The sequence below is a fragment of the Culex quinquefasciatus genome, chromosome 3, assembly GCF_015732765.1.
Source record: "Culex quinquefasciatus strain JHB chromosome 3, VPISU_Cqui_1.0_pri_paternal, whole genome shotgun sequence".
NCBI lineage: Eukaryota > Metazoa > Arthropoda > Insecta > Diptera > Culicidae > Culex > Culex quinquefasciatus.
This window is the reverse complement of record NC_051863.1, coordinates 17,123,324-17,190,654: the sequence shown is the minus strand read 5'-3', so window position 1 is coordinate 17,190,654 and position 67,331 is coordinate 17,123,324. Positions and strand designations below refer to the sequence as shown.

At 35.0% G+C, this 67,331-nt stretch overlaps 1 protein-coding gene across 1 annotated transcript; it reads left to right on the top strand.

The window, feature by feature from the left end:
• Positions 1-23,315: 23,315 nt before the first annotated feature.
• Positions 23,316-24,550, top strand: LOC6052673 (inactive hydroxysteroid dehydrogenase-like protein 1). The gene is made up of 4 exons (XM_001868868.2): positions 23,316-23,510; positions 23,579-23,812; positions 23,898-24,343; positions 24,407-24,550. Exons 1-4 carry the CDS (start codon positions 23,369-23,371, stop codon positions 24,488-24,490), a joined length of 906 nt encoding a protein of 301 aa, XP_001868903.1. The 5' UTR covers positions 23,316-23,368; the 3' UTR covers positions 24,491-24,550.
• The last annotated feature ends 42,781 nt before the right edge of the window (positions 24,551-67,331 follow it).

Sequence of the window (67,331 nt, the reverse complement as noted above, 5' to 3'; positions counted from 1 at the left end):
GAACTCACATGCCCAATATCTTTCTTGAAAAGATTAAAAAAGGCTATTTTTTGGAATATCCATTTTTTACTTAAACTCATCCGCCTGTGTGGATCAACTTGGCCGCGCACTAGACTTACGATCCAGAGGTTTATATCCCGAACATAAGTCATAGATAATTTTTACTATGAACTCTTCCTATTGTTTCAAACATGTTTGTTTTTACTCAAGCTGATATTCATCTGAAGCAGCAGTCCACACAACATCTCACTCGACGAATTTTATCTCCCAGACGCCAATCCAAAATTCGTCAACTTTTCGGCCATGTACTCGCTAACGAGAGCACATTAAGCTCGGCGACCATTATCGCAATTATCCGCCAATCAGATTGCTCGCCGTCGTCGCTTTCCTTCCCGTTGAAGCTCTCCGAGCATAAAACCTGGTGCACGACAAAACAAAATCAACCAATAATAGCTATTATTATCTCTTAATCAAGCGCTGTACTCTTGTTTTCAGTTATCGATAAACTTGGGGGAAATTTAATATTCAGATCACATTTAATTTAACTACCAACATTTTGGAGGAAATCGACTCTGTCATGTTACTTGGGAACCGTCCAAATGTGCAATGCTTAAATAAACATGTTTTTTCTTCAATATTACGTAGCAACCCTTGCGTTTGAACTGCTTTGCCATCTTCAAGTGCACCTAAGATCGGTTCTACGATCTGCTCAACATGGCCTACTCAATGTACATCTTTTTCAGAAGTTTCGTTTAAATTAATTGAAATCAGATTGTTTACCTAAAAACAATGATTGATCTTTCAACCGATCAGCAGATCAGCTCTCAAATTGAAATGTCGGAGCAAACTGAAAGACAAAAAGATTCAATCCCCCTGATGATTTATGGCGGTCCACGCTGCAACTGCAACACGGGATGAAGATCTCCCAGCTTCGAACGTGCACCCGACTGGGTGTCAACTTGCGCCACGTGAGAAGGTGTTATCCCGAGGTTGCGAAAGCTCGCGAATTTTGCAGTTCCAACGCAACGCTTTCGATGATTAACGAGGCGCAAATGTTGCGTTTGTAAAAATAAAAAAAATAAAATCAAAGGCTACTCGAAAGTTGCGTCGACAATGAGGAAGATTGATTGGTTTCGAGTAGTGTTTTTTGTATTTGTAATGACAGAGCAGCTGTAATTAAGATAACTAAATAGTGTTTACAACCTTATCGATTGGGTCTGAAATTGTTGCTAGAAGTTTTGTTGGACAACTTACTTCATTCGGAAAAAAATGGACTTTTAACTCTCAACTGCCCAAATTTTTTTCCGAAGATTTTTATTTTTCCCATGTTTAGGAGGTCATTTAGAGCAACTTTTGTTCTACGAAAAACCTTTCTTTTCTTGTTTTATGTTTTTCTGGTTAAATTTTTAGTATCTTAATTTGCATTTATCTTGTTTAGTTTATGTTTGTTTTTGGTAGTTTATGGCCTTTTCTACCACCTAGGGGAAATATACCCATTTTAATCACTCTAAGTCGTTCGAGCAATTCCCACCACTTTTGCTGCTTTCCGCTATAAAATAAGCATTTTTGAATGCATGAACAATGGATAGTTGCTTGCTCACTTTTATTTGAACGAACGAAAAAACACTTTAAGAAAGCTGTAATCCATGATCATAGTGTTGATAGGCCGATAATAGTAGTCACTATTTTTATTTTTTCGCTTGTTTTTCACAATTTTTCTATAGAATAGCACCGTCATAATTTAAATTGTTTAAAAATGTGTAGAGGCATAGTCTGGGACACGACAAAAATTACTGCATGCTTCTTTTTACTGAAAATAAAGGAACTGTTAGTAAAAAACACTGCCAAAGTTGACCCCTAAAAAAAGACATTTTTAAAAACATTGGCAAAGTCACATAAAACAACTTGAATTTCCAACCCTGAAATTTTCTGAAAATTTTAAAATTGTTTTCTTTTTTGTTTTGTTTGGGAATTTGTATGGAAAACCCTTCTTTTATACAATTTTATTTTATAATTTTTATTTTCCTCTTATTTTTCTTCAAACCAACACAAAAGCGTTAAAATTAAGCAAAATCTTTGAATATTTTCCGATGATCATGCTCCTGTCAACAGATACAGTGTGCTCAAATCTGGTCTAAAACGAGCGAAAAACACGTTTTACACCAGTTTTGAGGACGCTGTATCTATTGCCAGAAGCAAGATAGCACCATACTTTCTTTGGGAGAGTTTAAGCGACTTTTCTCAATTTAAACGCAATGGTGTTGGTTTGAAAATTCAACTCATAATAAAAATTATAAAAATCAAGTACAAAATAAGTGGATTTTCTCATCCAATTTTCTATACAAAATTTAAATCATGGACGCCACCAATCTGTTCTGGTTTGACTTGAACTTTTTTTTTAATTTTTCATACAAAAACGATTCTTTTCAGAAATAACTTTTATTAAAATCTTTGTCGCAATTAACAAATTACACCCAAAATACAGTTTTAGATAAATCATTGATTTTAGACCATTACTAACTTACTCAGGACATTTTCAATTCTTTGGCTAGGCTGCAGTAATTAAGATACTTTCACAAATGTTTTACTTCCCAGCAATGAAAATTGAACCAAAAGTTTACGAAATATCGCGAATTCGTCGCCATCGTGCTAACTTGTCGTACGTGCATTTTGGGCCAAATTGAGTTAAGAACGCCATTTTGTGCAGCTCACAATGCCTCACCTTTTGACCTTCACAGATCCCCAAAATTCGATTTCAATCTTGAGATATTCAACAAAAACCGAAAAAACTCCGTGCATTTTTGTCACTTTACATATGAAAGTAGTTACAAGTGCTATCTTGTCACTCCCTGAAAATTGATGTAAGTGCGACAAAAGCCCAAAGGGATTTCAGGCCAGGAAAGTCAGGATGCGTTTGTCGCACGTACAAGCTAGACTACCGTAAACATTTGTAATTATAACTCGGGACTTCAGCAACCAACTTCAACCAAACTTCTGGACAATGCACAGAATGGTGAGCCAAACAAAACGTGTTTGTTATTGTTTACATTGCGTGCTCTCGTTTTTGAATATTCAAGGTCAAAAATTAAAACGCGTTTTTCTCGGAACGTCAAAATGGCGGGTGCGACAAGATAGCACGACGACGTCGAATTGATAAAAAATGAGGACTACTTAGATGACACTGTAAAAAACTATTCTTTCACAAATTGTTAATTGGTTCTAAGTCAGTGTTTCTCAACCGGTGAGGAATTCCCCCCTGGGGGGAATTTGGCCGTTCTTGGGGGGGAATGACGATGTAATAGAAATCCAATGCGTATTTGTAAAAAATATAAAACTTTGGTTGTATTTAAATAACCTGTCTAGTTCACAATATATTTAAAATATATGGGAATTTCTGTGATAAAATACAACAGCAATTTTTATTTTATTTTATCTTTGCCGGTGTTTCAAAACTATAGCTAACAAAACTTAAAATTCAAAAAAAGTTTACTCCTTGAAATTGTTCTGAATAATACCATCATTTTTTTTAAATATTTGCATTCTCTCAAACATGAGCAATTTTTGAAGAATGGAATTTAATAAATATTTTTTTAAATAATAACATTATTTTAAACATGAGCATATTTTGTTATAAATTTCAAAAATTAGCTTTACTAATATTTTTTTTTAAATAAATTCAAGCTAAATTTCATTTGTGTGTGTGTGTGTGTGCAACCAATCAAACGGGACCACGTGGCCGCTTCTTACAAATTGAGTTGTTTCCATGTATTTTAGATTTTTTATTCTATACATGCAAATAACCCGCATAGGCATTTGGAAGGTGTTAGCTCTGCCGAGCTTCGGTGACGCATTTCTACGCTGGCTAGCCGAGCGCGAGGTACTTCAGCTTTATCGACAAGCCCCGCCCTGAAGAACGTTTGGACCAATCAGATTCAAACGTTATTTAGAACTTCCGAACCCTTGTCAAATGGACAAGGACCCAGCGCGTATATAGTTGATGAGTAACAGTATTCCTAATTCCAGTCATAGCTCATAACGCCGCGAATCTGGACGTGGGATCGAACCTCGCCTTGAGCAATTTTGATTTTTGTTCATGTTCAGGAATTTCAAGAATTTATATTTCCTTAACTTTCTCGTTGGGAGCAGATGGGAAACGAACCCAGAACTATTCGCTTATAAAGCGAACGCCGTAACCAGTCAGCCACGGCCGCTCTTGCATCACTTGAAAATTAAATAAGGATGCAAAAAGGAAATTCCTCACCGGGTTTGAACAATACGATCTCGAACAGCTGTTCTATGCCGCGGAAAGCACAAATCCAAATCCCTCAGCTCCACCTAGTTGTACATATTGGTCAACTTCCACTAGTCTTCTTCAGACCAAAAATTGATATAGCCACCCAGCGCCGTCCGGTATAAAACTGTCCGTAAGGAATTTAGTAATTCACTTGGTTGATGATCAAATAATTTTGAAGACATTTAAATTTTGTCTCAAACATTAAAAAATGAAAACTCCATGTAAATGACAGGAGCACAAAAGTTTGCCAAATTCAAGCTAAATTTCATTTCCTTTCAAAATGAGAATGTTTTGAAAATATTTTTATTTTATGTCAATTTTGCTTTGGTTTTGTTAAGTTTAGTTTTTTCAATTGGGAAGCTTTTTATAAAATATATTTGGGAAGTTTTGCGTTGATTCGTTTTTTTCGAACATTATTCAAATTAATTCCTAAGAGTTTTTGCATCGTTTTGGGCAAAATTCCATTACTTTGAAAAATAATCGAGCATCAAATATTAGTTTTTGTAAAAATTATATAAAGTCTATTTTGTCTTTTTCTTTAAATAAAATATCAGTCATGATTTCTGTCTGTGATTGATAAAAACTAAAACTGTTAGTGTTTATAATATTGCAACATACAGGAACATTTATAAAAAGATTATAATAAAAAGATTTTTCGGGAGCTTTTGCATTCCATTAAATATGAACAGATAATGAAAATGCATTTTAAAAATGCTGCAAGTATGTGTAAATTGTTGCGAGTGAGAAAAAATGAAATGTTGTGAAAAATTTAAAGTTTCTGCAAACATTAATACCAAAATTATGACATTTGTGCAATGATACCCATTAGTTGGGGGAATGATGTTCCTGAAATTCAGCCAAGGGGGGAATGGATCAATAAAGGTTGAGAGCCACTGTTCTAAGTGGATGTGTGACAGAAGGTCGAAAGATATAAGGTCGAATGGACAAAGAGTCGAATGCCGAAAGAAATAAGGTCCAATGGACAAATGGTCGAAAGTGGACAAAAGGTTGAATGGACAAAACGTCGAAGGGACAAGAGGTCGAAAGTGAAAAAATGAAACAATTAATTTTAATTGTAAACCTCAAAAAAACTCATTAACATTATGATTTTTTTCTCTGTGGGTTTATCCTTGGTTTATCCATTCTTTTAGTAATGATATTTTTTTAAATTATCAGAATCCAATTTTTCAGAAGATTTACAATCTTTTAAACACTAGCAGTTCTTAGAAAAAAAGTTCGACTTCTTAAATATTTTTCAAGTAATTGATTATTTTTTAAAACAACCTTTCCTTATTTGTCAAAATATTTTTGTGAGTTTTTCCATTTCTTCAAAAAAAAAGTTCAACATCGAAAGTATTTATGTGTTTTTATTTTATTTTCAATAATCTTTGTGATTTTTTCAATTCTTTCAAATGTTTAGTAAGTTTTTATTGTATTTATAAAAATCATTGGAATATTTTAGAGACTTTTACACTGTTTCAAATTTAAATAGAGTCGAAAATGAAAAAGTCTTTCTCCTTAAATATTGTTGCAAGTAAGCAATCCTTTTTCAATATATCTTTCATGGTCACAATAGATCCTAAGAAAAATCTGACTTCGAAAACATAGCTGTATGGTTGAAAAATCGATCGCTTTTATTTATATTTTTAAAGATAAACTCCGGGGCAAGTTTTTATTTAGAATACATCTACATTTTAAAGAATATAGATGTGAAAAACGTTCAAATCACCATTCCATAGCTGCTTTTCTTTTTTCTGTTTTGTATTTTTTTTAATTCAACCTTTAGACGTTTTGTCTACCTTCGACCATTTGTCCATTCGACCTTTTGGCATTCGACTTTTTGCCATGCATTCCAAAAAATAACATTTAAAAAAAAATGCATTTTATAATGGTTCGAACTTGAAAACAGTGCAATTATTGATGAAAAACAAATGTGTGAAGTCAGTTTCAATTGCAATTTTGATTTTTTTAAGAGTTTTGAAAATTTTGCTTAACAAAATTTTGCATTTTTTTTTTCAAACATTCTTTAGCGTAAAGCATTTTTTTTACTTTTATGAGTTTTGGGCTATGGCACATCTAAAAATTTCGATAACAAAAAATACGAATTGTTGGGTTCCCGAGAAGACGGAAATAACTTGGGATTAATATTTTTGATATTTGAAAATACTAGGCAAATAACATTTAATGTTATGTATCACAAGATTTGTTATTAATCATAATGATTTTTTTGTTTTTGGATTGTTCTTGTAATAACAGACTTAAACATTTTTCGAACAAGTCTTTGTTATTACACAGTCCAACAAGATTTTGTCTCTGAGACGAGTATATGTGTTCGTAGTAGAATTTTGCCTGCTGAATCCGAATCCGGGTCCAGAATTGCTCCAAATGGTCCCAATTTTGAGATACACCCGTTTGAAATGTTAGTTTAGGCCAAAATTAGCTACTTTGTTGACTATTTTACAAAAGAACTATTGAATAAACAACTAAACCAATACATGTATCTTATAGTTCACGTTTTCCCCTTTCTGAAACACCCCTGGTTTTTAAAATGTGATTGTTTCTACGCATATTTATAGCCATTTCAAAATTATATTTTCAGTTGGTTCTCATTCAAGTTTTTCCAACTTGCATGCAAGTCAAATTCTAATTTTAAAATGGCTATAAATATGCGTAGAAACAATCAAATTTTAAAAACCAGGGGTGTTTCAGGAAGCGGAAAACGTGAAATTTAAGATACATGTATTGGTTTAGTTGTTTATTCAATAGTTCTTTTGTAAAATAGTCAACAAAGTAGCTAATTTTGGCCTAAACTAACATTTCAAACGTGTGTATCTCAAAATTGGGACCATTTGGAGCAATTCGGGACCTGGATTCGGATTCAGCAGGCAAAAATCTACTAGAAACACATATTCTCGTCTCAGAGACAAGAAACATTTGATTTTTTGTTGAACTGTGTTATTTTTTGTTATTTTAACAGCTAATCCGAACATCCCAATAACAGTTGGAGGTATTCTTTCATAACAAAAAATGTTATTACAAAGTTGTTTTGGCTTTCAACCAATATCAGACCAATAACAAATTTTGTTATGATAACATAAACTGTTATTAAACTCTTATTCAAAAATTGATTTTTCAAGAAGATTCCATAACACTTTCTGTTATTTTAACAGTATTTGTTATTGAAATGGCATGCATTTTGTTATTACCATCTACCCAGGTTTTAAAATTTCAGCGATAAATAGTCGCATAGCAAAAAGGGATTTTTCCGTAAACCTACTTTTTCTGAAAACTCTTGATCATAACTTACAACTTTACTGAAGATACCAAAATCGATCATAAAATTTCTTCTCAAGATACAGATTTTCGAATATTCACATGCCTATATGCCTTGTATGGAAAAAATAATGATGCAAAAATGGCTCCTTTCGTTATATGTTTCAAATATGTTTCATTTAAAAGAGAGAAAAAAAGACTGGAAATTACAGAATAACTCTCATGATTTTGAACCAGATTCGCAACAAAACAAAAAAAAACAAATTTCCCAAGAATCGCCTGCTGCGATCGGCTTCCACTCTGTGCGCGCAGGGAGTGATGAACGAGCTCCGCGAGTGAACTCAACGTGACGAAGGCAATATCCGTGCAGCAGGGAGATGTTGTTGATTTAATCTCCCCGGCCAATAATAACAATCTCAGTGGTCTTCACGCGGTGACATGGCAGGATTCGGGTATCCCGGCAGCAGCAGCTCTCGCGGGGCGATGGCGAAAAAGGGGGGTTTATTAACTCATCAGGAATGTTTTTTGATGTAAATGTGGCGCTTCTTGATGATTGTTTTTTCGATCGTCGGTTTGAAAAATGATGTTTGAGTTCGTTCATCTTGGGAGGTTCGGGAATTGGTTTTGTTTTGAGGGATTTTTTTTTCTGGCGAATTACAATTGCATCCAAGTAGGTCACTTTTCGGGGAACAAAGTAGCAGTTGCACTTCCAATTATCGACCCCCGTAATTGCAACTCTGGACGCAGTGAAACCATTCGAAATTGTTGATTGCCGTTGCAAGGAGCAGAGTGCAATAAAAACTACTTTAATTATATCCCCATCAAAACCTTCCTTGATTGAGCAATCGAAGCCAAATTAACACGTTGGGCGCGGGTTGATTGGTAAATTTTGTTCCACTTCGTTGGGATATTACGACTAGGTTGAATAAACAATGGGTTGGTCGAAAAAATTACAACAAAAAAGGCATTGAATCCGTCGAGAAGAAGTCTGAAACAGTTGAAAATTTGACATAAATTATAAAATTATTATCCACAACCAAGGATTCCAAATCGATTCGCTAATTACCAACCTAATATCTCGAAGACCTCTTCAACGGCACAGCAATCGGTGCAGTTTCCCAGGCAGAAGTGGACGTAGCAGGCCACCACCCAACGATTTTTAAATCGCTTCATTTTTTCCATAGCCTACCTGGTACTGGTCGTGATCTGTGGAAAGAGGTGCCCAAGGTGGTGTGATAATTACATCGTTTCCAAGTGTCAACAGCATAAATATTAGAGTATGTGCAACAGGTGTCTCTTTTTTCAAAGGGGTTAGAGAAGCGGTTTGAAAGTAGTCATTCTAATTTGTTTGAACTTCTTTGATCGCTTTTTGTGTGTGGTCTGTGGTTGGCTTGTGGGGATGATGGGATTTGAAGCAACAGGTGGGTGCGTGTTTATTTCAAGTTGTTTTGCCTTAAACGTGTAATTTTGCTTCCGAGGACCGAAATAGAACACGACGGTGCTATAGTACTTAATAATTGAGTTGTATTGAACCTGAATACATCACGTTTTAAATATAACACATTACATTTTGTTCTCATTTTTTATTTATTGTCTTGAAATATATTAAAGGTGGTGATTGTTTGTTATTTAAAGCAGCATTAACTTTTGAAGTCACTCATTGCGTAATATATCGATAAAGTTTTCAGAAGATCAATTTAACATAGGGAGACAATATTTGTATTCAATACATTACTTTTTCGCTAAGATATTGCTAATCACGTTTCTCCTTCGCTGTGAGTGACAGGAGATTATCGCCGCCAAACAAAAAACAAAAAATCAAATTATTCGCTCAACAGCTTTGCCTTGACGTTCTCGATTGCGAGATTCCTACTTGAAACTTGGTGTCCGAAGGCTTGATTGTTAAGGCAATTGCAAACCCTTTTTTAACACCTCAGCTTCCATCCACCCCGGGATTCGAACTGACGACCTTTGGATTGTGAGTCCAACTGTCTACCAGCGACTCTACCGAGACAGGACCCAGGGAGCATTATTTGGACATTTTTTGGACTTGAGGACGAAATTACATACAAAAAAAAATCAATAATAAAAATAACAAGCAGATTTTTGTCTCAAGAACTCCTTTCGGGTATTTTTTTCCGCCGATTTTTTTGACGTGGAACAGCAGGATTTTTTTTTAATTATGACCTTATTTTTTTTTTGTTTTTATTTTTATCAACTATTGATCTACTATAAATTTTATATAAAAAAAATAATAGAAATCGAGCAGATTATTTCGCAAAAATAATTTATATTTTCATTGATGGATATGTAAGATCAAGACTGCTAACATAATTTACTTTGACTTGAGAAAGACAACAACAAAGCGTTTTCTAAAACATGACTTAGGTAATTTTTTATTCTTCAGTTTAAAGTTAAATGTTTATATCAATATGAATGATTAAAATGTAGAAAATCAAAAAAAATCATATTAAAGAAAATTTATTAAAGAATAAGAAATAGGAATATTGAAGTAGTTTTATGACTCAAATATTTCGCTGAAACCAAACTTTTGGTGGCTATATCTTGAAAACGAGGGCATTTATTGAAAAATCTGTGCAGTACTTTTCGATTGAAAATTCAATTTACACATAAAATTGGTCAACAAAAAAATATGTTTGAAATTTCATTTGTTTCCAAAAATCACTATTTTTTGCGAGTTTTTTTTCCCTTTAAACATATCAAAGAATCTCAAAAAAAAAAAAAAAAAAAATACGGATTTTGGAAAATCGAGTTTTAGCATAAGCATAGGTGCCCACCCGCAGTTGCTACTCCGTTATTGACCAGGACCTCCAGAAGTTACATCCACGAGCCGTGGAAGATGAGTGGGTGCTATCTTTCCTCGCTTCGCAACTTCTCAAAGGCCCCTATCATGCTGATCAATACCAGCGCCGGGGATTTTGGAAAATCGAGTTTTTGTAAAAAAATTAATTAAAAAATCTGCAGATTAATCCAAACATAGATCTACGGTTTTTTCTCAAAATTTATTTTCCCTAAAAGAGCACTCAGTAAGCAAAGTCTAAACGAAGAAATATGTAACCTCCTTGCAAAGGCTTATGAATTGATCTCATTTGAAAGGTTCTCCAAATCTCTGAATTGCAAATGTAACATCCTGGAACAGAACTGCTAAATTCTAATAAAAACACAAATTGAACTGAATTGAAAATCTGCAAATTATTCTACCGTATACATTTTTTTCTGAATAGTCCAAAACAATACAACCCGAGCAGACGGCAATAACTTGGGAATAACATTTTTTGATATTTGAAAATACTGGGCCAATAACATTTTATGTTATTTATAACAAAATTTGCTATTCGTCGTTATGATTTTTTTTGTTATTGGATTGTTATTGTAATAACACACTAATAACATTTTTAGTTATTTTTCGAACAAATCTATGTTACTATTTTTTGTTATTTTAACAACTAATCCGATCACCCCAATAACAGTTGGAGTTATTCTTCCTTAACAATAAATGTTATTCCAAAGTTGTTTTGGCTTTCAACGAATGTCAGGCCAATAGCAAATTTTGTTATGATAACATAAAGTGTTATTGAACCCTTATGCAAAAATGGATTTTTCAAGAAGATTCCATAACACTTTTTGTTATTTTAACAGTATTTGTTATTGAAATGGCATGAATTATGTTATTACCGTCTGCCCGGGAATTGGACAATTAATCGGAAAATTTCATGCAAAGTAACAGATTTTCGGATATTTATGCTCCATGTATGGATACTAAGGTGCCCAGAAAAAATGACCCCCTGCTCCACAAGCGGAAAACGGTTTTTCGGGTTATTTTAAGCATCTGTGTAAATTTAGAAAGAAATTGGTTGAGATTAACCCATTGATACCCGAGCCCGAAGTTGGCAAAAAAAATGTTTTTCATACAAAAATGACTTTTTTAAATCGCTAATAACTTTTCAGGATCGAGTTTTACAGCTTTGGTATGTTTTACAAAGTTGTAGAGCATTAAATTTTCAATAAGAATCTCACTTTTGAACATATTTCAATGGAAGGAGCGCACCGTGCAGACCAAACCGTAAGAAACTTAGGTTTTCCATACATTTTTTCGATTTTTCCCATACAAACTTCACTTCCGAGTATCAATGGGTAATTGATGACCGATTTTGCTCATATTTGACCCAGAGTCCTAAAATAGGTCAAGGAACAATATTCAGCTTGTGAAGCGAGGTTTTGAGAAAAAGTCCCATATTCTGGGCACCCTAATGGATACCTGTCAAATTTGTATGGGTGAACCAATGACACAAAATAGCTTACTATCAATGCAGTATCAATCGACGCCAAATTTGGAATGATATAAAGCGTACCCAATTTGAATGTATGTATGAAGCATGCAAAATTTTGCTTCATTTGATACCCATGTTGCAAATTTTGAAAATTTTAGTATTTTAGAAAAAAATACTGTGATTTGTGAAAATTATAATTAAAGCATTTAAAAAAACTCTTATAAAGTGAAAAAGCATACCTAAATTAGCTTCGTTTGATACCCATATTGTATATTTTAAAAATCTGAGTATTTTCGAAAAAATGCGGTAATTTGTGAAAATTTTAGCATTTTCCAAAAATACTCTAATAGTTTGAACAAGCACACGATATTTATACCTTGAAAATAACTATATTTTCATAAAATACATCCTTTGTGAAAGCATTGAAAATTTATCATGATATTTTCGAATTATTCGATTTTAGAAAAATTTAAAAAATAAATAATCGTTGGGGTGCCCAGAATATGGAACTTTTTTCCAAAACCTCGCTCCACAAGCTGATTATTGTTCCCTGACCTAGGTGAAATATACCATTTCCAATCAAACACCTATCTTCGTCATGCGGAGAGTTTGATGCTCGATTAAAGCTCCAAAAATACTATTTAGGCTACAAACTTACCAGCAACAGCACCGCCTCGAATCAGCACGCAAATGTATGCCATTTACTGGCCACAAAGATCAAATTTAATGCAGTTTTGATCACAATTTCTATTTTGCGAGACCATTTCTCATCATTTTGTTGGCACACACAGTGACACACGCAAGACTGCTTAACGAAAGTCGCCATCAATATCTTTTCACTTTCGCTTACTTTTTCACGGAGCTTTCAATACAAAACTGCCCCCAACTTTCAGCAACATGTTTTTTGCACATTAGTTAATCACTCACATGAAAAACAAGCCCGAAAAATGTAAATAATTAGCAAGCAACATCAAAAAAACAAACGCGCAAAGTCTTTTGACGTTTCAATTTTGACTACCCATTCTAATCGAAGGCTGAAGAAAACCGAGCGAGGAGCTAAGGCAAATAAAGAACAACGGGTGGCCACCAACATTTCTTTGAAACTTACGTTTTTAATAACTGGGCAAAAAGTAAGCTTGATCCACGAGAACAAAAATTACGAAATTCCATACATTTTTGGCAGGCTGCTCAAACGAAACCATAACAACGTTTTTGCCTAGGTATTTAAAAACGTGGGTTTTATAGAAAACCTGGATGTATGGGTATCAAAAGATCGGAAATTTAATGCCCTTTCCGATGCCATATAGGTTGATTTGTGAATTGTGGACCGGTTCGGATGCCGGCGGATTTTCCGACGACGTAAATCCGGGTTGGTACCGAATTCTAACGAAAAATCTATTCTATCGATACAAAGACCCCCAAAACGGTGTTATTCCTACTCCAAAATGTTTATTTAGCAATTCTATGGTAATATATTGACATTTAGTTAAATTGAAAGTTTGCAAAATTAAGTTTAGAAATGTTACCGTCGGTTTAAAAGGTCGGCTTTGTTTACGCTCCCGCGATTTCGGTTAATTTATTAATCAATTTCAATTTTTCATTACTTTTTCCGGTAAATACGACCTTGGGGCCGTTGGATCGTCGCTGGGATTGTGGAGTCTGGTCGGAGCTGCTTAATTTGCAGAGGAAATTGACTCTTCTCCCTCTCCGGGAGGCGAGCTGAGTTGAGGTTAGGATGTCGAACCGGCGCTCGAACACTGCCAAGGCAGGGAAGGAGTCGAAATCGAACGGTGACGTTGCCCAGCAACTTGAAGAGATCTCAGCTAAGCTATCCAAGCTCGACGAACTGGAGAAGCTGAACCGGGATCTGCTGGGGCAGTTGCTCAAACTTTCGCACAGAGTGACCGAGGTCACCGTGGAAAATCGACTCCTGAGGCAAGAGATCGAGGACTTGAAGCAAGAGCGGTTGCAGGAGGAGGTGCTGATCAAGGGCTTCAAGCTGCAAGGTGCGGAACACCACCAGGAAGTCTTTCACAAGGTCTGCGAGGTGATCGGGGCTGACGTGGCGGAGAACGTCAAAGAGGTTCGTCCGCTGATCTTCAAGCAGAACCGGAAGACAGACGCAGTGCTGGTGAAGTTCTGGAGGGTTGGTGACAAGCACCAGTTCATCCAGCGAGTGCGGGCTCTCAAGAGGCCCATCACACCCGGCGACTTGAACATCAAATCGATAAACAAGTTCGTCTTGATTCAGGACCATCTGACGCCGGAGAAGCAGCGTGTGCATCGGCTGACTTGGGAGCTCTGCAAGCTTGGGCTCCAGAAGCCTTGGTTCTACAAGGGTTCTACCTGGGTCACCCACCCCGAAACCCAGAAACGACTCCGCGTTGCTGATTCCAAGGACGTCGACGAGCTCCAGTTTCTTCTGGTCACGCAAGGGAAAGTCAACACAAACTCCAACCTCGACAATCAGGTAACGGTATCAGACGACTAAATGGAAGATATTGAGCAATATTTAGACTTTCAACATAATAACAAGTATTTTGACAAAATTGACGATTACGACAGGGAATTTCAGAACTTTAACGGTATCTCAATTTTACAAGTCAACACGAGAAGCATTAACAAGATTGATCGATTTGACAATCTTAAAACTCAAATCTCAAAATTAATTTTTAAGCCTCAAATTATTGTTGTCAGTGAAACGTGGATTCCTATTAATCTAATTCAACTTTACAATATTGATGGGTATGAGTCGTTTTTCTCGTGTAGACGCGATGGACGGGGAGGGGGATTAGCTGTTTTTGTCTCAAAAAAACTTAATTTTTCTGTTACTGTAAATCAAGAGGTCTTTTCTAATTCTAACTCTTTTCATTTTTTGCAATTAATAGTTACTGGTTCTTCTAACAAATCACTCATTATTTCTGCGTACTATAGACCCCCAGATGATACAATTTTAACTGATTTCTTGCAACATTTAGACAATACTTTAGATTCCGGTGATTCTGCACATGTAGTTGTGGGAGATATAAACATTGACTCTAATTCCTCTTCAAGGAAACTCGATAAATATTTGAATATAATTTCATCCTTTGGTTTTGCAATAACAAATACTAACTTAACGCGTCCATCTAGCGAATCAATCATTGATCACGTTTTGTTTAACTATCATGATAATTTTTCAATAATCAACGACACCATCTATAATCCAGACAGCGATCATAATTTTATAATTTCATCTATCGATTTCACTCTTAATAACAATCCACCTGATATTAGATACAAACTTCATACTAACTATACTAAATTGCAACAACTTCTTGAAATGAGATTCAGCCCAGCTTACATGGGTAACTACGAAGATCCTAACGCTTTTATGACTATTTCATTAATACCTTGACCAAATCTATATCGGAGAGTACAACTAAATACTTAATTAAAAATAAAACTTCTGCTTGTCCATGGGTCAATGATAACTTACAGTCTTTATACAACTCATCTAGGAATCTAAAGAAAAAGAAAAATAAGCTTTTATCTCAAGGTAAAAATGTAGATCACATCGAAATCAAAATTGAAGCTCTTTCTGATAAAATTAAAAATTGTTCAAGCATATTATATCAAAATTACTATACAGATAAATTTTCTGGTTCAAAATCCACTAAGGATATTTGGAATAACATTAACGATGTTCTTGGTCGAAAACATAAAGATAAAATACCTAAAACTATGACTAAATTAACTGATTCAGGTGTGAAAGTCACAATTGATAGCCAACAAACTATTGCAAACGAATTTAACTCTTTTTTTACTTCAATTGGCAAATCATTAGCAAATAACATTCCTAAAACTTTGAACGATGATATTAATAAATTTCGTATTTTGAAAAACTGCCAACGATCTTTCAACTTAGAGCCTACTAATGAATACGAAATAATTAATCTTATTGATTCTCTTAGTAATAACACTAGTTGTGGACATGATAAAATTTCTGCATTTATTTTAAAAAAAGTAAAGTTAATTATTGCCCCAATTCTCACTAACATTTTAAATTTATCTATGGTTAATGGTTTCTATCCTGATCCAGGGATGCCAGGTCTGGTGGAAGTCGAATCCGTAGACTTGTTAAAAAAAATCCAGGTGGTTGGTGTCTTGGGAACCCAAAATAGTTTTCTTTTTAAAGATTTTTTTTACTAAAATTGAATTAAGGTTTTATCAAGATCAACAAAAAATTAATTTCAAATTTCATGCCTAATTTTACTAAACTATATTTCTAAAGTTGTGCTACTGTACATAAACTACAAAATATAAATGATTTTTGGAAAATATGTTTTTTCATGATTTTATGTGCATATGTCCGTTATGATGGTAATGATATATTGTGCCGTGACAGAATGACGTTTCTTTTTTTCAGTTTTTTGCAGAAACTCGGAAATTTCAAAGAAAACATCCTCAATATTTTTACAGATTCGGAAAGTAAATTAATTTGCCATGAGACATTGGGCTAAGGGTTTAACGTTTCGGTTGCTGTTCTACGTTCGTGTTTTTCGACGAGAAATTTATTCTATTTTCTGGATATGATATGCTTTGGAAAAATGGTTCCTGACCACCGGATATATTTCAGGATTCCGAAGGTGGAATCACAATATATATTTCGCCATTAAATCAAGTTTAAAAATTTTCTATACTAGCCCGGAGAATGTGTCTTATAAACACAAGGAAATGCATTTTAAAGTTGAGTTCATTGCACTCCTTTTTTCAAGACAACTCTGATTTTTTATTACAAAAAAATATTTACCATAATTTGTGAGGTACCTTATTTAGAAGCAAAGGCAACATTAACATTGAATTTATGTGTATTACATGAAAAAAGGCCACATTTTTATTCCCATCATTGTTATATAATTTGATAAACCTTCATATTACATATAATATTACTAAAATGACATTTGCAACGTTTTCAAGTGGTTTGTAAATAGCCGAAAATTTTTATCTTGCGAATGAACCATCCGATTGATTTGATGTTTTCGGCTAAGATTTTCATATTTTTTCACTTTTTGTCACTAAAACTTGATTTGCAAAACAAAAACACAATTTTATTTATTTTTTATTTTTCGATATGTTTAAGGAGTTTAATGTTTAATTTATAACTCGCTTAAATATTTTTTGCCTATTCTGGAAACTTCTGCAAAGTTAGCATTTGATGTCCCCTAAAACATATCAGAAAATAAAAAATAGTGATTTTTGCAAGTCATATTTTAATGACAAAAAGTGAAATAGAAAATCACTAAATTTTTACCGACTACCATATTTTTCAGTGTCGTCCTTATCCATACCTACAACTTTGCCGAAGATACCAAATCGATCAAAAAAATTCCTTCCAAAGATACAAATTTTTGAATTTCCATAAATCATTTTTGTATGAACAGCTGCCAAATATGTATGGAAAATTATATGGACAAACTAATGATGCAAAATGGCTTCTTTGGGCATACCGAAGGCACCAAAAAAGTTTCAGCCGGATTAAAAAATACAAAAAAAATCGAATGACCGAAATCTCAGAGAATTGCTCATTTTTTTTTTTTTTTTAATGCTCTGGGCATACAAATGTCTCGAAGCAAATTTGGTTGTAGTAATTTAGAAATATAGAAATAATAAAATTTATAAAAAAATTTATAGATGGTTTGAAAAATATTTTTCCTTAGCTTTGTTTAAAATCTAAATTTGATTTCACGAATAAAAAAATAAATAAGAAAAATCACTTTAAATTTTTTTTAATGCAAAAATTAATAAAAAAAAGGTGTAGGTGGTTATGTTCTACATGATCAATATGACAAAGAACTTTGTACACAACTCCTAAAAAAATATTCAATTTTTTTTATATATTTTTGAATCATTGCCTATTTATTTAATCCTAAATAATTTATTCCAATTAAATGTTTTCAATATTTGGTACCTCTGTGGAAATAAATTGCCAAAACACCGAGAGAACCTCCCAGAGTGAACCGGCCACTCCGGGTGTGGCCAATCCGGTCAAAATGGCCATTTTCATTACCAGTTTCAAAAACCATGAATTTTGATACCCATATTGCACCAAGTCGCATGGTTTGATCAATGTCCCCCCGGTAGAACCTTCCCCAGGGCACTGGCCACTCCAGGCTGTGGCAAATATCCTATAAATGTGGTCCCAACCCCATTGTCCCAAATCATTCTGGTTTTCCGGTGACCGTCCTAACAATCTTCATTAGAACAGAATTCCTCCCAATTTGGTGCACACACTGTGTTTTTCAATGTGTCCGTGTGTGTGTGAGCATTAAAATTACCACCGTGGATCCGTCTTTAACGAAACCTCCGTAGGCACTGAAATTTTCTGAGGCTAATTGCTAGTTATATAGGGGAAATATACCCATTTTAATCACTCTAAGCCGTTCGACCAATTCTCATCACTTTTGCCGTTTTTCGCTATTAAATCAACATTTTCAGATGTATCAACAATGGAGAGTTGCTTGCTCACTCTTATTTGAGCTATTTATTACTTTGGAACAGTCAAAAACACTTTATGAAAGCTGTAATTCATGATCAAAGTGCTGATAGGCCGATAATAGAAATAGGCTGAGAAAGGGTATAGTTCCCCTAGTTCGCATTAAAAGTGTGGCAACATGGTGCAACATTCTCGCGTGACAGTTCCCAAAAGCAGGAGACAAGGCAAAATTTGCTAAGTGCTCTAAGCCAATCAGTAGCCAGGATTTTTCCTGCAATAATTTTTTATGTTTATCTTAATTTTTTAATACTTTAACAAAGTTTTATCAACTTTCTGAGGTAGTCTTTTTGCAATTTAAGACTTCCCCTTTCGTTTGGTGGATAAAGCATGCAGATTGCTTGAATTGGGTGGAAGATATAAGCGTTTAAACAATTACATAAATCGTTACACTTTCGCTTCGCGAAATTTTGGATTGACACCCGTAGACAGTGCCCTTAGGACAAAGTTCTTTGTCAAAAATCAGATTCAATGTTAGATTTTTTTAAATTGTATTTTTAAATTTCATATCAATTTAAAGTAGGGAATAGAAACTAGAAATTAAATCATCGATTTGAAAATACTGCAACAAGAAAACTGGGCTAGGGATTTTTTATCAACCTGTTTACTACTCCAATTGCAATTTTTAAATCAGAATTCTTTAAAGCAATAGGCAAACATTTGAATTTAAAATCAATTCATCAAAGTGGGGCGCCAAATTGATGCTTCGCCAAGGGCCCCTTGGACCCAAGGTGCATCCCTGAAGAAAAGTAACATTTTTCGTAGAGCAAATGTTACTAAAAATGACCTCATGAACACTGGGAAAAATATGTGGAATTTCTTAGAGAAAGTTACTCAAAACCCTATACAATATTCCTACTCTCAATTTTTGTTAAAGGTTTTGATCCGGTGAATAACTTTGTAGAACATCGCAAAGCGCTAGGAGTTGATTCCGAAAAGAAACAGGGTGTTTTGGGATATTTTTTTGTTTCTTGGGCCCAATACACACCACATGTTCTAATTTCAATCCAAATTTGCCTTTTAACTCAAGTTTAACTTATGTTACGATTTTGTTTTAAATTATTTAATAATGTTTTATTTACACCAACAGAATTATTTTTCAATCATCGACTTGACGTGACCTCAACCCACTAGATCGATTACTTATCTATAAGCTTCCTTGGATTTAAGCCATCGCCTCATTTCTCCTAAACGACTTTTCAATTTAACGATCCTCAAAACTACTTGTAAAACAGATTGTTCAAAACGTTTTCCTAAAACATTTTTATCACGCAAAAATATAATTTCACGTCCTTCATACAATTATCAGCCGGTATGAAAATCCGTAGATTTTGGAGATCAATCCGTAGATCCGTAGGAATGGCTGAAATCCGTAGATCTACGGAGAAATCCGTAGATATGGCATCCCTGTCCTGATCAGTTAAAAATAGCTAGAGTTACACCTATATTTAAATCCGGATCCAATTTACTTTTTAATAATTATCGTCCAATATCTGTTCTTTCCTCAATAAATAAAATTTTCGAAAAGATCCTTTTTCAAAGATTAAATCACTTCTTAATTAGCACAAAATTCTTTTGCACTCAACAGTATGGGTTTAGACAGAAATCTTCTACAACTAACGCAGTAATTGACTTAGTTAATAAAATTCAACGCCACTTAAATGATAAGGAGGATGTGCTTGGACTGTTTTTGGATTTATCTAAAGCTTTTGACACCGTTGATCATAATATTTTGTTAGCTAAACTTGAACGGGCTGGTGTGCGTGGTATTCCTCTAGATTTGTTTAAAAGTTATCTATCTAATAGATCCCAGTTTGTAAGTTTTGATGGTATTAAAAGTAATATTAAATTTATTGATGTAGGTGTTCCACAAGGCTCGGTTCTTGGACCATTATTTTTCATAATTTACTTAAATGATTTAGCATTCCTATCTCTTAAAGGTAAATTGAAACTTTTTGCTGACGATTCTTCTTTTCTGTATAATAACAAGTCTGCTTCCGTAAATGATAAAAACTTGCACGATGATCTCAAAACTCTTGTTGAATATTTCCGAATTAACAAATTAACTTTGAATATTAATAAATCAAATATAATTAATATTAAAAACTCTAATCGTTCCATTCCAAACAGATTGACACTAACTAAAAACAGTTTCCCTGATGTTAAAGTCATAGATGAATGCAAATATCTTGGAATTATCTTAGATAACAGACTTAATTGGTCACCTTATATAAATTCATTATTACTAAAGCTTAACAAAATAACTGGAATCATTTATAAAATCAAACATAAATTACCTTTTAGCGTCCTTTTGTTAATATATCATTCATTGTTTAGCTCTCATCTTTCGTATATAACTGCTGTTTGGGGTAACGCATGTAACATTCTTATTAACAAAGTTCAAATTGCTCAGAACAAATTCTTAAGAATAATCTTTAACTTGCCAATCCGTAGTCATTCCGTTGATTTGTACACTAAATTCAAAAATATTTATCCTGTAAGAGGCATTTACATCATTCAATCATGCTGTTTTATTTATTCATGTTTAGCAAATCAAACTCATAGTAATACAAAATTTGAACCCTCCACTCATAATCATTTTACAAGAAACCACGATTCATTACAGCGTCCCAATGTTTCAACTTTAGCTGGCGAACGAAGTATTACGTTTAAAGGTGCTCAATTGTATAACTTTTTTTCAAACAAGTTTGGTGATTGCTTAAGCCTATCTATTTTCAAAAAACAGCTAACCAATTTCCTGTCTGAACCGGCTATCCTAGAGAAACTTCTCAAAACCTACGATTTCCAGATATAATAATTTCTTTTTTTTTTCTTTTTTCTTGCTTCCATTTCGTAACTGAATTGAACTGATACTGTTGCTCTGCTTGTTCTTTTTTATCCTTGAATTATTTGATCCTGCTTTGCCTTTTCTTTCTTTTATTCCTTTTCAGATGATTCAGCCAGGAGTGTAGGAGTCCAGCTCAACCGAGCTCCTCGCGAAGATGGAGCTCTGGATCCAACCGTGTTATTTGTATTTTGTCACTCATGTATTTATGTTTTGTATTATGTGTTTACAAAAAGAAGTAGGTTTTTGGTGCCACTGCTTTGGTGGCTTTTCCTGCCTTAAAAAAGTAAGTTTCATAAAGAATTTCCAGAGTTATATAAACTTTTATACTAAGTAGTTTGTAAACTTTATATTCAATCCAAATTATTTTTTTAATCAGTCAAGGATGCCTATGTGGAGTTGGGTGATTTGTCAACAAATAACATTATTTATGTTAATTTTTCGAAAGGTGTACAAACTTTTTTTGCACCTTTTTTATTTTTGTAATGGTATTTGTTATATAACTTTTTATAGAAAACATCTTTTCATGAGCTTTTTGTAGCAAAATGTTCAGCATGAGTTTCTGAACAAAACGTAGTACTAGGTTTCTGTCAAACTTTAAATTGTTAAATGTTTCATCACAAAATGTGCATGGTGCCCAAGGGGTGTAAATACTTTTTTTTACATACTGTATGTTCGATAATAAGCTATCCCTTAATGCTTACATACTCAAAATTCTCAAAAATGTTTAGATATTAATTTGACGAGCATTTGAAAAACCTATCAAAGTCACCCCGGGCTATCACAGTTACCCCAGTTTACGGTACTGGCTACACAATAATTTACAGCCAAGTTTGACTATTCTCGCAAATCAGACTGATGCTGCAATTTTGGAAAAAGAAAACAACAACTTCCTTGGTTGCTGTGCACCTTTAACCCTCTACTGCCCAAATTTTTGTTTCGAAAATATTTATTTTTCCCGTGTTCAGGAGGTCATTTTGAGCAACTTTTGTTCTACAAAAAACTTTACTTCTCTTGTTTTATGTTTTTCTTGTTTTATTTTTAGTATTTTAATTTGCATTTATCTTGTTTAGTTTATGTTTGTTTTTGGTAGTATTTGGCCTATTCTACCATCTAATATAATTACATTTTGCCTATCTAATTTTTTCACGTTTTTACAGTCATTTTTTCAATTTTTTGCATGTTTTTCACATTTTCTGCTATAGAATGGCACCATCATTATTTAAATTGCGAAAAAATGCGTAGACGCATAGTCTGGGACACTACAAAAATTACTGCATACTTCTTTTTACTGAAAGTATAGGAAATGTTAGTAAAAAACACAGCCAAAGTTGACCCCTAAAAAAAGGACATTTTTTAAAAACACTGGCTAAGTCACATAAAACAAGTTAAACTCCCAACCCTGATATTTTCTAAAATTTTAAGAGTTCTTCTTTCCAATGCTTTTTAAAGATCAAAAATCGGTTGGAAAATGGATTTTTGGCGATTTTTTAGATTGAAGCCCGTCTAGAGGCGGGGTTAGGTTGTAGAGGGTTAAGTTATTTTTCATTCGACTAAATTTCGACTAAACATTTAACACATCACAAGTACCTTCAACCGAAACCGTTTTACAAACGTCAAGGCAGAGGTCGGTGATAAGCTCAGCTTTCGTTTTTGCGCTCAACCGCAGCGTTAACCTTTCCAAAAGTGCCTTATTAGTTAATTATCGTACCAGCTCAATGAGCAATCAATATGAATTGATTTTTTAAAGAAGCTTTAATTTATTTACGATTAATGTTACGCCCATTCGAGATGTTAATATTGACAACAAACTCTCGTAGGAAGACGTAGAGGTGATGCACACGATTCATTCGTATGCAGAAAGAGAGATATGGAGAGGAATAGAAAAAAAACACTTAAGTCGCTAATGATCGACAGGGTTGAACTTGAAAAAAGAGATCGTTTTTAGTTGAAATGTTTTTTTTGTTGCTAACAAAATTTGATTTTAGCCTCAATTTTAAAGGTAAGGTAACTGTCAAACGCTGGATTGAAGCTTCAACCCTGAGGACCGGATTTCTATGCGGAATGCGTAGTCACTCCGGCTTTTGCTACGACCCGCTCTCAGTTCAAGTCGTCCCGCGCGCCGTACGGACATGTTTTGGTGGATCGGAGTGTACGCCACGCTGCTGTGGGCCTACAATGGCTTCCTCGAGTCGCTGTTGGCCATCGTGTGGGGCTCCATCAGGGCGGCCGTGCGCCGCGAGAAGCTGACCGAGCGTTACGGACCCTGGGCAGGTATGTAACGTGCGCCACCTTGGGAAGTCGTGAGGTCATTTTGAGGCTATTTTTCCCGTCAACAACAGTGATCACCGGGGCAACGGATGGCATTGGCAAGTGTTACGCGCAGAATTTGGCCGCCAAGGGGCTCAACATTGCGCTTCTTTCGAGGAGCAGACAAAAACTGGACCGAGTAGGCGATGAGCTGGAAAAGAGCTACGGCGTGCAGACGAAACGGGTTGTGGTGGACTTCAACGGAGGTCACCAGATTTACGAGCAGCTGCGCGAACAGCTTGCTGCGATGGATATTGGGCTGCTGGGTAAGAAGCGAAATTTTGGACTGCGAGGTTTCAGAACTGGTTTTAATAAAAAAATTTCGAATTTGATTTTGTCATTCGCATGTAGTCAACAACGTGGGCTACCTGCCCGAGCTGGCCACACTGGAGCAGCACACCGAGCAGGACCTGCTGACGGTGGTCAACCTGAACGTGGTGGCCGCCACCGTCCTCTCGCGGATCGTCATCCCCGGGATGCGCGAACGTGGCCGGGGCATCGTGATCAACATCGGGTCCAGCTCGGGCCACGTTCCGGTGGCGTACATGGCCGCGTACGCCGCGTCCAAAGCGTACCTGCACAATCTGGGACTGGCGCTGGGCCAGGAACTGCGCGGCAGTGGCGTCGAGTTCCAGGTCGTGGCCCCGTCCATCGTGCGGACGAACCTGAGCGAGCAGTACGAAAGCAAGATGCCCTGGTACGTGACCGTGCTGGACGTCGAGCAGATGGCCCGGTTTGCGGTGTTTACGATCGGGAAGACGGCGTACACTTCCGGCCACTGGCAGCACTGCTTGCAGGTGGGGAATGGAATAGATTGTTGGTTTTTTTTTGGGATTTCAATTATTGAATCTTTGTTTTAGGTTCTTTGGCAAGGACTGGTGCCCCTGTCACTGGCGGTGAAAATTGTCTCCAGGGTGCTTCACAAAGGGGCTCGGCGGTCGTAATAAAAGTTGTTTGCGTTAAAGTATTGTTTTGAAATGTTCACATTAAAAAAACTGTTCGAATATGTTTTTTTTGTTCGCTTTGAACTCCGTAATCAGCGCACGGTAGTAGGCCGTGACTCGCGACTTGCGCCGACTCCAGAGCCTACTACGAGTAGAAGATTATAAAATCCCAGCGGCGATGGTGGGAACTGTGACAGTAGACATTGGGTTACGTGTATCGCAAGTGCATTTGCACTAAATGGTCCTTGAGACACTCAAACGTAATCAAACTTCCTTCAAATCAATCCTCCAGAACGGTCGGTGACAGTTGGTCCCGGTTCCCAATACGGTTGAATTATAAATCCCGGCAAACGTGCGTCATCGTAAAGTGTTTGTTTTGCCAACCGAGGGTGCGCGAAATCTCAGTTCTTTCCGGAACCGTGAACGAAATGGAAGCCTCCGCCCGTAGCAGGCTCTGGAGTCGGTGCAAGTCGCGGGCCACGGCCTACTACCGTGCGCTGACCAGGGACTTTAACTACTCGACGGACTTCTTCTTCGGGCAGGATTTCCTGTTGGCGATCGCGGGTGCTCGACTGAACTCGACAAACGTTAGAATCAGACGCTGGTGGAACGCTTACCGGTTGGTGAGCTGCCTTCCAATGGCTGTTGTTTTTTGGAACACTTTTGATGCGGTACGGCATTGTGCCAAATTGGAAATTTTACTAAGTTGTGTGCAGGCGGTTATCGGTATTGGCATCTCCGCTTTGCGAATGACACTCTTCTTCCGGCACTACGACTCGCTGATGGCCGTTCTTCGGTACGTGAACCGAAGAAGTTTTGGAAGAATTCTTCAACCATCGCTGGGAACTCGCGCTGAAGCATTTTACCACATTCGAAGAACAGTGATTCCAGCTATTTCAATCGTGACAAGTGTTATTGCAAGCTACCAAGCCTTCGATTTTTCTCATCATCATTTTTTTAAGTTACCATTTGATATCAGACGTGACCACCCACATGTTCAAAAACTCTTCGAAAAATTGTTCATATTGTCATCACATGGCATAGGAATGCTGACAGTTGTTGTGTACCTAATTGTTTACATGGTCCTCAAAGGGCTAACGTGTGAGCTGAAGGTGATTGCGCAAACATTTTCAGTTATTTTAGAAAACACAGAAAATCGAGTTCAACGTAAGCTTGAGCTGGAACCGGGCAACTCTCGACAGCATGACTTGATGAAGAAACGCTTCTTCTGGAAGTTCGTCCAGGAAGAGTTCGGTGACTGCGTCAAGCTGCACATCGAGTTCCTAGCTTTGCTGAACCGAATTCGACCGTTTTTGAATGCCACCTTCCTGATCGTGTACTACTCAACGGTGCTGAGTCTGGCCAGTGGTGCCATCTACGTGTCTCAGATGAAGAGCATTACCCTGTTCACGGTCGCTACACTCTACTTTTGCTTTTGGGTTTCCTTCGAATGTGCCACTTTGACCAGAGCTGTGAGCGTTCTTACGGAGTCGGTAAGTTACTTTAAAAATTGAACTGCAGAGAATAAAACATATCTATAATAAAACAGCACGAATCCATCGGCTGGGAAGTGTACAACCTGGACTGGCACGAGAAGCTCGAATGGGATGATCAGTACCGGGACGAATACCGCTCCGTCCGAGCGACGATGCTGAACGTGATGATCGTGGCGCAGCAACCGCTGCGTTTGAACTGCTTTGGCTTCTTCGAGTTCACCCAGGATCGGTTCTACGAGCTGCTCAACATGGCCTACTCGATGTTCACTTTTTTCAGGAAATTTGTCTAAAATATGTTGTGATCAGCAGGCCTGAGGCTGAATTGGCCAATAGTGTTAAGAAATAACCTGAGTTTATTCATGTTACAGTTATTGACATCCAATTGTAAATTGTTAAACTTCAATGATTGATTTGTAAATATGTACATAAAAGGTAAATGTAAAATCATTAAAGGTAGAAAAAAATGCAAGTAACAAAAATATCCAATAAACGCACCGTAGATTAGGGCCTTAGGCCGATTTTTTTTCATTTTTTTCAAATATATCACAGCAATGGAAAATAATGGTTTTTGTACCCAATCTCATCTCATGTGTGGTGAGTCACCCAAAACCTCTTTTACGCAAATGGACCGACGTTTTACTTCCCCTTCTATATACTATATTTTTTAGGGGACATTAAATGCCAACTTTTCAGAAATTTCCAGAATGTGCAAAAAATCTTTGACCCCCAAACATTGCTCCGTGGACCACAGATGAAAAGTAGGAACCAATCATCACCCCTTCGCAATTTTCAAAGGTCCCTATCATGCTGATCAATACCGACGCCGGCCACGACCAGAGGTAAGACACGGGGAAGTGGATGGAAATGTTAGCCCGATACTTGAGTGATGGGACCGCTAAATCAGCTGCGTCTCCGACAAAGTATCACATGAGTTTTGAGGGGTTAGTAAGATGGGTATGAGGTCAGGATTCACTGTGGTAGGTGATGCGACCATGAGCAATTTGTTTATCGGTTGAAATTTTAAAAATCTTAGGCAGCCGGCTGCGGAAAGATACCTATCTAGGGATTTAAATATAGTATTAATTCGACCGCGATTCTCCAGAAATTCTCCGTCGGCGTGCCTTCCGAGCAACGACGCTGTGAGAAGGGCTTTTTACTCCTATTGCTATTTAAGCAATATATCAAATTGCATTTTCTGTGGTTTCCGATTAAATTATATCAAAACTTTATAGTGAGGTTTGCAATGATTTCATCGTGTTGCGGGATTTTATGACGAAATGTTCCGAAAATAGTGATCTACGAGACCGACAAAATTACGAACAAAGTAACTTACAATTTCGTTTCGAGCAGTTATTAATAAAGTGACACTATCACAAATGGTGCATTTTTATGATTGGTACATTTTTTAGCCGAAGTCGTTATAGGTAGTACTATCTTCCACGTTATATTTATAATTATCGAAAAATAAGATCAGAGTAAAAGGAGAACTAATCCGTAAAAACGACGCATGAACTCGAGTTTGACATTCTCGTTTAACGACCGGTATATTATTATTTACGCGACTTGAAAGAAGGAAAGAAAAAAAGAAGAGGGAAAGTGGGGTAAAATATTTAAAATATAAGATACATACAAAGATAAATTAAAGTAAATAGATCGATTGAAATAAATAAGTATGATTTTCCGTTTATGTAATGGATAATATAATAAATTACCTTTAATCGCAGCTGAAATATTTTTTTTTTCAATTATTAATAAATACGGGCGGGAAGAAATAGTACAGAAGAAGGAAGATAATTTTTTGGCTTAAAATTTTAAATAGATATTGAACTTTATACTAGGCAAAACTATTATTGGATGAGGATTTCACTAGATAGATAATCAGAAATGAATAGAAATAAAGAAGAGAAGATTGGACGTAAATGAGAAACATAATAAAAATGGTGAAACATTTTATATAGTAATATTTTGAATAACTTGAATAGGATTCTGTATGGATGCACTGAATTTCTATCAGTGCCGTTGGTGCTTTTTTTTCGACGCCTCGGCCGCACAACCCGTTCATAAGCGCGAAATCGAATACCTTTTTCCTGATGGCAATCACTCAAACAAAAAGTAATCCGGACAAAACACACCCGAACTTAACTGTTCGCGTCTTCTTCAAAATTTCTCGTCCTTGGTCCTTGGTTGCCCTTGGTTCACTTTTGCTTGAATTTCCACATTAACAGCCTGGACCCGATGTCTGATTTTTCTGTTACATTCTTATTGGAATTCCATATAAACTGTAACGGGAATCGCAGGCACCGGGTCCTGACTATTAAGCTACCGTTAATCCGCTATGCTACCGAAAGTCTTCTTTTTTGTTGTCATAAACTTTACATAAATGTAAAAAAAGTCACCATCCCCTATTTTCTGTTCGAACACCTCTTATCCTTAGTCAAGCAACAATTTCGACAAAGTATACCAGCAATAAATTTTGATTGATTTAGTTATGGCACCATCCAAAAACCACGTGAACACTTTATTGAAAGTCTTCATTGTTGTGGCAACTGCAAACCTCTTTTTACACCCAGGCTGTCATCCACCCCGGGATTTGAACTGGTGACTCCACCGGGAGAGGGACTCAGGGAGACGACTCCTACACTTCTAGGTTAGACCGGGACCAACATTCACACTTCCCCTTCCGACTGACAAATCTCGTCTCGAAAAATGCCACCGGGCCCGTCTGGGATCGAACCTTGGCCAACTGGGTGAGAGGCAACCACGCTTACCCCTACACCACGGTCCCGAGATTTGCCCTATTATCATATATGTAATATACGTATTACACAAACATGCAAATACTGTGATATTTGCATGCGTTTGAGTAGTCTGAAGAATGATTGTCACATCGTATATCGCATATCTTAAAATGTTGCCAAAAATTATGATATCCAGATCGAACTACATAAAAACAAATGAAACCCCCCCAAGTAATCACCACAATCTTCGCCCAGGGGAAAACCAAACAAATCCAACCCGTTTGCGAACCTTCAAAATCCCGCCTGTGCGGTCCCGGCGGGTCGGCATCCCGGCAAAGAAGACGTCAATTTTTCAACCTGACTCAAAATCGACCTCCGATTTTGAGAGAGCAAAAAGCAGCAAAAAAAATATGGATTTATGAAGCATCTTCGATAACACTTCTCACGTCGTATATTCACACCTCTTGTGGGTCTGAGGGGTCTGTGCTGCGAGACCGTGGGTTTTGGCCCATGGGCCATGGTGGTCCAACTGGAGGAGAGGGAGCCGGAATCCGAACCCGTTTGTCGCCGCCGTTCCTGGGGTGCACAAAATTGCATGGCAATAAATCATTGCGTTTCGTTTCGTGTGCGTTTTTTTGGGGCGATTTTTTTCGGACCGTCCTTTTTGGGATCGCTTTTTTTTTGCTGGCGAGACTCGATATAGTTGTAATATCACAAGATTAACTGTTATTATGATCCGCGGAAGCGGACAGGCTGCATTTATTCCGCAATTAATACCCCTTTATTGGCATGTTACACACACGGTGTGGGAACAACCTTTTGAGGTTATGTGCGCTATTGGAAGCTTCGGAAAAGTCGTAGGACCGTCATAGAAGTTCGTTTTATAGGCAAAATTGATGAAAATCATCAATACTTCCTAACCCGGGGTCGGTTCGAAGCTTCCCACGAGACTTGCGGTAGCTTGAGCTGACCTGTACACGGCACGCTCCTCGGGATTACGGGCTAGAAGTAGGGAACTTCCACCACTCGGAAGAACCCCTACCTCCATTAAATTTACGACCTGTTAATCGGATAAATCTTACAGCCCAGCTGGGGATCCTCGTACGCACATTTGACCCCTTCTCACGATGTTTGTTTCTGTCGGCCGAGTCAATTGAAATGACCCCTCTGCCGACTAGGACCTTTGCGAAAACAGGTAGAAGTTTACGGCGCTAACATCTCACCTTGCCCCGTACAATCACCTTGGTTCCCGACGGCGGCGGAGGCCGTTGAGGTTGGTTTGTTTGTTTGGTCAGTTGACAGCAAGCACGGCGCGTAGCAGGCCATGTGATTGTGATTGGTGTGATCAAGGGGCTTCGCTAACCTTGGGATGATTTGTCAATGCTGAGAGGTCGATGAGAGGAAAAAAAGGCTTATTTTGCACAGCTTGATAACTTTTCTCGCAATTGGAGATTGGTGAAAGTTTATCGTGCTGCAGGTACTTGTAAACCCACAGTTGAAATGTAAACATAGCTGTTTTTTTTACTTTCATCAGATGATCATACTGCATTATTTCATACAATTGAACTGTTAGAAATTGTAAAATTTATCTTCAAACAAATTAGAGAGCTTTGCAAATATTCTAAATTCTGCATCTGAGAAGGGATTTTCTGATTAATTTTGTGTCTTGAGAAAAGTGGTAGGTTATAGCCGATTCATAGAAAAGTGACCACACTCTGCTAAGAAATGAATTTTCTATTGTCCGAAGTTTGTTTATATTCTTGTTTTTACACAACAAATTCGAGTTCTGCGACACCTTTTTATTCAAATTTGAATAGTTGATTACCTATTTATTATTAAAATGCAATTTTTTCAATATATCATCACTGCGATATTGGCCGCCATCTTGGATTTCAAAATTCTACATCAATCAAGCGTAATTTAGCTCGACAATAAAAAATAATACAAAATATTGATCATTGCACTGTAACTTGGATTTGGCCCGCACTTTTCTCTCGTACTTTTGACAACAAAATTTCCAAAAACTAGGCAACCAGCAGTTGTTTATTTACATTTCCACTCACAGTTTCCACCAAACTGGACAATCGCACTTTAAAATTGCGATTCACAGGATCGCTTTGATCATTTTTTGAGAAAATTGAAATTTCCCAATCCAGCTTGACAAGTCGCAATAGTGCGATCGATAGCAATAATTTAGTGCGAAGTCCAAGTTGGTGAGAATTGCGAAATATATTTATTTTTTCGTGATTCGATTATTAGAAGTGATTTTTTTCGAGGCATTCGGATAATCGAGTCTGAACAGTATAGTTCGTGATTTCCGAAATCTGCTAAGATGTTATCCAAATGATTGAGATGATTCTAGACGAGTTTCATTTAAAATATATTTAAAAAAGGGTCAAAAGTTTCAAATACATCATCGGTTGAAAATTGGCTGCTGAAATTGTAGCACTCAAAACAAACAATTTTTGTAATTTCAATTCTTGACTAGGCCATTTAATAAAAAAAATATTTTCTGAAATTTCAACCTGTAATAAATAGAACTCGAAAACGGTTATTTTTATCAAAAAATTACCTATATTAGAGCAATTCCAGCTCAAATCAGGAATTTTTCTGGTACTTTTGTAGCCGACCCTCTCCGATTTCAATGAAACTTTGTAGACATGTTATCCTAGTCCTATATGAGCCATTTTTGTGTATATGGAGTCAAAAGTACTCGAAAATAACATTTGAGGAGGGCGTAAGTTATTTAAATATTTTTGTATTTTGTAATTTAAATATTACTGTATCTCGAAGCCGTTGCATCGTATCAAAAAGTGGTCAAAAACAAACTTGTAGGAAATTGGACAGCTTTCTGAAAAAAATACACTGAAACAAAAATACACGCCACATCAATGAGATTTTTTGATTTTTAAGTCTAAAACATAAATTTAAAGGTGATGTCACGTTTTTTTTTGTCAAAATTTTTAAAAACAAATAGGGGAACAGCATCTAATTCCAGCGTGCCTCTAATGTTGGCAGGTCAGAACTTTGACATTCAATTAATGCTAATTAAAAGCGTTTTCAAATGGAATCGAGTGATAAATAGCTCAATAAGAAATGGGTAAGCAAGTTTCTATCAAAAGTTTTGCAAAATTTGTTGTTTGAATAGTAAAATTCAGCAAATTGGATGGAGTTAGGAGCGAGTGCTTAACCTGCAAAACATACGAGAATTTTCCCTAGTGGGGATCGATTCTCCAGACAATTTTTTATAGAAGTCTCCATATTGACCATTGTCATATGTCCAATCCTTGGGAAGATACAGCGGTTTTAAAAATAAAAATGTTGAAAAAACGGGTTTTTTGTGGTTTTTGGCAATTTTTATATGACAGACTTGATTTTTGATACGACGCATCGGCTTCGAGATTTAGTAATTTTTAAATTAGAAAATACAAAAATATTTAAATATCTTACGCCCTTCTCAAATAATATTTTAGAGTACTATTGGCTCCATATACACAAAAATGGCTTATATAGACCCAAGATAACATGTCTACAAAGTTTCATTGCAATCGGAGAGGGTCGGGTACAAAAGTACCAGAAAAATTCCTGATTTGAGCTGGAATTTCTCATTATAAAAAAATGTTTTATAATACTACTTTTTTGTACACCCTATTTATAAAGAAGAAATGATTACATGGTTTCAACATTTTTATGCAAAAAGCGTTTTAAAATGCATTTGACACAAGTACAGTTGTATTGCAATCATATGTTTTTAAAGTATCAAATTATTGAAGTTTTTTTTGGCAAACACATCGTTTTGCATCGACATTTAACAAAATTATTACTATTTTTAAACAAACTTAAACAATTGGTTTATATCAGCCACGAACTTTTTAAAATAGTTCTATAACTTTCCCTTTAGGCTGTTTATGAAACTTTGAATCATTGTTGGAATTCGAGCGAGAAGAAGGAAAGCATTTCTCGCTCGCGAACGAGGGAGAGAACTTGTAGTACTTTTTTCTTCTCGCTCGCGCTCGCATTTTCGTTCGCGTTCTCGCTCTCGCCGCGAGCGCCTCGTGCTAGCCGTTCGCCACAAGCTAGCAATTTGTTTATCAGGCTTATGAATACGAACCAGGCGATGGTATAGAGGTGTAACTTCAATCGCTGTGTTGTTTTTTGTTCGTTTCTAACACGTTCAACTTCTCGCGAACGGGCAATTCTGGCTCGCGAGCAAGCCCGTTCGCGAGCGGAGGAGAGCACGGGCAATCGGTGAGTTTCTCTCGGCAGCTCGAGACTCGCGGCGAGAACTCGAGAGAGAGAAAATTTTCTCGCGAGAGCGCGATAATACCAACACTGCTTTGAATATATAAGTTGAGTGTCTCAAAAATAGCTGATGTCAAAATTTACGCCATCAAATCGGGCGTACAAGTTTACATAAAAGTCCCTTTGACACCAAATTTCTATCTTCTCACCGTTTCAGGTTGCAAATTGTTGAAATACACCTCTTTTTTCGCATGCTCAAAAATGAAAGGGGTCGTACCGCCTCTCCTTTACGAGATATCAAAAAACGGACCTTTGATTCGTGTTCAGGGACAAAAGTTGCCTCTTTGGACAAAGTTTCACGCAAATTGTAGAGGGGTCGGGGCAACTGCTGTGCGAGTTGGCGGAGAATTACCCAAGTCAATTTTTCATGTATTTTGTCAATTAACCGTTCGAATCAAAAAATGCTGAACAGTATAACTTTTCGAAACAAGTGCTGAAAAGTTCAACTTATCAGCATCCATTTCAGTGCTGAAAAGTAGGACATTCTTACAACCAGAACTGGACATCGGCATACGAGAGGATAAAGAGCACGATTCGGTGGTAAAATGGTACTGTGTGCGGACTGAGAGGATAAATCCCGAAACTACCGAGAGTACATTACTCATGGGTTCATCTTCAAAAAAAGTTCATCTATAAAAAAAAGTATCGGTACCGCGACTCGAACCCAAGACCTTCGGGATATTGAATCGAGCCTTTGCCGTATGGACCACCATGGTTCGGTGACTAAGTGGGGATCATTTGTCCATATAAGCCACTCAACAGGATGAACTGTTCCAATGACGAATGAGCACGCAAGAGCACTATACTCTCGCAAAATAGCACTTTCCTCACGTTTCTTTTCGTGAGGACTATCCCCTAGTTCTTTAACTTTGGGTGCAGGAAAAGAAAATAGTTTCACGATGGAATTGCAAAAAAAATAATTAGGAACAGTTTATTTGGATTTTGCTATTATTTTTATAATTAAGTTGCTTAAAAAATGGCACATGAAAACAAAATAAATAATTTCGTACACACCTCAAGTTTTATCAAAATATACCCAAAAAAAATATATATAATTTTCAAGCATGGTTATAATGCGCCATTTTGTTTTTATTTCGTACAATTTTGAAGTTAATAAAATGGATAAATTTCTATAGAGTGCACATTTCTTTCTGAGAAGTCCCAAGCAATACCTTCAGTTTTGTCGAAGACATCCAATCGTTCTGAAAATAATTTCTTTTGATAAGTACATTATTTTGAATAGTTTAATATCATTTTCGTATGGACAGCTGCCATAATTGTATGGGGACTTGAATGGACGAGGCAATGATGTCTTATTTGGTCGTAAAAAGTACACACACATTTTATAATAAATTTGCTCAGTCACAAAAACCCAAAAATGCTATTTAGTGCATTACCAGAAGTTTCCGTGAAATTAAAATGGTTTTCACATTTGCTTTCGTGCATTTGGTACAAAATGGTCATTAATAATTGTTCAAACTGGATAATTGAAGTCCGATCATGTTCCAGTTATTTTTTTTGTTGTTTCGAGTTTCATTCCAACTGTGCCCCCATAATTACACATTTTTATCTCGACAAACCGAATTCACGAACGTGATCTTCAAGCTCTTTTTGGGGAGGGCCAGTTGAAGTAGGTGCCAGTTCGACCAACTTAAACAAACATAGTCACGCATGTAAACGGTTTCAAGCGAGCTGGGTGAGGAAGAAGAATCCCACGTGGAAGAAGTAAACGCGGATTGAGAAAGTGCAAATTTATGACGCACTGTTATCTGTCATTAAATCGTAATTTCTTAATTTCAGTCAAAGTAAGCTGGAGAGAAAAAAAAAGAACGAAGGGATCACCTGATAAAACAACATGCTGCTGGCTGCCTCCTTTTGCCAACATGACTTATGAAGTAAGAAGAATAACACGGGAAAAGTCGAGAACAACATGCGCAACATGATTTATGCACCCGAGAGCAAGGCAGGCGGGAATCGAAAATTCGGTGCAGATCCAAGCAGGCCGGGCGCGGCTGTGGTGGGAATTTATGCGGACATGACCGTCCCGTAATTACTACCTGGCTTGCTACCTGGAAGAAGAGCCTACTGCGTTGTGAATATACATAATATTATATTGTTATAATAATATGCGGAGCTTGTGTATCGATAATAAAGACCTCATAATGTCAAATTTCGTTAAACAAAATGACGTTGAAAAATTAAATAATTGCTTGATTTATTCGGAATTAATGTAGTGCGAGGGAAATAAATCATGGACCAGGAGGCCCGGTACGAACGGGGAAAAAGGAGCACAAAATCTCTGCCCTGAATGTCGCTCGATCTGTCTTGAGGGAGTTACGAGTGCTGCGAACCTAATTTGCATACCTGCACCCCGCGCGACCTGTGCAGTGTGGAAGAACGTCAAGAACAAGCTACCCGACTTACTTCGTGGCCTGCAGGTTGATTCTGAGATATTTATTTTTTTGCGAGATTACGTGAGGAATCACGAGGAAATCGAATTGAAAAGAAGAATTAAGGAAACTTTTGCTGATGATTGACGTATCAAACTAACTTAAGTTTGAACTTTCGGCCGCAAGATGTCACTGCAGTGCAGTGGAACAAAGTTTCCAAAAGAGCACAAAGTAATTCTTTTTGGGTTGTTCCAAAAACACCAAGTTGTGAGGTCAAGGTGTTATCAGGCGCAACCGGCAAGAAAAGGCAATTTTTAATTGTCAGCATACCGTGGTGAGATGCATAATTTATACTACTCGCCGAAGAAATGCTCAAGCTAAAAGCTGTTTCGGTGTTTTACTTCTTGCTTTTATTTTATTTGGTCGTGATTCGTGCATGAGATGTACTACGTCGTGCAGGACCTTTGATAAATGCACTTGCAGACGCATTTTCAGGGATGTGCAAAGCCTAACAAAATCAAAAACAAAAACAAAAACAAAAACAAAAACAAAAACAAAAACAAAAACAAAAACAAAAACAAAAACAAAAACAAAAACAAAAACAAAAACAAAAACAAAAACAAAAACAAAAACAAAAACAAAAACAAAAAAAACAAAAACAAAAACAAAAACAAAAACAAAAACAAAAACAAAAACAAAAACAAAAACAAAAACAAAAACAAAAACAAAAACAAAAACAAAAACAAAAACAAAAACAAAAACAAAAACAAAAACAAAAACAAAAACAAAAACAAAAACAAAAACAAAAACAAAAACAAAAACAAAAAAAAAACAAAAACAAAAACAAAAACAAAAACAAAACAAAAACAAAACAAAACAAAAACAAAAAACAAAAACAAAAACAAAAACAAAAACAAAAACAAAAACAAAAACAAAAACAAAAACAAAAACAAAAACAAAACAAAAACAAAAACAAAAACAAAAACAAAAACAAAAACAAAAACAAAAACAAAAACAAAAACAAAAACAAAAACAAAAAAAAAAACAAAAACAAAAACAAAAACAAAAACAAAAACAAAAACAAAAACAAAAACAAAAACAAAAACAAAAACAAAAACAAAAACAAAAACAAAAACAAAAACAAAAACAAAAACAAAAACAAAAACAAAAACAAAAACAAAAACAAAAACAAAAACAAAAACAAAAACAAAAAAAAAAAAACAAAAACAAAACAAAAACAAAAACAAAAACAAAAACAAAACAAAAACAAAAACAAAAACAAAAACAAAACAAAAAAAAAAAAAACAAAAACAAAAACAAAAACAAAAACAAAAACAAAAACAAAAACAAAAACAAAAACAAAAACAAAAACAAAACAAAAACAAAAACAAAAACAAAAACAAAAACAAAAACAAAAACAAAAACAAAAACAAAAACAAAAACAAAAACAAAAACAAAAACAAAAACAAAAACAAAAACAAAAACAAAAACAAAAACAAAAACAAAAACAAAAACAAAAAAAAAATTGTCATTTTTGTAATTTTTGTAATTTTTGTAATTTTTGTATTTTTTGTAATTTTTGTAATTTTTGTATTTTTTGTAATTTTTGTAATTTTTGTAATTTTTGTAATTTTTGTAATTTTTGTAATTTTTGTAATTTTTGTAATTTTTGTCATTTTTGTCATTTTTGTCATTTTTGTCATTTTTGTCATTTTTGTCATTTTTGTCATTTTTGTCATTTTGTCATTTTGTCATTTTGTCATTTTGTCATTTTTGTCATTTTGTCATTTTTGTCATTTTGTCATTTTTGTCATTTTTGTCATTTTTGTCATTTTTGTCATTTTTGTCATTTTTGTCATTTTTGTCATTTTTGTCATTTTTGTCATTTTTGTCATTTTTGTCATTTTTGTCATTTTTGTCATTTTTGTCATTTTTGTCATTTTTGTCATTTTTGTCATTTTTGTCATTTTTGTCATTTTGTCATTTTTGTCATTTTTGTCATTTTTGTCATTTTTGTCATTTTTGTCATTTTTGTCATTTTTGTCATTTTTGTCATTTTTGTCATTTTTGTCATTTTTGTCATTTTGTCATTTTTGTCATTTTTGTCATTTTGTCATTTTTGTCATTTTTGTCATTTTCATTTTTGTCATTTTGTCATTTTTGTCATTTTTCATTTTTGTCATTTTGTCATTTTTGTCATTTTTGTCATTTTTGTCATTTTTGTAATTTTGTAATTTTTGTAATTTTGTAATTTTGTAATTTTGTAATTTTGTAATTTTGTAATTTTGTAATTTTGTAATTTTGTAATTTTGTAATTTTGTATTTTAAGTAATTTTTGTATTTTAAGTAATTTTGTAATTTTGTAATTTTGTAATTTTGAAATTTTGTAATTTTGTAATTTTTGTCTTTTTGTCATTTTGTCATTTTTGTCATTTTTGTCATTTTGTCATTTTGTCATTTTTTCATTTTGTCATTTTTGTTTTTATCATTTTTGTCATTTTTCATTTTTGTCATTTTTGTCATTTTGTCATTTTTGTCATTTTTGTCATTTTGTCATTTTTGTCATTTTTGTCATTTTTGTCATTTTTGTCATTTTTGTCATTTTGTAATTTTGTAATTTTGTAATTTTGTAATTTTGTAATTTTTGTAATTTTGTAATTTTGTCATTTTTGTCATTTTGTCATTTTTGTCATTTTTGTCATTTTTGTCATTTTTGTCATTTTTGTCATTTTGTCATTTTTGTCATTTTTGTCATTTTATCATTTTATCATTTTTGTCATTTTTGTCATTTTGTCATTTTTGTCATTTTATCATTTTTGTCATTTTTGTCATTTTTGTCATTTTTGTCATTTTGTCATTTTTGTCATTTTGTCATTTTTGTCATTTTTGTCATTTTTGTCATTTTTGTCATTTTTGTCATTTTTGTCATTTTTGTCATTTTGTCATTTTTGTCATTTTTGTCATTTTGTCATTTTTGTCATTTTTGTCATTTTGTCATTTTTGTCATTTTTGTCATTTTTGTCATTTTTGTCATTTTTGTCATTTTTGTCATTTTTGTCATTTTTGTCATTTTTGTCATTTTTGTCATTTTTGTCATTTTTGTCATTTTTGTCATTTTTGTCATTTTTGTCATTTTTGTCATTTTTGTCATTTTTGTCATTTTTGTCATTTTTGTCATTTTTGTCATTTTTGTCATTTCTGTCATTTTTGTTATTTTTGTCGTTTTTGTAATGTAATGAACCTCCACCAGCACTGAAACCGCGAGGACCCGTAACGCAAAAGCTTGCTTCGATCTGAGCAACTTCAAAGAGGGTGAACGCTGATAACAATTTCACCGGTTGCAACATAAATCAGTCGAAGGTTGCTGCGATTGCATCCTGTGGTCTTCCTTATCGAACCAGTGTTATCAATGTTTAATTAACGTGCGCGTTATCATCGCTCGCAAGGAATTCTGTGTATTTTTGGGTGAGAAACGTCAAAAGTGACCTCTGGCGGAGGACCTCTGAACCATGCCGCGGCTAGAGCTCCGAAATCGTGACGCGTCGTAGGACCCCTCGTGGACTCGTCGTGGCCTGGGCCGGATTCCCGGAATCACTTATTAAGTCATTAAACGGCCCCCATCTGCCTTCAATGGCCCTAATTTGGGCGTCGAACGGGCGTAGGGACCCGCAAATTAAGGGACGCGTCCAACGCAAACAATCGCCAAAAAACGCGAAAAACGCGCGCACTCGGCTGGGGACGCGTCGCGTCGATTTGCGGCGGCGCTTGATAATGGTGATGACGATAATGATGGGGGGGTCCACCAGAAAACTGAAGTCGAGTGGGTTGCCGTGTCGTGATGGTTTGTGGGTCTTGGCCGCGTGCAAACAACAAGTCCGGGGGTTTTGCTCCCCATTTTTTCGGTGGAATTGAATTTGAATCGCTGGTCGTTAGCTTAAGATAGTGGTTTGCGAAGAGTTCATCAGAGTTGGGGGCCCGGGAGTAAACAGTAGTAATCAGGGCCGACGGGGTCCCCCTAAGTACTGTGATTAAGAACCTTCTCCACCGGCCTACCCCCCCTCGATTAGCTATGAATGCTGATGGTCATGTGGGTTTTGCGTGAAGGGAAAAACAAATAAGGGATCCCGAATACATTGTCAAGCTTATTGGGAAAGGATTCAGCAGAATTAATTGGATCAGATATTGAACTCCGACTTTCGAAATTAATTGGTTGGAGCCTTGCATACATTAGGCTTACAAAGTTGAGTAAAGCTATGTCCTAGTAATCCCAAACTTGGGACGCCTACTCCGCGTTTTTCTTTTTTTTTTTTAAATAAAATCAACAGATTCATTACCATCGGTATACCAGGGCCAACTTTGTCGAACTTCTTTGGCGGTACAAACTGGCCTTCGTCAAAAGGCAACGCCTCCTTAATTAAGCAGCCCAGCTACTAGTCAATGCAGTCATCCGATGAACACAGTGCGATACGCACCGAAACACAAAGCCTACTGTTGGCAAAAAGTTGCCAGGCGCTGATGATTGGGATCTTTCCACAACATTGTTCAACGCGGCGCAGGACTTCTTCTCTCTGACATATCGGTAAAGTAGACTCCCATCGGCAACGGGGGGAGCTGGTTTGTTTGTTCTCGCGGGACTCGCGCCCGTTGGCGATGTGGCATTCCATTCGAGGGGTCCCTCGATCACGCTGATTATAGGGATCCGTGCAATGAATGAAGAAAGCAACGAGGAGGAGCAAAAAAAAAAAATCTGAATTGGAAATTTAAACTTATTATAAAAAAGAATCTTCGGTCGAGGGTAAGGTAGATCGGGACAAGGGGTCCGGCGAAGAAATTATTGTGCGCCCCTCGGTTCCCATGACATACGGGTTGATAATTTTTCGATGGCAGTTTTTTTTGTTGCTTATTTTTAACTTGTTAACCGATCTTTTGGTTAACAAGCTCGCCAAACTAAACGGATAACATGTTATCGGTTATTATTATATTTAAACGGGGTAGTCAAAATTGAGCAGTTCCGTCTGAGACGACGGTAAGAAACCAAATTTTCGCCAAATTATCTACATTATCGGACGGGGTAAATTCGCGTTGCCTGGCAAGGGTCTGGCGTTGGGTCAGGCTGGCGCGTAATAAAATTATTACGAAATGTCGACGAAGGAATCGCTCCAGGGATATCGGGATATCGCGGGACGACACGACCATAAAGCTTGGTAATATTCTTGTTTCCTCCCCCCCCCCCCCCCTTTTCCCAACTCCTTCCTCACCGCAGGGGGGTCACTCTTCCCAGGCTCCCTTTTTTACATAGCTTTAATGACTTAATAAAATTTTATATTTATTTTCAATTTCTTTTCCATTATTCGCACTGCATAAACATTGCGCGCCAATCTCACCGTCATCGGGCACGACCCGACGGCCTCGGTCTGGGGTTGTTGGGTTGGCTACAGGAAGACGGTGATGCCACGGCGCAAAATCAGCCAATTTCGGGTCATTATACATCGATCAGGATTTCAAATTAACCGGCGAGGCAGTGCGCCGATGAGGCGTATTAAAATTTGATGATTAGATAAAAAAAAGCAACAGGAGAACAAAAGCAAATAAATCAACACTTAAATATATAATATCTATATAAATTGTTTTTTCAACCAAGTTGTAGAAGGTTCATTTAAAGATTTTGAAGAAGATTAAGAGAAGAATAAAAAGATTTTTTTTGTTATTTTCATTATTTTTTCAGGTTTTAGGCCGATGCAAATACTTTTTAAAGCTTTTGTCCCTCTTCTCTAGCCGGGATCGAGGCAGGGGTCAGCCTTATTTCATATTTGTCATTACTTTTGGGGTTTTCTGGTTAAAAACAAAAAAAGGTTACAAAAACCCCAATAAACGTTACTGGTGATGATCTCTTAACGCTTCCCGAGTTTTTCGCTCTTGCTGGAGGAATGCTAACGAGTTTTCGAGCCTACCAAAACAATTTGAAGCTCTCAGTGAGCTGATGATGAAGTACATCTACAATGGTTAAACGGTTGAAGTGTTTTTTTATTTTTTGATTTCTTGCCAAATCTATTGTTACAATATACAATGACATCCAAATTAACCAGTAAAATAAATTGAAATGAATACTCAAGTAATTATCAAGATATTCGCAAACATTGTTCACGCCATTTTGCCTCATAGGTATTTCCATGCAATTTTTAAGGCTGGTGAAAATTAAAATAGAAAATTTTGGAAAATCTTGACAGATACTCCCTGGTTTGATTCCTTAGGTTAAAATAAGAAACTTTGCCAAATTTGATCCAAATCGGTTAAGGATTAAGGGTCGTTATTGGTCGTTGAAGTTTGTATGGGAAAGTTTGCAAATATGTATAGGGAAAAGAGAAAAAAAATTAAATTTAACCAAAAGGTTGCGTTCAATGTGTCGGATCATTGTCAACTGTGAGATTTTATTATTTTAATTTTATTCATGAAATCGTGCATAAAAATGCACGAATTTATGAATTTTATTCATGGTTAAATATTTTTACAAATATTCATGAATTTTCCTTCATGAAATCATGCATATCACTATTCATGATTTCATGACTGATTTTCATGAGGTCATGACTAAACTTCATGAATTCATGAAAAATATTCATGATTATAAAATAAAATATATTTTACAAAGAAAAAAATATTTTACGCTACAGTTTATGATGATGCTAAATCTCGTACCGCAGCAATGCAGTCAAAAAATTTATATTTTTTGGAAGTTGTATTAAATTTTATATATTTTTTTTGAGTTATCGTATCATTGCTTTTATTTTAATTTTTATCCCATCCACTTCCAAATTTCTAAAAAAACAGGAGGCAAAAAATGTCAGAAGGCCATGAAAAAAATCGAATGAAACATTTTTTTCGCTGTCTGATTTTAAATTGTTGAATTTGAGTCTAACTTCTGAACAAAAAGCTAAAGTGATTTAGAGTGTTTGGATCCAAGATAGTAGCCAATATGGCTGTTTTGAAAAATAAAAAGAATTTTGTAATATAACAGGCAATCTACTATTCCAACTTGATTAAAATGGGGTCGCCAAACTCGAATTTGATGTAAAAAGTATGAAGACAAGTAAAATGAAAAAAAAAAGTTTATGTTCATGGTTTGATTACCCGAAGTCCCATACAAACCTTCAGATAATCGAAACTTAGGGTAATCGAGTCTGGGCTGTAGCACATCTATTGCAATGTAAAAGTTTTAAAATTAAGCTTAAAATTTGAATTTCTCTTCGAAACTTAATAAATAATAATGAATAATATTTGTACTGGTCTTATTAGATTACACATAATAAATTTGCAACCCAAAATTAAATAACATTGTTGTTATTTTTTTACAAATTGCATCGTTTTTAAATTTAAATATTTTGATTTTCGAGAAAATTTGAGTTTTTTTAATTAAAAAATATTTCATGAAGGCACCACAGCAAACAATATTTTCTCGATCAAAACTCGTCCAACAATAAAAAAAAAACTTAGAGATATTTTATATCAGCAGTTAAATAACTGAATTTTCAAAGAAAATTGGAAAACACATAGAAATTATTTAAAAATATTTTTTCTGGGGAGTAACTTTTTAACTTAAAAAAAAAATGAAATATTTTAAAATAGTTTTTTTCAAATACTTTTGATTGCAAATTTTTGTTTGCTCCATACCAAATACTGAAAAAAATAAAACCGTATTTCTCAAAACCTGGGTACTAAATAGTGGTTCGCGAAACGGTCTCAATTTTCAACTGTCAAAGTGGAACCAATTTACTCTCCGCCAAAAGTATAGAGTATTGTTATCGATCATTATTTTTTTTTTCTTTTGGCAAGAATGACAAATTTGTTTCTTTTGAAGACCTGGAGTCAAGACATGTTAAGAAAGTTGAAGGCGAGATCTTCAGTTTTTTATGATAAATAATGAATGGAAGTTGTATAAGGAGTCGATGCGGTTTTATCCATCCAGAAGCTGTCTTAATTGTTTGATTACGTTTGAAAACTTACTGTGAAAAATTTCTCTGTTTGTTGGATCAGCTTCGTTAAAATTAGCGATGTTTTTTTTTTACTGGACCAGGAAGAGCTGCAGGATTCCAAAATCAGTTAGGAAATTTATCTGCGATAACGCAGAATGACACTCTCACCGCAGTTCGTCGTCACTCGTAAAAAAAACATCTTCTTACCGATCAAAACTTTCAAACACACACAGTTTTACAGCAGAAAAGTAAAGAACTAGATAAAATAAAACACAAACCACTGATTATAAAACAGCTCATTTACAAATAAGAAAAAAAGTCATGCTTGTGCTTGAACAGCCTCCAGCTTTGTAGATGTAAACAAAGTGGGATCATTCGAAAGTTACGCATTCTCTCTATTCATCACCCAGCTCAAAACCATTGTTTTTTTAAACATTGCCTTGGTACCAGATCTTGCACCTAAAGTGGAGGTCTGACATATTTTTTACTTTGCCGAAGACACCAAATCGATTGTCCACACTCCATACTGTGTATATAAAGGGTCCACACGGATTATGGATGATCCCTTTCCACACAGAAAAAAAATGTAAATTTACACAGCACGTAATTACTGTTTCCTATGTAATGTTGAAATAAGATGTAAAGAGTAAAAAGTCATACTCCAATGTAAATCTAAATCTAATGTAAATCATGAGTCTAATGGAATCGTTGAGCATGGAAACTCAAATCTGATGAATTTCTACCCATGTTCGGCTTCCTGTAAATTCTTATTTAATGTAAATCATATTTCCAATGTATTTCTGCCAAACGTTGGCTTCAAAACTACCCGAACTAAAAATAGTTATATTTGGTTCTCTTTCTACCGCTCTCATACTTCGCTGGCCCACTGCCTGAGCCTCGCCCTGGACAAGTTGATGCTTTAGCCGCTCGTTTATAAAATGCGAAGATGACTCAGTCGGCAGCGGGTAGCAGCAGTAACACAGAACATCCTACCCGTCGTCCGTTTGATTCCAGTCCAGCGTTATTTCACTTGTCCGTCGACGAGAAAGCGTCCCCTACCTGTGAAACAACTTTTTAAAATCTGAATTTCCTTTTGCTGCCCGCTTCAAACATTTTAAAATATAACATAGGCCACACCCTTTTCCTACGATACCCATGGGGCAGGGGTTAGCGTGATTGCCTCTCACCCAACCGACCGGGGTTCGGTCCCAGAAGGTCCTGGTGTCATTTTTCGAGACGAGATTCTAATTTTGGTGTATTGAGAAATTAAAAGTACAACATGGAGTTGAACTTTCTATCAAGCTGCTGTGAATTATTCCATGGCAGCTGTGAAAGTTTCACTTTATGTAAGTGGCTCACATTTCTCTTTTTAATTTCTCGATATAATATTGTAAGAAAATTGTAATGGTTTGCGTTTGTTTTGTTATGATTTTAGGGACTCCTACAAAGAGCAATAATAACGACCCTCTTGGACCAAGTAACCCTCGTCAGTTACATGATCTCCAAGTAAGGAGTGTAATAAGTTTTTTTTTTATTTTATATTTTGATTGTTAGTTGATCCTCGGTCCTAACCTGGTCGTAGCACCTAAAAGGACCTAATAAAAATAAGTTACGAATAAAAAAAAAGACCAATAATGTGATGCAGATTTCGTGTATTCAAATTAAAATATATTTTTCACACGATCATAGTTCGTATTATTTACTCAAAACTTCCTTCTCCTCTTTTAACAAAAACGAATTTCATAAGAGAGCATAATCCTGAAAATCCCCGCAGGAACCGCTCGTCCTGGGTGGTCCCGGCTCGAATCCTCCGCCACAACCCGAACAACTGTCACCCTGATAAATCGTCGCAATAATTTTCAACCACCACCGTCGGCTTTGCTCGAGTATTTGTTTACGCGCGCGCTTGCAGCAGGCGCTGATTTCTTCGCCGACTTCTGTTCTTCTGCAGCAGCGCCGCGCCGCCGCGATCCAGCATTTGTCAAATGCATTGTTAAAACGTCATCGTCGACGCGGAGTGAAATGGCCTGCTGCGATTTTGGTCGTCGGCACCGGCGGGTATGATGATCGATGATCGCCATTAGCGGATTAGCATAAACGGTATTATGGAAATTGGCAGGCGAAATGACAGCGAAAAGCGTGGATTTGCGATAAGAGGGCGAACGGTTGCAACGCCAGCGATCGCGGGGGGCTTGATGATTGATCATGGGGTCAGTGCGGTGCGGTGATCGACGGTGGTATCCCCTCGTCCGTCAGCGACGAATCGTTTTGTCCCCGAGTGGTCTTTAGCGAGATCACCTTGAGTGACAGGATTTTTTGTTTTCTTTTGAAGTTATGAGAAACCAGATCCACCGAAAACAGTTCTGACAACGGGTGTCCGTAGTTTAATTTAACAAAAATTGTCTAAAAAATCATGAATTTCAACTCAATCAAGTGACCTAGATTCAACTCGCTCGGAAGACCTCACCCTCAAACTTCGGGGTGGCCACACAGTGGAAACAAGGTCCGCGGCTCAAATCGCACTTCGAAAATCAATTTCGGCAGCAACCGCACCGCGCGCACACCCGGTAACTCCTCGATTCCGTGTACCGATCGTGATCGCGACCAAACCGTATGATCATTTAATAAAAATGATTAATTTCCCTCCGTGCCCAGCACTCTGTCTTAATGACTGCCGGTGGCGTCGCCGGGCGGGGATCTCCGGCCCGGAGAGAGAGAGAGAAATTATGATTAAGTAAAATTTTGGCCCATCAACCCGTGTCAGGTACTGCTGGCCCTTTTGCGTACGTTAATTAATCAGAGTGCATCGAAGCAAGCCGTGACGGGTTCGCCGCGTCAGTCAGTCATGCTCTCAGCCTCAGCGATGACTTGATTGAAACTGGAAGATGACCGCGAGACGTCGGGTTCGAAAATCAAAGTGTACACTCAGAGGTGGGTTTAATAGGCAAGTATTCTTCCTTTGATTCCAAGTGTTTTTAAACCAATGATTGCTGCAGACCACTTTTAACCATTCAAAAAGTGAATTTCCCCATATTTTTTCCATGCAACTGAGTGCAGCCGGTTCGATCAACCTGGACTCAGTCCGCAGTCACGTGTTCCTTCATAGCTCAATTTTGTGGTGTAATTTACGATGTGCCATGAGTACACAAGCTAATCGACATCGTCGTCCATCCGTGGTCCTCGTCCATAAAGATCGTTCCGAGCAAATGATGACATTGTCTGCCACGAAACCCTGGGGGCCTTCCTGCCTGCTGAAGCTGAAGCTGAAGCTGGTTGGCCTTTAGTACCGTCCAACAACAACAACAAAAAAACGAAGTAAGAACTCACAGCATGACAAAGTTCTTGGAGACCCCAGCGCCCGGTTGGCAAAAATATAATTAAAGGGTGCTTCTGGATGTCTCGCCAAGGTTGCGCGCGGGTTCGAAAAACTTGTTGCCAGCACTGACACCAAACCAGAATGTAGCATTTCCGAGACCGATCCTGGCGACGACCTTTTCACGTGGCCAAAAGCCGAGCCCAAACTTTTCTTATCGCGACAAGATTTATGCGTGCAAAATTGTTCAAAATTGCTTGTTTACCGAGGCCCGAGACAAACGAGAAAATCTGCTGGCTCATATGGGGGACATTAAGCGGACATTTTCGAGCCCGGTCTTATCAGCGCGTTGTGATCGAATACTTGCGCCGAGTTGCGAGTAAATTTGGGCCTGCAACAGGTTCTGTTCTCACATGAGAATGAGATAAGTAGGGTTAGTGAATTTTCACAATTTCGCGGACAGCGTGAAATCCGCGAAATTTTGCTTTTCCACGAAATCCCGTGAAATTTTACGTTTGCGTGAAAACAATCTTAAGAACTACTGTAAAAATGAGCGAGTTGATTTAATTACCGTCATCTGGAGCGAATTGGGGCAGCTGTTTCAGCAATGTTGCAGCCTAATATTGTAATATTTTTGAGTGGTTTCGGGTACACTGAAAAAAATCAATTCTCGAAATCTTGAATTAAATTCACGAATGTTAGAACCACGAAGGAATATATTCACGTTTATAGTGCAAATGCACCATACTCATGAATAAATTTCTTCGTGGTTCTCACATTCGTGAACTTAATTCACGATTACGTGAATCGTTTTTTTTTCTGTGTAGACCATATTCAGAGCAAATAATTGTGTACAACCATTTACAAATTTGAATCATTTTACTGCTCTAAAACGTGCTCTCCTTATTCAGACTGTAGTTCCGATTCGCCCCACATGACGCTATTAATATAGGGTTAGTGATTTTTGACAGTTTCATGAACGGCGAGAAATTCATGAAATCTATCAATTTTCTTAAATCATTTTTTTTAAATAGCAGCACAAAAAATATTTCATACATAAAGACTACTTAAGTAAATTTTATAAGTTTTCAATTGAAAAGCTTGATATGAACCATTTAAAGAATTTTTAGGTTTTTTTAGAGACTAACTAAATTTAGTAATATTTTCATTCGCTGTTATTTTTTTGAAAGGTTTCAAAAGAACTTAAAATAATCAATCTTTGTTTTATTAAAAATAAAATGAAGAAAATTGTTTGCCTTTGAATCCACCTTTTAAAACCTATCAGATTTTTTCACTGGGTCCTGTTTAATTTTAACAATATTTGATTTTTTGGGTGATTGATTCCCGTGAAAGTAAAAAAAAACTTTTTTTTCTGTTCCCATCTTCAATAAAAATTTCGATTTTGTTGCAACTTATATTACTTTTGCCTATTGATTTTAATTTTTTTTAAGTCAGATAGGAACCTTGAAATCTATTTTAAACCCCGCAGAAAGTTCAAATTATTTTACTCATTTTGGCTTTACAAGATAGTTAAATCTTGCTTTGATATGAAATTCAATAAAATGTAAAATGATATAACAGAAGTAAATCAGCAAAAATGTTCAGCTTTATTATTTACAAAAGCACTTCAGCAAATGAGAATACGCATGCCCTACATTTTGTTTCAAGCACATCCATAAACCAAGTTTATTTCTTTTTTGAAAATCAGGAGATTTGTTTTTGTGTAACGTTCAAGTCTAGTGAAGATTTTTTTAAGTTTATTGAAGAATAATATATAATGATGCATAAAAAGTAGTTTCTGCTATTTAAATACAAAATTTTCAGGGTTATTTTAAAATTTTTCACGTTCCGCGAAATTTGCGTGAAATTTTGCGTTTTGAAACAGAGGTCCCCGTGAAATTTGCAATTTTCGAGCGTGAAAATTCCATAAGCCTAGAGATAAGCTTTTGTCACCGTTGTGCTAACTTGTCGTACGTGCATTTTGGGTCAAATTGAGTTAAGAACGCCATTTTGTGCGACTCACAATGTCTCACCTTTTGACCTTCACAGATCCCCAAAATTCGATTTCAATCTTGAGATATTCAACGAAATTCGAAAAGGCTTCGTGAATTTTTGTCACTTTACATATGAAAGTACAGCCATGCCTCGGTTTTGCACGCCTCGGTTTTACACTGCCCCGATTTTGCACCGTTCAGCTGCCTCGGTTAAGCACGGCCCAGTGCTTAACTGAAGCACAGAGCTTATGGGTTTTTGGCTATATGGGAGACATTGGCTTTAATCGTATGAAAAATCATGCAAACATCAAAAAATTATAGTGTTTTGGAATCGGGATGATGTTAGTTCTCCATTAAAATTATTATTTCATGAAAATTTTCACAATAATACGTATTTTTCCTGTATTTCGAAAATGCATTTTTTTTCTCTAAAGAATCCAAAAATATATTGTTATTGCAATATGGGTATCAAATGATCAGGTTTTTTTTCATACATTTCGGATATAATAACTAATTTTTTAGAAAATACTTTAAATTTTCACAAAACTACGAATTTTCGAAAAAAAAATACTCCAAATTTCAATTTTTACTATATGGGTATCAAACGATCGGGATTTTTTCATACATTTAAAATGTAATAACAACATTTTTAGAAAATAATCAAAATTTTCACAAAACTACTATTTTCGAAAAAAATACTCAAAATTTCAGTTTTTACAATGTGGGTATCAAACGATCGGGATTTTTTCATAAATTTCGAATGTACTAACAATATTTTTTGAAAATAAAAAAAAATCACAAAACTACGTATTTTCGAAAAAAAAAATACTCAAAATTTCCGTTTTTACAACGTGGGTATCAAACGATCGGGTTTTTTTCATACATTTCGAATGAAATAACAATATTTTTTGAAAATAGGGGAACTATACCCTTTCTCAGCCTATTTCTATTATCGGCCTATCAGCACTTTGATCATGAATTACAGCTTAAATAAAGTGTTTTTGACTGTTTCAAAGTAATAAATAGCTCAAATAAAAGTGAGCAGGCAACTCTTCATTGTTGATACATCTGAAAATGTTGATTTAATAGCGGAAAACGGCAAAAGTGATGAGAATGGGCAAACGGCTTAATGTGATTAAAATGGGTATATTTCCCCTACTCAAAGTTTTCACAAAACTACGTTTTTTGTTTAACTTTTCAAAATTTCAGTTTTTACATTATAGGTATCAAATAATCAAATCTATTTTTTTTTTCAAAAATATGTTGTTTTGTGAAAATTTTGAGTATGTTCATTTTTTAATAACTTTAGAAATGTGTGAAAAAATCCCGATCGTTTGATACCCACATTGTAAAAACGGAAATTTTGAGTATTTTTTTCGAAAAAAAACGTAGTTTTGTGAAAGTTTTTAGAATTTTTAAAGAATATTGTTATTACATTCGAAATGTATGAAAAAATCCCGATCGTTTGATACGCCCATTGTAAAATCCGAAATTTTGAGTATTTTTTTTCTCGAAAATACGTAGTTTTGTGATTTTTTTTTAAGTATTTTCAAAAAAAATATTGTTATTACATTCAAAATGCATGAAAAAATTCTGATCGTTTAACACCCACATTGTAAAAACAGAAATTTCGAGTATTTTTTCGAAAAGTCGTAGTTTTGTGAAAATTTGGGGTATTTTCTAAAAATGTTGTTATTAAAAAAAATTTATGAAAAAACATGATCATTTAATACCCATATTGCAATAACGATATATTTTTGGTTTCTTTAGAGAAAAAAACGCATTTTCGAAATACAGCAAAAATACGTATTTTTGTGAAAATTTTCATGAAATAATAATTTCAATGGATAGCTGACCTCATCCCGATTTCAAAACACTATAATTTTATGATGTTTGCATGATTTTTCGTACGATTAAAGCCAATGTCTCCCATATAGCCAAAATCCCATAAGCTCTGTGCCTCGGTTATGCACGCCTCGGTTTTGCATCCCCCATATGCGGTGCTAAACCGAGGCATGACTATATCTCTAAACTACGCTAAAGTGATTCAGAATTTTTGAATCTAAGATGGCGGCCAAATGGCGGGGATTGAAATATTGAAAAATGCTTTTTGTAATTTTATAGGCAATCAACTTTTCATTTTTGACTATATTGGGGGTGAAGAACTTGAATTTAATGCGAAAAACATGAAAATGACAAAAAAACGAAAACAAGTTTTTTCGTGATTCGATTATTCGAAGTCCTATACAAACCTTCGGATAATTGAAAATTCGAATAATCGAGTCTGGCCTGTATTCACTAGCCTATTTTGTATGACTAGTCCGCAAAATTGTATGGAAACTTGTATCGAAAAACATTTCTGATTTCTGATCATTGAACCGACTATAGAGTAATTCTCTACGAAATCGGTCTTTTTTCTTCAATTTTAATTTTTGTATTTTTTAATCCGGCTGAAACATTTTTGGTGCCTTCGGTATGCCCAAAGAAGCCATTTTGCATCATTAGTTTGTCCATATAATTTTCCATACAAATTCGGCAGCTGTCCATACAAAAATGATGTATGAAAATTCAAAATCTGTATCTTTTGAAGGAATTTTTGATCGATTTGGTGTCTTCGGCAAAGTTGTAGGTATGGATACGGACTACACTGGAAAAAATAATACACGGTAAAAAAATTGGTGATTTTTTATTTAACTTTTATCACTAAAACTTGATTTACAAAAAACACTATTTTTAATTTTTTTATTTTTGATATGTTTTAGAAGACATAAAATGCCAACTTTTCAGAAATTTCCAGGTTGTGCAAAAATCACTGACCGAGTTATGAATTTTTAATCAATACTGATTTTTCAAAAATCGAAATTTTGGTCGTAAAATTTTCAACTTCATTTTTCGATGTAAAATCAAATTTGCAATCAAAAGTACTTTACTGAAATTTTGATAAAGTGCACCGTTTTCAAGTTATAGCCATATTTAAGTGACTTTTTGAAAATAGTCGCAGTTTTCATTTTTAAATTAGTGCACATGTTTGCCCAGTTTTGAAAAAATATTTTTGAAAAGCTGAGAAAATTCTCTATATTTTGCTTATTCGGACTATGTTGATACGACCTTTAGTTGCTGAGATATTGCAATGCAAAGGTTTAAAAACAGGAAAATTGATGTTTTCTAAGTTTCACCCAAACAACCCACCATTTTCTATCGTCAATATCTCAGCAACTAATGGTCCGATTTTCAATGTTAATATATGAAACAATTGTGAAATTTTCCAATCTTTTCGAAAAAATATTTTGGAATTTTCAAATCAAGACAAACATTTTAAAAGGGCGTAATATTGAATGTTTGGCCTTTGTGAAATGTTAGTCTTGATTTGAAAATTCCAAAATATTTTTTCGAAGAGATCGGAAAATTTCACAAATGTTTCATATATTAACATTGAAAATCGGACCATTAGTTGCTGAGATATTGACGATAGAAAATGGTGGGTTGTTTGGGTGAAACTTAGAAAACATCAATTTTCCTGTTTTTAAACCTTTGCATTGCAATATCTCAGCAACTAAAGGTCGTATCAACAAAGTCCAAATAAGCAAAATATAGAGAATTTTCTCAGCTTTTCAAAAATATTTTTTCAAAACTGGGCAAACATGTGCACTAATTTAAAAATGAAAACTGCGACTATTTTCAAAAAGTCACTTAAATATGGCTATAACTTGAAAACGGTGCACTTTATCAAAATTTCAGTAGAGTACTTTTTGATTGCAAATTTGATTTTACATCAAAAATGAAGTTGAAAAATTTTACGACCAAAATTTCGATTTTTGAAAAATCAGTATTGATTAAAAATTCATAACTCGGTCAGTGATTTTTGCACAACCTGAAATTTCTGAAAAGTTGGCATTTTATGCCTTCTAAAACATATCAAAAATAAAAAAATTAAAAATAGTGTTTTTTGTAAATCAAGTTTTAGTGATAAAAGTTAAATAAAAAATCACCAAATTTTTTTACCGTGTATTATTTTTTCCAGTGTAGTCCGTATCCATACCTACAACTTTGCCGAAGACACCAAATCGATCAAAAATTCCTTCAAAAGATACAGATTTTTGAATTTTCATACATCATTTTTGTATGGACAGCTGCCGAATTTGTATGGAAAATTATATGGACAAACTAATGATGCAAAATGGCTTCTTTGGGCATACCGAAGGCACCAAAAAAGTTTCAGTCGGATTAAAAAATACAAAAAAAATCGAATGACCGAAATCCTAGAGAACTGCTCTATAAGGATTCTCGCCCTGAACAATTGAAAGTAACGTTTCGGCTTCGTTCAAAATCACTTAATCCCAGAAAAAATGTTCAGAACTTTGTCGGTGCAGTCTCCCGGATCGTTCCTTGAGTTCGTGACTTGAGCAGGCGACGAACCTGACGGTGAATAATTCGTTCACGTTTGCGCGGAGAGTGCCGGGCATAACGTACCTCAAGGCATAATAAAAGAAAAGAGCTCATATTTACATTCGACGCTCGTCAGTTTGTGTCTGCGCTCATGTCGGCAGTGACCTTCACCCTTCAATTTTATAGATTTTATTCAGCCAGGATTTGTGTGGCGCATTGTGTTAGATAATAGAGCGTTGCGCTAGACGATGACTTCGTCTGCCAAGATCGATAATGGAGGCAATTGTTGGGCATTTATATGCAGTTTTTGACGGTACAAAGCCGGGCTTGACACTGAGCTGGAAGTGCATTGTTCGGTCTGAATTGAGTATGAATATTCAATCGTTGCTTGGACTGATGGACGAGGAACATCTTGGTCACTTGGAAAACAAACAAATTGATACATAGTGTAACTTCCGCTTGTCTGTGATCGGTGTGGCAACAAGTTCCTGTAGCTTTCGCCGCCATTGTTCGTTTGACAGCAATGAATTTAGATTAGCGTCGTGCCTTGTTCTGCGATCGTTCTACCTAGGTGTAAACACACGGAATCATTACCCCTTTGATCGCTCTGAAGCAACTTTATTACATCGTAGCTAGTTAATTGGAGGATAAATCGGCGTGGACCCGGAAGTGAATAAGGGTACTTTGAGAAGCAGAGATTCTTTGGATAACCATAGAATCACTGCAATGTTGACAGATTGACAGAATTGACAGAGTTTGACAGACATTGACAGTTGCACCAAAATTCCACGTCCACTATTTCCAGCATCCTCCTGCAGCACATAAAAACAACTTCCCGATCTTCCCCGCCGTCCACATTCTTCCAACTAAACCAGCAGCATCTTCTCCTTGGCATTCTCCTCACTCTCTGTGTGTCACTAGTGCGCTCGCCCCACACACACACACACACACACACAAGTTTCTAGCAGCAGATCCCGGACACGACCGGTTGCGCAGCAACGCCATCATCATCATCACCAACAACAACAACCAGCACGACACACCAGCTAGCTCACCAAACAACCAAGATCAATGAATCTCATGTGAAGCTCATCGTCGACGTCGGGTTTTTTTTTTCCTACAACAAGAACCGTTGCCTTTTCTCTTGGCCGAGTTCTCCGCCGCCGCTTCTAATCCCCCGGCTTCGGAGAGGGGCCAGCTTCTCTAAAACGCCAACTACTCCGCAACAACAACAACAGTCGTACGAAGTCTGCCGAAGGCAGAGCCTACTGCGCGTTCGGCGGCGGAGAGTTGACGCTTGCGAGAGCGAGAGAGGGCACTCGCCGTTATTGGGTCAACTGGCACTCACGTGAGTGACGCAGTTGGCCTCTTGCGACGCAACTTTGCAATGCTTTTGGAGATTTGTGATTGCGGTTCCCATTTCCCACGCAATTGTTTCGAGGGGGGCCAGTCCAGATTGGCCCCTGGAGGATCGTTGGAGAGGAAGACGCGTGGTTGATAAGCCCTGGAAGGGTTGTCGCGGATTCAGGAGAGGTAATCCTCAAACACATTAAAATTGTTGAACAGGTTTGAATGGGGACCCTCTAGGTTTGAAGTTGAGGTCGATTCCGTCCGTAGCGGTCGCTGCCATAGAAGACAACAGTGATGAGGAACATTACTTCCTGTGGATCCAACTGAGTTGGACAGATAGAATGGTCTTCGTTCACATTTCTTCAGAGACTTCCCGCTTAACCTGGAATGTGCGTCTCCTCAAACAGAAAAAAGCCCGCAAATCTTCAACCGCCAACTCCAACCCCGCATAACCCACGACACCCGTTTCGCACAGACGAACAAGAGTCAAGAGTCTAGGTCAAAAATCAATTCCTCGAAAAACCCCTCCAAAAGAAAGAAAGCAAAAAAGTGGTCCGAAACCTAAGAGTTCGCGCTGAGTCATAGCCGGCCATGACTTGGCCCGTCGTCTGCGCGCAACGTCAGATTGGAATAAATTAGCCAACTGCGATGACGACGATTCGATTCGGCTATCAAAATCACTTTTGATTTTGACCGTTGCGGGATCAGATCGGGCCTTACGTTTGACGGAAGCGCTGATTCATAGATGCTTTTTGAAGACGTTGTTTTCGGAACTGCAAACATTCACGAAACTGACAGCACTGTTTCCAACTATGGTTCTATGATGCTTCGCTGGAGCCATAATCCACGCCGCGGCCGGACTTCCTTCGTCGCGCAGCGGAGAACTAGGCACTAATTTGGACGATTGGTTTATTATGGTAATCGGGCCGCGGAGGGTTTCCCCCTGGGGTCCCCGACTTTATGTAAGCTCTGCAGCCGGTCATTTGTCATTTTTGGGGGGAGCTTTTTTGCTTGGACCGCATGTTTTCGGTTTTCTTCCGACCATCAACTTCCTCTAGCGATCAATCACCGTGATCTTGTTTGATGTTTTCCTTAAAAAGCTTTTAATTTTTTCGTTTTTTTAAATGAACAAAGAGACAGAATTGAACAAGTCAACATCAAAGTATGCGATTCAAAAAACCCTAATCCTTTCACTGTTTAACGGTTTTCAACGGTTTAAACAACGGAGTTTAGAAGCCGTCGGTCACAGCTTGCTAAACTTCGACACGATCCAAGTATGCGGAGCGAGTGTCATATCAACTTGCACGGAGGGAATTGTTTGTGCCAAATCATATAGAATTGTCTACGAAACAAAAAAATATGTTTTTTTAAATTGCCCTGCTTTCCGAATCATCAACATTTTCACAACATCATTTTTCTTTCCGTAGTTGCACTTTTTCCGGCACTTTACCAGGCCCGGCCGTGAGGACGGACCCGTCCGGTGTTCACACTCCGGTGGTGACCCGAAGAAATCAAATGTTAATTAAACAAACTACTTGCGCTCGGGCAGCAGCTTCGGTTGAGTGGTTTTGCGAGGGGTTTATTTAGATATAATGTTAGCAGTTTGTATCGCAAAGTTGGTGAGGAAGTTGAACATTAATTTTTGCATTTTTATAATTTGAAATTAAATTAAAAATGAATTAGAAATCTTACATTATCAAAAATGTTTATAAATCAATCGACAAATCAAAATTTCACAATAAAAAAAATCCATATATAAAACTAAGCTAGCTAAATGCACCGCAACCACAAACGGTAGCCACAAAGCTTAATATGCAAATGTTTAACGAGTTTAACCCCTGCGCTCGGAGCCAACGAGCCCATTTTTCAGTGGTCCACTCAGCGTCACATCGTTGCCGTTGCCATTGCACGTTGACGCGGATCAGCCCCAAGTCAAGATGAGCATTTCGCACAAACATCCGGAACTAATTGACCACCTTCTCCTTACTCCTTGCTATTGGAGAGTTGTGCACAGTAAATAAAGTTTAAAAACTAAAAACTTAAAACTAAAAACTAAAAACTAAAAACTAAAAACTAAAAACTAAAAACTAAAAACTAAAAACTAAAAACTAAAAACTAAAAACTAAAAACTAAAAACTAAAAACTAAAAACTAAAAACTAAAAACTAAAAACTAAAAACTAAAAACTAAAAACTAAAAACTAAAAACTAAAAACTAAAAACTAAAAACTAAAAACTAAAAACTAAAAACTAAAAACTAAAAACTAAAAACTAAAAACTAAAAACTAAAAACTAAAAACTAAAAACTAAAAACTAAAAACTAAAAACTAAAAACTAAAAACTAAAAACTAAAAACTAAAAACTAAAAACTAAAAACTAAAAACTAAAAACTAAAAACTAAAAACTAAAAACTAAAAACTAAAAACTAAAAACTAAAAACTAAAAACTTTAAAGTATACTCTAAAACCAATTTTTTGACTCTTGACTCTGTACTTTTGACTTTTTCATTTTTGTAATTTTTGTCATTTTTGTCATTTTTGTCATTTTTGTAATTTTTGTAATTTTTGTAATTTTTGTCATTTTTGTCATTTTTGTCATTTTTGTCATTTTTGTCATTTTTGTCATTTTTGTCATTTTTGTCATTTTTGTCATTTTTGTCATTTTTGTCATTTTTGTCATTTTTGTCATTTTTGTCATTTTTGTCATTTTTGTCATTTTTGTCATTTTTGTCATTTTTGTCATTTTTGTCATTTTTGTCATTTTTGTCATTTTTGTCATTTTTGTCATTTTTGTCATTTTTGTCATTTTTGTCATTTTTGTCATTTTTGTCATTTTTGTCATTTTTGTCATTTTTGTCATTTTTGTCATTTTTGTCATTTTTGTCATTTTTGTCATTTTTGTCATTTTTGTCATTTTTGTCATTTTTGTCATTTTTGTCATTTTTGTCATTTTGTCATTTTTGTCATTTTTGTCATTTTTGTCATTTTTGTCATTTTTGTCATTTTTGTCATTTTTGTCATTTTTGTCATTTTTGTCATTTTTGTCATTTTTGTCATTTTTGTCATTTTTGTCATTTTTGTCATTTTTGTCATTTTATGTCTTTTTTGTCATTTTTGTAATTTTTGTAATTTTTGTAATTTTTGTAATTTTTGTAATTTTTGTCATTTTTGTAATTTTTGTAATTTTTGTAATTTTTGTAATTTTTGTAATTTTTGTAATTTTTGTCATTTTTGTCATTTTTGTCATTTTTGTCATTTTTGTCAGTTTTGTCATTTTTGTCATTTTTGTCATTTTTGTCATTTTTGTCATTTTTGTCATTTTTGTCATTTTTGTCATTTTTGTCATTTTTGTCATATTTGTCATATTTGTCATTTTTGTCATTTTTGTCATTTTTGTCATTTTTGTCATTTTTGTCATTTTTGTCATTTTTGTCATTTTTGTCAGTTTTATCATTTTTGTCATTTTTGTCATTTTTGTCATTTTTGTCATATTTGTCATTTTTGTCATTTTTGTCATTTTTGTCATTTTTGTCATTTTTGTCATTTTTGTCATTTTTGTCATTTTTGTCATTTTTGTCATTTTTGTCATTTTTGTCATTTTTGTCATTTTTGTCATTTTTGTCATTTTTGTCATATTTGTCATTTTTGTCATTTTTGTCATTTTTGTCATTTTTGTCATTTTTGTAATTTTTGTCATTTTTGTCATTTTTGTCATTTTTGTCATATTTGTCATTTTTGTCATTTTTGTCATTTTTGTCATATTTGTCATTTTTGTCAGTTTTGTCATTTTTGTCATTTTTGTCATTTTTGTCATTTTTGTCATTTTTGTCATTTTTGTCATTTTTGTCATTTTTGTCATTTTTGTCATTTTTGTCATTTTTATAATTTTTGTCATTTCTGTAATTTCTGTCATTTTTGTCATTTTTGTCATTTCTGTCATTTTTGTCATTTTTGTCATTTTTGATCATTTTGTCATTTTTGTCATTTTTGTCATTTTTGTCATTTTTGTCATTTTTGTCATTTTTGTCATTTTTGTCATTTTTGTCATTTTTGTCATTTTTGTCATTTTTGTCATTTTTGTCATTTTTGTCATTTTTGTCATTTTTGTCATTTTTGTCATTTTTGTCATTTTTGTCATTTTTGTCATTTTTGTCATTTTTGTCATTTTTGTCATTTTTGTCATTTTTGTCATTTTTGTCATTTTTGTCATTTTTGTCATTTTTGTCATTTTTGTCATTTTTGTCATTTTTGTCATTTTTGTCATTTTTGTCATTTTTGTCATTTTTGTCATTTTTGTCATTTTTGTCATTTTTGTCATTTTTGTCATTTTTGTCATTTTTGTCATTTTTGTCATTTTTGTCATTTTTGTCATTTTTGTCATTTTTGTCATTTTTGTCATTTTTGTCATTTTTGTCATTTTTGTCATTTTTGTCATTTTTGTCATTTTTGTCATTTTTGTCATTTTTGTCATTTTTGTCATTTTGTCTTTTTGTCATTTTTGTCATTTTTGTCATTTTTGTCATTTTTGTCATTTTTGTCATTTTTGTCATTTTTGTCATTTTTGTCATTTTTGTCATTTTTGTCATTTTTGTCATTTTTGTCATTTTTGTCATTTTTGTCATTTTTGTCATTTTTGTCATTTTTGTCATTTTTGTCATTTTTGTCATTTGTGTCATTTTTGTCATTTTTGTCATTTTTGTCATTTTTGTCATTTTTGTCATTTTTGTCATTTTTGTCATTTTTGTCATTTTTGTCATTTTTGTAATTTTTGTCATTTTTGTCATTTTTGTCATTTTTGTCATTTTTGTCATTTTTGTCATTTTTGTCATTTTTGTCATTTTTGTCATTTTTGTCGTTTTAAAAGTCAAAAGTCAAAAAACAAAAGTCAAAAGTCAAAAGTCAAAAGTCAAAAGTCAAAAGTCAAAAGTCAAAAGTCAAAAGTCAAAAGTCAAAAGTCAAAAGTCAAATGTCAAAAGTCAAAAGTCAAAAGTCAAAAGTCAAAAGTCAAAAGTCAAAAGTCAAAAGTCAAAAGTCAAAAGTCAAAAGTCAAAAGTCAAAAGTCAAAAGTCAAAAGTCAAAAGTCAAAAGTCAAAAGTCAAAAGTCAAAAGTCAAAAGTCAAAAGTCAAAAGTCAAAAGTCAAAGTCAAAAGTCAAAGTCAAAAGTCAAAAAAAAGTCAAAAGTCAAAAGTCAAAAGTCAAAAGTCAAAAGTCAAAAGTCAAAAGTCAAAAGTCAAAAGTCAAAAGTCAAAAGTCAAAAGTCAAAAGTCAAAAGTCAAAAGTCAAAAGTCAAAAGTCAAAAGTCAAAAGTCAAAAGTCAAAAGTCAAAAGTCAAAAGTCAAAAGTCAAAAGTCAAAAGTCAAAAGTCAAAAGTCAAAAGTCAAAAGTCAAAAGTCCAAGGTCCAAGGTCCAAGGTCCAAGGTCCAAGGTCCAAGGTCCAAGGTCCAAGGTCCAAGGTCCAAGGTCCAAGGTCCAAGGTCCAAGGTCCAAGGTCCAAGGTCCAAGGTCCAAGGTCCAAGGTCCAAGGTCCAAGGTCCAAGGTCCAAGGTCCAAGGTCCAAGGTCCAAGGTCCAAGGTCCAAGGTCCAAGGTCCAAGGTCCAAGGTCAAAAGTCAAATGTCAATTTAAAAAAAAAATATTCTAGAAATGTCGAAGAATGCTTAAATTTTCAAATTATGTTTATTGCAAAGAAATGAAAATTTCACAAAAATAAATATAATTGTTAGAAAAAATCTTCTCACTGTGCACCTGCATCGCAAACCATGCACGAGGTGATGAGTTTGAAAAAGAGACGCAAATCGTTTTGCAAATAACTCAAGCTATGACCAGGTGACTTGGGTCAGGTTTTTTTTTCCAGAAGATTAAGAAGAGAAAAAAACTCCAAGTGATGAAAAGTGGCAAACAGGGATTAATGACCACCGCTCATTTGCATATCACGAGTTCGCATTGAGAGTAGGCGTAAAAAGGCCGTTCGGAGCACGGCATGTTGACGTGGGAAAAATTCCAGGAAAATTCAATTTAAAATTACAAAACAGTCGGAAACCAGTCCACACTTTCGCTACCAATCGCAATAAGTTGAGCCTTTTTAATGGGTCTCGCGTGAAGATGGCGTATAAAGTAACACCTAATTAAAAATTCCACACCGATGTGCGAGCTTCCTTAATTTTTGTGAAAACACTTTCCTACCAATGAAGATTTTTTTTTTCGGACATCATCGATTCGTTCCGTGGGAACCATAAAGTGCGCATTTTAACGCCCGGCTGTCGATTTCGAGGCTCCAAGTTGAGAATTTTGGCTTCTTCTTCGTTTCAGTTTTGTGAAGCATGCCGAGCCGGTCCGCGGTAATGATTAACAAATTATGTCGCAATGTTTATTTCCTCTGGGTTGCGTTTTTATTGCTTATTTTTCGGAAAGCTGATTCCCGCAGCCAAATTTCACTTTTATTGGCGCGTAATTTTTCGGACTACGGTTTGAAATTTCGGTTTTAAATGGGTTTCTGGGTCACGTGGACTCAGATTTTGGGCTCTGTGAGATCCCGATCGAAATTTAGTAGAAGAGTACAAAAATGACAAAAATGACAAAAATTACAAAAATTACAAAAATGCAATGTTTAGTAAAATTGACAAAACAAAATTAATATAAAAATAATATTGATAATTTTAAAAAAATGCATTCTTAACCTCTCCACCCAATATTTCTTCCTAAAAACAAATCATCCAAAGTTCAACGCCTCCTTCGACAGCGCATCTTCTCTCGGCATCCAAAATCCGGAGTGTCAATAACCCGACCTGCCAAATTCACACGCCGCCTGCTGGCTGAACTGCTCCAAGAACTGCCAATTTTTTTGACAGCACGCCACTCACCTGCACGCAGCAGCAGCATCTTCGTGGTGGGTAAATCGGACCGAGATTTACATGCCCACTGCACCCAAATTAAGTGCCCAAGCCCGCCAGGGTCAACGGAACTTTGAAGTCCCGACCAAAACCCCATCCTTCCGTGCGCTGTAATTGTTTCGCAATTGCAATTCTGGCAACACGGTGCGGCGTGGCGCGGCCTTAGAGAATTTCTGACAAGTGCAAGTGTTGCGTGCCGGGCGGCCCAAAATAGGATAATTTGTAGCCGCCCCGCCGCGGCGGATTGTGACGGACAAGGCCTGCCGGGGCGAGGGCCCCGTAATGGGACGCACAAGTACCTTTAAAAAAATTGTAATTTGTTAAATTATTTTCACCTCGCCATCGAAGAGGGCCGTTTTTTTTGGTGGCGGTTCTGACAACTGGATGCGTGCAGGGTTGTCAGCCCTTGGCTACCAGGCTGGGAGTCGTACCCAAAAAGCGCAAAACAGAGAGATCCCGAAAAGCGTGTAATTACGGACGCTGTTTTTCGAACCTCGAAAGGTTATGTTTTGCCGGAAACGTAAGATTTGCCTCCACCAGGAATGCTGGCCGGGGTCGAAATTAAGCATAACTTTGAGTTGAATTTTTCGAGTAATTTGCTTCAACAGTGTAACTTGTGTGAAGTTTGACGTTTAAGTACAACCCTGCGTTTCAGCAATCACAATTTTCGTGTAGCTGTCATCATTCGTCTCGAAATGAAAATGTTGTTTGTTTACATTGCCCCTTTGACGGGGTGGTCCAAAGTGTGCACAGTGCAAAAGTCACTTTTTGAGGTTGGGTCCCCCCGGCGTGTCGTGATAGAACCGATCGTTCCCACGACACTAGTGAAATGATGAGAAAGAGGTTGACACTCACCATATCTGAGGGGGTTTTGTTCTGGATCGATACCGCTGGCATTGACTATCGAAGAGGGTGATCCGTCCAACAATGAGTGATCTTTGGCATGCTTAGATGTCAGAGCTGATAAGACCCGTTTTCCCATGATGACTCCAAAGCCAACTGGGATGAAAGTTTGACATTTCTAACTTAACCGACTTTTTTACAAGTCTTTACTTGACTGATTAACCTAGAATTTACTCAACTTAAAAGGTTTATCGTGAATCTTACTAAAATTTAGTTTAAAATCCTAAAAAACTAATTCTAGAGATTTTTTTTGTTGAAAAGGTCCTATAAGCTACTGTGTTCATATGGTCATAAGACCTTATCAAAAAAAGTCTGGAATTGTTTTTTTTTTCAAAACCCATTTTTTTTAGTTAGAAATCCTTAAAAAATATCCTGGATTTGACAGCTGGTTAATTTTCCGCCAACTCACACAGCAGTTGTCCCGACCCCTCTTCGATTTGCGTGAAACTTTGTCCTAAGGGGTAACCCCTTCCTTTTTTGAACATGCGAAAAAAGAAGTGTTTTTCAATAATTTGCAGCCTGAAACGGTGATGAGATAGAAATTTGGTGTCAGATGGACTTTTATGTCAAATTAGACGCCCGATTTGATGGCGTACTCAAAATTCCAAAAAAACGTATTTTTCATCGAAAAAAACACAAAAAAAGTTTTAAAAATTCTCCCATTTTCCGTTACTCGACTGTAAAAATTTTTGGAACATGTCATTTTATGGGAAATTTAATGTACTTTTCGAATCAACATTGACCCAGAAGAGTCATTTTTTTCATTTAGAACCAAAATTTTTCATTTTAGAATTTCGTGTTTTTTCTTACTTTGCAGGGTTATTTTTTAGAGTGTAACAATATTTTACAAAGTTGTAGAGCAGACAATAACAAAAAAATTGATATATAGACATAGGGGATTTGCTTCAAAACATTACGAGTTATCGCGATTTTACGAAAAAAAAGTTTTGAAAAAGTTGGTCGTCATCGATCATGGCCGCTCATGGTCACCCGCGACAGACACGGATTGGACACGGACGACGAAACAAAGTGAAACGCAAAAAGTAACTTTTTCAAAACTTTTTTTTCGTAAAATCGCGATAACTCGTGATGTTTATAAGCATATCCCTTATGTTTTCCATAAAAATTGTCTGCTCTACAACTTTGTAGAACATTGTTACACTCTAAAAAATAACCCTGCAGTTTTTCCCAGTTGGAAAAAACACGAAATTTTAAAATGATTTTTTTTTCTAAATGAAAAAATGACCTTTCTGGGTCAATGTAGATTTGAAAAGTACATTAAATTTCCCATAAAATGGCATGTTCACAAATTTTTTACAGTCGAATAACGAAAAATGGGAGAATTTTTTAAACTTTTTTAGTGTTTTTTTTCGATGAAAAATACGTTTTTTCGAAATTCTTAGTACGCCATCAAATTGGGCGTCTAATTTTACAAAAAAGTCCCTTTGACACCGAATTTCTATCTCATCACCGTTTCAGGCTGCAAATTATTGAAAAACACCTCTTTTTTCGCTTGTTCAAAAATGGAAGGGGTCGTACCTCCCCTCCGTCACGAGATATCAAAAAACGGGCCTCGGATTCGTGATCAGGGACAAAAGTTACCCCTTAGAACAAAGTTTCACGCAAATCGAAGATGGGTCGGGGCAACTTTTCCCGATTTCGTGTGAGTTGGTAGAGAATTACCCAGCTGAAATCTACCTTAATTATTAGAAAATTTTACTAATTTGCAATCTGGAAAAATTCTGTAAGCCTCAAAAGCTGTTTGTTTTCGGCAAGGCTTTTAGCTATTCTAGCTAGATTTTATGCTATTCCAGGAAGTTTTATGGATAGCCCAGCGAGTTATTAGACTATGTCAACTAGTTTTCTTCTGGAAACATTTTCAAAATGTTCCATTGATGGCTGCGAAGCCCCCCCCCCTTTACTTTGGTCAGAGTCGAGGGACATAAACTTCAAAAAATATTTGCAACTGCCTTACTTAGGCAGTTTAGTTTTTTTAAATCTTTATTATACTTATATTGACTTGATTTAAATACAAATAAATTCAAAGTATTCTTTATTTATTTTGAGTTATATTTACCGAAATTGAATTAAATTGAGCTAAATAATCCTCAAATTCACATGTTACTAAAATCAGCCAGTTTTATCTTATATTTTTCTAATGTTTGTTTATTTACTTAGTTTTTACTTTATCTAACTTTACTAATTTATACTTGTATTAACTTAATTTTACTGAATTTAACTTATACAACTTAATTTAACTAATTTAACTTTAATTGAACTTAATTTAATTAATTTAACTTAATTTAACTTAATTTAACGTAATTTAACTAAATTTAACTTAATTTAACTTAATTTAATCTAACTTAACTGAATTTAACTTAATTTTACTTGATTTAATTAAATTTAACTAAATTTAACTAAATTTAAATACATTTAACTTAATTTAACCCAATTTACTTTTATTTATCTTAATTTAACTAAATTTGACTTTATTAAACTTAATTCATGTTAATTGAATTTAATTTAACTTAATTTTATCTAATTTAACTTAATTTACTTTAATTTCACTGCATTTCACTTTATTTAACATAATTGAACTTCATTCAACTTAATTTTGCTCAATTGTACTTTATTTTACTTAATATAACGAAATTTATCTTAATTTAACTTAATTTATCTTAATATAACTTAATTTAACTTAATTTAACTATTTTTAACTAGGCCGATGCAAATATTTTTCAAAGTTTTTGTCGCCCCCTCCCTTCAAAATCGATCCGAAAAATCAGAGGGCAAAAAAATGTTTTTTCAAAAATCTTAAATAATTATAATGAAAATAGAAGTCAAATCAACTTAAAACAATCTATAACGCATTTTTTTGCATGAATAATCCTATTTAGCAGGTTTGGGCTTGTTTAGAAATGTTTTGAATTTTTATAAAATTCCAACGTACACTGCCGTTCTACGCATAATTGTCCCATGTCAGTTTTTGACTATTTTGACTTTATGCCATTTTTAAGTTTAGTCTGATGTGTACTTTAAGAAAAACACATAAAATCTGGTACTTTGTTCGGAAACTCATCAAAAACAACACCAAGTCTGTTTGTCTCATCGTTGAACTTCTACGCATAATTGTCCCACCAAGTATTTTCTTACACGGAATCATTAGTTTTACTAAGCATTATGCCTTGTTTACCTGTTGTATAGCAAGAGGATCACAAATAAGGGTGATAAACTGGGGCGATTAGGGACACATAGGGCGAATAGGAACCCACGGGACAATTATGCGTAGAAACACAGAAATCGGTCGAAAAATTTCAATCGCGTTTTTCTCAGTTGCACTTTTTTGAACATGGGACAATTATGCGTAGAACGGCAGTACAGCACTGCAAAAAAAAACTTCCTCAATACTTAGATGTTTTGAAAACTAATGATTGCAAAACAACTGGGCAGATATAAAATGCATTTTTAAACACTTTTTTCATTCAAATGTCAATACCGTGGCTTGTAATTTTAATTTTCAATTTCGATTTTGGCCTGAGTCGAGGGACATTAACTTCAAAAAATATTTGCAACGGCTTTAATTTTACATAGTTTAATTTACTTTGATTTAATTTAGTTTTACATAATTTAACTTAATTTTACTTAATTTTTCTTAATTTTACTTAATTTTACTTAATTTTACTTAACTTTACCTAATTTAACTTAATTAAATTCAACTTAATTTAACTTAATTTAACTTAATTTAACTTAATTTAACTTAATTTAACTTAATTTAACTTAATTTAACTTAATTTAACTTAATTTGACTTAATTTGACTTAATTTAATTTAACTTTATTTTACTTAATTGAACTTAATTCAACTCAATTTAACTCATTTTAACTTAATTTAACTTAATTTCACTTAATTTTACTCAATTTTACTTAATTTAACTTAATTTAACTTAATTTAACTTAATTTAACTTAATTTAACTTAATTTAACTTAATTTAACTTTATTTTACTTAATTGAACTTAATTTAGCTCAATTTAATTTATTTTAACTTAATTTAACATAATTTAACTTAATTATACTTAATTTTACCTAATTTAACTTAATTTAACTGAATTTAATTTAAAATTAATTAACTTAATTTAACTTAATTTAACTTAATTTAACTTAATTTAACTTAATTTAACTTTATTTTACTTAATTGAACTTAATTTAACTCAATTTAACTTATTTTAACTTATTTTAACTTAATTTAACTTAATTTTACCTAATTTCACTTAATTTAACTTAATTTAACTTAATATAACTTAATTTAACTTAATTTAACTTAATTTAACTTAATTTAACTTAGTTTAACTTAATTTAACTTAATGTAACTTAATTTAACTTAATTTAACTTAATTTAACTTAATTTGACTTAATTTGACTTAATTTAATTTAACTTTATTTTATTTAATTGAACTTAATTTAACTCAATTTAACTTATTTTAACTTAATTTAACTTAATTTAACTGAATTTAACTTAATTTGACTTAATTTGACTTAATTTAACTTAATTCAGCTAAATTTAACTTAATTCAACTTAATTGAACTTAATTTTACATAATTTTGCTCAATTTACTTAATTCTATTTAATATAACTTAATTTAATTTAATTCAATTGAATTTAATTTTATTCAATTTAAATTATTTAACTGAATTTATCTTAATTTATCTTAATTTAACTTAATTTTACTTAATTCAACTTAATTTAACTAAATTTAACTCACATTAACTAAATTTGACCTAATTTTAAAAAGCAAAGCAATCCACTTTAACGACCCAGGTCTTTGTAGTCTCTGTTGCAAGTTTCTGCTAATTTCTAGGCGTCCGAAGGTTATGTGTTGTGAGTCACCCAAAATCTCTTTTATGCAAATTTAACTTATTCAATTCAATTAATTTTAACTGAACATAACTTTTACTAATTAAATTTGATTTTAATTAATTAGTTGTGTAAATAACTTAAAACTTAATTCCAATTCAATTTTACTTAATTTTACAAAATGTTATTATATTTTACTAAATTCTTAAAAAATGAACGTAAACCAACTTAATTTAACCAAATCGGGCCAAATTTTACTAAA

Excerpts from the sequence above, each read along its gene's own strand:
- LOC6052673 (XM_001868868.2), top strand. The coding sequence starts at position 23,369 with ATGTTTTGGTGGATCGGAGTGTACGCCACGCTGCTGTGGGCCTACAAT. Across the intron at positions 23,813-23,897 it reads GATGGATATTGGGCTGCTGG|TCAACAACGTGGGCTACCTG; the intron begins GTAAGAAGCGAA and ends ATTCGCATGTAG. Across the intron at positions 24,344-24,406 it reads ACTGGCAGCACTGCTTGCAG|GTTCTTTGGCAAGGACTGGT; the intron begins GTGGGGAATGGA and ends TCTTTGTTTTAG.